This window comes from Excalfactoria chinensis, chromosome 4 (assembly GCF_039878825.1).
Source record: "Excalfactoria chinensis isolate bCotChi1 chromosome 4, bCotChi1.hap2, whole genome shotgun sequence".
NCBI classification, from domain to species: Eukaryota; Metazoa; Chordata; class Aves; order Galliformes; family Phasianidae; genus Excalfactoria; species Excalfactoria chinensis.
The window spans coordinates 78,132,556-78,204,644 of record NC_092828.1 but is presented as its reverse complement, the minus strand read 5'-3'; the positions used below and the strand labels follow the sequence as shown (position 1 = coordinate 78,204,644).

Here is a 72,089-nt window from a genome sequence, read left to right as displayed (position 1 = left end):
TGGTGCAATGAGGCTGCTTCAGCTTTTCAGCTGCATTGCTATTTTTCGCTACTGGAGGATAACATGAGGAGAGAGAGTGGAGTGTAGATGGTCCATACATTTTTTGTTGCTTAGAGATCTGTTTTTTGCTATGTTTGGCTTTTAACAGCATAGAGCTTCCTGTCAATCAGCTCTATTGTTAGTTGCATTGATTACTACTAAAATGTGGATCTGTACTCTGCCTGTTGTCTGACACTTCAGAAATTAGATGTTTACTTCAGTGCATTCTTACATGTAATTACAGCGTTGCTATTCGCGACGATATAGTTAAAAATGTGTCACACCATTAGAAGAGCTATTTTCAGCAGTGAATAACTGAATAATAATTTATCTGAGGCCAAAACTGAGTAAAAGTGTCATGTCAGCAGGTGCCCCTCACTGTCACAGCTACAAGAGGACAACCACCCCTTCTCCTCTCTGAAAATCAGAGCACATGGTGACTGTTTGCCTGACCCTGAGAAAAAAGCAGTTCCACAATCTGTACACTAAAGGAAAAATAAACCATAGTTTTCTGTTTCAGCCCTGAGTGGACGTGCTTCTTTGTAAGGACATTTCAACTCTCATTTCACTCACACAGTGGCCTAGCAGAATGCTGTTCCATGAGGCAGGAATGAAGGACTAAGTGGTCCTTGCACACTTTTTAGCCCTGAATATCCACTGTAAACACAGCTTTTCTAATTTTAGAGGAAAATTGTTTTAAGATGTTTTAATTAAACCAGTGTAAAGTAAATGTTTTTTATGCTTTTAGCTTCAGGTTGGATATCTCCAGCTACAAACCAGCCTGAGCAGAGCTGGCATGGGGGGAGGGGCTGTTTCTTTGTTTTTAGCTCAGCCAAGAGTGAGCTGTTCTGTATTACATAACACTGAGTAAATATGCCCAAAATATGTGATTTGTTCCCTGCTTTGTGAATCTTGAGATTTCAGCAGCTTCTATTTTTAGAGAAGCAAGTTCTTCTTTCAGGCTACCTTGTCATATGGCTTTTGAAATCAATATGGACTGAATTCAGAGCTTCAGTTCACTTTAGCAAGGCAGTATGTAGAAATTGATAGAAATAAGAGATTCTCTTTAGACTTTTATTATAACATATGATGGGAGAATTGTTGTTATTCATGATTCTGAAATAGAAGCAAGCGAATGATAATGTGTTTGTAACAGTAATTGAGAAACTGTTTGTCTTTGTTACCTTAAATCTATACACTACATTTGGTCCAGAAGAAAGGGATTACATTCTACATCTGGGGGGAAATAAGTGCAAGTTTTTGTTATGTGCACTTAAATAAACTAATTCATTTGTGGCATGTTTAAATTTTAAAATGTACAAAGGGAACAGAACTGTGCAGAAATTTTATTAGAGTTCCATAATGAGTACATCTCTGTGAGAACATATCCTGCAGTAAATTCTGTGGCCAAACATTAGCTATGTCTCTTGAAACATAGTCTTTTCTCTGTTCTGAGGCTACTCAATTGAGTCTGTCTACCAATTAAAATAATCTTACTGTGCTTTTGATCATGCCTTATCTCGTTGTCACTTGATTGTATTATGAAACCAAAATGAATGACACTGTTAGTTAATATCACAGCAAAAGATTAGAAGTCCTTTTGCAGTTTAGTGAAAACTTTGTAAATGAGGTTGTTTGATCCCTGTATGGGTTCAAAAATGACCAGGGGAACTGCCTATAGCCACACTTTTCATGTAGCTGTCAAGCAACCTCACTTGAAGTTCATAAACATCAGTTGTTTGGCACAAGATAAAATTCTTTTGCTATATTGTTTACATTCCATTGTAACTAGTACTGTGTCATTCATAAAGGGAAATGAGGCATCTGAGCAGGTTACAGGAATCCCCATCATCGAAGGCATGGTAGAATTTGCATTACTGGAAATGCTCAAAGCTAAGCTGACATGACCCTGAAAAACATGGTCTGACTTTGGATCTAACTGAAATTGTTTGTGCTTTGAGTGGATAGGTGGACTGGAGAACCCTTTCCAACCTGAAATGTTCTGACATTTAGAGTAAAGACAAATGAATTCTGCCCATAACTCAGCAGATGAGTGTTAATATCCACCATGTTTACTTTGATGCAAAGTTACTTGTAACTGCTGTCTTCCACACTGCCCAGCCACTGGAGATCAGTAATGACATAGATTAATCCTGGAGTTAATTGAAAGGTCTGTTAGATCTCCAGATTTTAAAAACAATTGAGACACTGTTGCCTTTAGGAGTGTATTTTCTGGAGGTAGGTTGATGGTTGGATTGGATGATCTTGGAGGTCTTTTCCAACCTTAATGATTCTGGGATTCTGTGACTCTATGGCCAATTACTTTCACAGCTTGTTGTGTTTCCATTCATTCATATATGTTAGAGTATTTGTAAGATATGATGCATAAGTATATTCCAACAAAGTCATTGAGTCAAAAGCCAGGATTTTGTTTGCCTTTATTTTTAATGGCATGATTATGAAGGCCTCAGTGAAAGCCAGCATAGGCTACTACATTCTTATCAGGGTGATTTCTGCTGCAAATTGCAGTTTGAGGATTAATCCCTTCACCTTTTGTAATTCAGAAGTAATTTCAAAACCCTGAGAGAAAAACTATAAAAAGTATTTTATATTCCTGGTGGGAAGAAGCCTTAAATGATGATCAACTCATAAAAGTCAAGATAGGGAGAGGATCTGCATCTGACTACACGGTGCCCCTGAGAGCTACAGGCTGGTTTTATGTTTTATTGGTCATTTTAGCTAAAAAAAAAAAAAAAAAAAAAAAAAAAAAAAAAAAAAAAAAAAAAAAAAAAAAAAAAAAAAAAAAAAAGCTGCCTTTAGTCATACTGCAGTCAGGCAAAAAAAATAAAAATAAAAAATGAAATTGTAAGGAGGCCTTGATATCCTGCTTTAATTTATAGCTTCCAAGTTTAATGCTTGTGTGAATGTATATTTAGCTTCTCACTACAATATTCCCTTATCTTTCCTTGCATATTTGACCTTTGTGCTAACAATGAAGAGCTGCTGAATCATGACTTTATCTGACAAATCTGTCTTATTTTCTCCTTCAGTATTCTTTTCTGCTAGTTGTTACAAATTGTTGCCTGTCCTGGGAATGTCTGGGTTCCTCCCTTCTCCTTTTTTTCTGACAGCAGCATTAAGGGGATGCACTCTTTCGTCTTCCTGTTAATGCTGCCCTTTAAAGGTGTTCCATGTTTACTGAATGGAAAAAAATATCTGTATTTCTGCCTGATCTGATACTTTTCTGTGTGTTACTGCTTATACACATACAGTTAGATTTGCATTGGTTGTGTTGTGCTCTTTGGCATGAAGTTGAATTTGTAAATTGGTGCATCTGGGGCTTACAATTTCTTCTTTTTTTAGTGTAAGATTGTTGAAATTTAGTTACATTTTTATGATTTATCGCAGATTTGTTTGTGCCTAATTTCTTAAAGCATTTCAACAAACTGTGCTCATAAAAGTCAATTTTATTCTTCATTACATCCATGGAACACAGTCTTCCTTTAAACACCGAGCAGTTAGATATCCCCTTGCTATAAAGTATGTGATGCAAATCATAGAGAATTTCTTACTGAGTATATCAGCTCATTTATTTTATTTTAAAATTTAAGAAATCTTCAGTTTATAGAAATCTAAATTTGTATGAAAAAATTAAAATCGTCTGATTCACCCACATTTTCAAAAATTCTGCTTCAGTTCAGCCTTTGCATGCTAGTGGTAATAGTGATAATATGTGATGAAACAGGTATTATGCAAGTATATTTCCTCCTAATGTTTTCTGTTTCTAGAATGATTAAGACAATTGAGTAAGGAGGAGGAAATGGATTTCATCACAGCAGCTTTTCTTCGCATAACATTCTTTGTAGAGAATGTTTTAATGTGCTGAGGGATATGCAATTGTAACAACCACTATTATTTGAGTTGCTTTTATACATGCATAATGTATTTATGCTTTATTTTATGTAATATAAAACTCAAATGTTAACTGGGGACTGTGGAGTGTGGGCAAGGCTCATGTCAATTATACCATAATCAGCAGGCATTGTAGTATGCTCCAGCACACAGAGCACAGCATAATGTGTTCTGCTGCCTGAATCAACTCCAAGTAGCTGTGTGGTTATTTGCAGAGTACTATAGCTGCATCAACTTTCACTCCACAATAAGGGTTTAGTTTTCTAATTCCATCACATAATTGATAGTAAAAATACTAGGAATTGGTAATACAAGAAATGAATAGAAAGAAGTGCACATCAGTATTTCAACAGTACTTTAAAAGGTCAGAAAAACCTTTAACACAGTGGATTCTACTCATTGGCAAAAGACCTGTGCATATCACTGCAAATGTTTAAAAAAAAAAAAAAAAAAAAAAAAAAAAAAAAAAAAAAAAAAAACGTGGAGGAAGAGCATGTTTGTTTTAGTCAGGAAGTAGTAGACTGCTTGATAATTGGAAGAATGACTGGCTAAACATCAGGAAAATACAATTTCAGGGAAAAAATCGTGCCTATTTATAGTAATTTGTTAAAGACATCATATGGAGCATACAAGAAGCTTTCTTATCCAGCAGAAATGGATATTAGTACTTCAAGAAAAATAGTGGCTCACAACAGGCTTTTATTTCTACTTTGGAGTGTATTTTCCAAGCTTATATGTAGATCACTCCAAAAGTAATGCCTCCTATTTATTTGCAGGGTAATTACAACAGGCACAAAGAGCACAATAACATTATGTGATAGAGCAAATTCTCAGCTACAAGAGACTCTTATTCAATGTAGTCACCACCATTAGTCAGTTTGCACAGATAGCTGATCAAGTTGCTCTTTTTTTGGTGTTGTGGCAGCTGTGCATGGCAGTGCAAAACGTGGCTTGTCTTTTATGTCATTGCTGCTACTGCTGAAACACATCCCATCATCTCATTGCACTCACATCTACTCTTTCATCTTCATAAATGTCCAGCAAGTGTCAACGTTCCATGTCAGATGCTGTTCTGTCAGACTGCCCCACTGCAGCCGTCTGTCATGCAGCAATAAAATAGAGTGGAATATTGATGAGAAGGTTCAACCTTTGCTGCCATCCCACCAACATCCGCCTCTGATTGCATGGGCCAACATTATAAAATAGGAGGCATTACTTTTGGAGCAGCCCTTGTTCCCAAGGGGTGATGAAACTGCATAATAACACTGATGATCTTGCAAACATGGTAAGAAAATAATCTGCAATACGGCACTTTCCTGCCTGAGCTTCCTGACTTGCTGCATTCACCTCATTCAGGGTTTCCACAACCCTGGACTTCAGCATAAAGTTAGAGCAGTAGATTTTTATTGTGTCCTCCAGCCTCTGGAAGCAATCTGCATTTACCTTCTGTTGCTAAATCTCACAGGAGGGGTTGTTAAAAGGATTACAGTGCCCTGTGCTGTGCTCAGGGGCTTTATTACTGTTCTCAGTAGAGGAAAAGACACAAGGGAACCACCTGAAAAGAGATACTGATGTTCATTTTAGTGCTAGAAGAGTAGAGGAAAAGGTAGTGTGAGAGCTGAACAAGTATGTTGTCTGGAATTACCAGGGAATATTTGCTGCATTTTGATTTTTTATTACTTTTTTTATTATTACTTTGTAGTGATGCGATCAATGGAGGCACTTCAAAGTTCAGCAATTTTAAATTGTCTGTAGTTTTCATGGGCTGTGTAAAGAATGAGTGTGTGTTCAGGGAGAAACCACAATAGCTCTGAAAGAAGTATAATGACTTCTTCATAGTACTTCCTAAAGAGAACTGGTTTCAGACTTAAGGAAATTAGAAATTACCTTCTAGGCTGTGAACTGAATGTAAAATAGGCAGATCTGAACTACACCTGTGTGAAAGTTCCACAGAGAAAATATAAGGTTTGATCCACCTGTGACAGCAGCTTCATCCATTTGTAATCACTGTGGAGCTTGTCTGTATTTCTTTGCTATAAATGTGGGTGACCAGAATAGGTGACCATTTCAGTTCACTGATCTCTCTGTCATGGGTTAACTTAAAATCTACCTGCACCCATGACAGGGAAAATAGACAGCCTGCAGGGCCACTATCCCAAAAGGAAAAGGGAAAAAGGGAAAAGGAAAATAAATACAGCGGCAACGATCTAAGGAGGCACACTTATTTACTAAATACTATATCGGAATACAGAATAACACAATATAATGCAATATAATTGGAATTAAGGCTAATGAATCAAGTAAAATAGGAGAGAGTGAGTCCTGAAACCGAGAGGCCTACTGTAACTCTAGGCAAAACAGCTGGAATGCTTCCACACACTCCCCCATGGCTGGCAGGGTTCAAGAGAGCGAGTCCAGCACTGAAGTGAGATTATATAGAGTACGTGTCATATGACTGACCGTGATGTTCTCTGGGACATTCAGTCTTCTTTTGGGAGCAGCACATTCGTCAAAATTATCCATGCTTTATCATGATGTTATGATGTGGAATACTGATAGCAAAATTACAAAATTGCAAAACCATGGCACTCTCATACTCAGTGGCCCTACAGGCACATTCCAAATGGTTTCGAATGCATGTTGCGATACCAACAGCACTGTTGCTATACCAGTTGTTAAACAACTGTGTAAAATGGGCCCTAGTGTACTGAAAGGCATTTTTACTTGGATTTTTTTTTTTTTTACCTCTAATAAGTACAAGAGAAAGGAGGGCATTTCTATCCTCTACAATATTGAAACATAAATAGATATGTTAAAGGAAAGTAAGTAAACACATACAAGAGAAAGCAACTGTTCAGGTGCAGAATCAACAAGGAAAGGAGCAGGAGCGTAGGTAAGCATTTGAAGTTGTGATAATTCAAGGTTACTGAAAATGGTTATATACTTTGCCAGTGTATTAAAGGTAGCTGGGCCTGCTGCCACACATTTTAGAAGAAATTGTCTGGAATGAGCTGTTTTCTGTTTATTAGTAATAAAATGCATACTTGTATGGGAGATTGGTAATCACAGCCTGAACCTCTGATTAATCAGCTGAGGCAAGTATGGGGTCAGCTGTGGGAGCACAGGTGAGAGTGATGTAGCTGTGCTCCCGGGAGGGGTGGAGCTTGACTCCATCCCCTCTGAGACCTCATTTAAGGGCTGACTCCCACTGGAGCAGTATCTCTTGGAGATTGCTCACCAGGGAGGACTGCCTCAGCTGCTTCAGTCAAGGCACCACCATTGGTGAGTTTTCCCTTTACTTATTCACTTATATACCTTCTGTACATTTTGTTTCCATCTGTACATTTAAAACCAATACAATACTTAAATAATTGGAGAGTGCTATCTTGAGGAAAATAGTAAATGGGCATCAGGTAACAGTTAAATTTGTTGTGGGAAGGCAAAAGACTGAGTCTATAGTAAATATTTCATTTTGTAGCTATGCCTATTGCTACAATTTCAGAAAACAGAGCTTTATTATGAGGAGAAGATGCAAAGCACTGTGTTTGTGGTCTATGTAGAGATCAGAGAAGTTACTGCACTGAAGTAAAGCTCAGTTACAGAGCTAATCCTTTGAAACTATGTGTAAATCTCCACATGGGAGCATGATGTATACTGACTAGGAAATAAAAGGTATGCTCTTTTAAATATGCTTATTATCTCCAAGTGAGAGCAAGTTTTGACATAACCATGGGATTTCAACTGAAGGCATGAGGTCACTGTATAAGCCAAAGTACATTAAGGTTCTTCACAGAGTAAGGGCAAGCAGTAATCCCCAAAAGGGCACTTCTGAAGAGCTGAAACATCCCATTACTTTCCAGCAGTCTCACTTCCATAAAAACAGATTTGGAAAGTGAAATGTCATTTCCTTATGTAATTCTTTCTTAATGTATCTTAAAATAGTAATCTCCTGACAAGTCTTGCTTTCAGTGTAACTAACTAGTAACCTTTCTCATAGGTTGTATAGCTATAGGAGTGCAGGGCCGACAGGTATCTCAGCAATTATTTATGCCTGAACTTGTAGAGTACCATGCAGGCCCCAGTATTTGCCCAGCTTTCTATGCAAAAGCTCATGCAGGTTGTGCTGCATGTGGGCCTTTTAGGAAGGAGGGAGCTGCTTATGAAAAGCATCTTGGAGTGACTGGTTGAATACATTTCTGGAGGGGGTCTTTGTTATAATGTTTAAAAACAATTGCTCTTTTTCATCTGAGTCCTAGATTAACCAAAGCATGCTAAAACTATTAAGTCAGGCATTTACTAAAAAGCCCTAAGAATTAGTTTAAAAATTGAGTAATTAGAACCATGCTGCGATGACATTACTTTTCTGATATTACTTCTGACTGAAGCCTGGTCTAACTGCAATACTTTCATTAGTTGCCCTATGTAAATTATCCAGGAAAGAATGCCGTATGTTTTCAATTATATTTTAATGGAAAAGACCAAGTTATTTTCTTTTAGACTGTAAGAGTGGTAGATATGCATAAAATTGGCTTTGCAATCATTTTCATTTGCAGAAGATTGGTTTGCTATAATTTATCTTTGTGAAGGTCTTATAATCAGCTAGAACTTAGATTTACATAAGATTAAAGTTATTTTTAAAAATACCTGTGTTCCACAGTACAATATAGTACCTCTTGATGAGCACTAGTAGCTGCAGTCTGTGACTTGAATGGAAGTAGGAACACACTTCTTCGGAGGAAAGTCTTACAGAAACAAGTTAGTGGATACTGATGGCTGACAGCAGCTAAAAGAATTTCCATCTTAAATATGTCTGCTTTCAGAGCATGTGAAGGACTGAAAGCTGTAACAGCTAAATTGCATTAATGTTTAAATAAAAGACCTCCATTCCTAAAGTACACTAATAAAAAACAGCAACACACCAGAAAAACTTGCATCTGTTGAGCTACAGAAAGAAGATTAAATGAGAAAAGGAAATCACAATGCTGATCAGAAATAGCATCTAGTTCTGATTTTTTTATTTATTTTTTTTTAACTTTATTTATATGCATTACCCACCTGGATTTTCTTGATTTGATTGTGGAGCTTTCCATTTTTAATGTGATTTACGCTGTGTGAATATATAAAACAAAAGCACATCTTTTGCTCTGAAGCTTTCCATACAGTGTAGATCTTTTGTGAAAACTGCAACGCTATGGATGACTCATGCACACCTCTGTGATGCATACATACTGTTTGACTCAAAGGAAAGAAATAACTGCTAAAACATGATTTTAGGGGAAAAAAAAAAAAAAAAAAAAAAAAACACCTTTCATTTACTTGAGAATTAAAATGAAGAGAAAAATTAGAACCTTGCATGGCATTCTGATAACTGGTTTGATTAAGGACAGTTCTATGTAGATTAATTGGTTCTCCTAGTATTTATTTGTCTTGTTTGTAGTTTTTCTATTGCTCTATCAATTCTAATTTATATGTTCCTTTCACTTTCTGTGTAACTTGGTCCAAAATTCAGTTGTGTAATTTAAAGGTTCACTGAATGCCTGAGTGGCAATAGCTTCATGCTACCTTAGTCCAACAGACATCCTCTTCTTTCTCTACTTCTCTACAGTAGTAACTTTTATAATCCTTTCCACTAGGTAGCCTCAAAAGATGTGTTTTCTCACTCTGAAACAGTCAAATGGAAATGTTACCATTTAAAATGAATTGTATATTCTCTATCCAGAAACAGTGTCATACCACTTGAATTAATGGTGAAAAGTGCTTCCCGTGATTATCCTGTGACTAACAGAAGGTAAAAATGAGAAAGAAAATTGCAGCAGTTATTCACATAGGAGGAGAGGCTCATTGAAACATACAGGGGGATCTAGCCGCTTCTTAATTGGGTGTAGCTCTGGTATCAAAACATTAAGGGTTAATAAACCATCCATGTTTGAGTAAAGTTGACAGTTTATACACCTTTGTTGACACTCATACCGATGCTGCAGAGTATGCAGATAGACCTAAGAGCTTCAGACATTGTGTTGGAGACAGAGCATCCCCTGCAAAATTAAATGGAGTTGCCAAAGTTTAGTGGCTACAGCCTAGGAGAAGACAAAGAGGCTATTTTTTTCAACATGGTGAAATATTAGATGTCAAGATTGGTCATTTACTGGAGACAGCAATCTAGTTCTTTTAAGAGTAAAATAGCAAGGCTTCCAATATCAGAACAATAAGAAATAAATTCAAGCGCTACAGTGCTTTAAAACTGAAGAGACTGACAAATAGCATTTCATTTTTGAAATCTTTTTGATAACTTCAGTGTTTTGGGACTTACCTGGGAAGCTAACGAATATTCACACCATTTCATGCTGGGAGTTGTGTTTCCATAAGGCAGAGAGTTACCATAGGTAAAGAAAAAAGCTCAGTTTCTTTTTCCAGTGGCAAAGAAACAGAATCAAATCTAAACATTTGTGTTTGTGTGCATGCAAATTGCACACACACAACATATCCCAATTGAAAATAATTGTTCAGTATTTGATATGCAGCGTATGTTGTTATCAGATGAATTACCATGTTATTCTGTTTGTTACAAGAACTTGACTCTTGAAAAAGTACACATGGTTAGTAGCACAGCGCTATTTGTAAATTGGCCTCTCTAGCATAGCTTTTATCAGAGAAACAAAGGCAGATCTGGGCTTTTTTTTCGCTACCCTACTGTCCTCCTCTCCTGTGTATCTGGACTTCCATGAATACTGTGTCCATCAGCATGCAGTGCTCTGAGGCTCGTGCAGCTCAGTCTTGTGTGCTTTGGGGACTTTTGTTATGTTGTGGGTTTTTTTGAGGAAGCCCCATTACCTAAGTTATAGAGTAAAAATCTTCTGTTATTATGAGATTCAAGGAAGTATGTGGTCAAATTTTAGGAATGGAAAAAGATGATTGCTGATAATAACACTGTCTAGTTCTCTGTTGATACTCAAACATTTCATTAGAAACCTGCTAAGCTCTCTTCAGTCTAACTTTAACTAACTCATGGTATGATTTCCCATAATGGACTTCTGAGAAAGAACGTGTAGAAAGCATATTCCTTTTCATCCAGTGTCATAGAATACGCGAAAATATGACCTACAAATATTTCCCTGCTTGGAAATATGTTAGAATACTTCGGGTGTTGTTATTCCACTCTTTATTCATCGTTAACTAAACATTTTAAATGAGTACAGTATTTACTTTCGTGATGATCATTCCTCCTTCCTCATAACATATTTTGCAATTTTTCCCAGGGCATGCTTTTATCTGTGAATGATATTTAGCTGCTTAAACGTATCATCCAAATTTCCCTTAATTTTCACTGGCATCTTTCACTGTCACACTTGCATTCATTTGCATATATATACTGGTAAATGAAGGAATACTTATTGTGTCATGAAATTTCACTTAATTTTTTTAATAGATTATGAATTATTAATTTCATTCTAATTCTGTTTTCTACATCAAAATATTGTGAATAAATTTTACTCAGTGTCTATTTTTTGCTTTTTACATTTCTTCATTTCCATATTAGGAATGCTAAGAGCTGAAAATAGAGACTCTCTACAGAAAGTGTTTCCGTTGTAATTTGTCCAAGTAAAAATTATTACTCAGTCTCCCATTGCATTTTCAGTTGTCTGTTAGATTACTTCAGAGTTATCTGTGGTTGGAGTGGTGGCACTGTCTCAAAAGTTCATGATTTCATTTCACTGGATTTTGAATCTTCACCTCACCTTGTTTCTTGTTGATTTGCCTCTGTTCTTTACCTGTTTTAGTCCTGAGAGAAGAAGAGGTTCTTTTTAAATATTTTTGTTTAGGTGAATTGTTGCTTATATGAGTTCTTAGTTCCCTCGTTTCCCATAAGCTTTCTCCGTGAGTTAAGCACACTGTAGATGTTTGCTGCTTATTGGATACAGATGACAGAGAGTGTGCAATTTAATTTCTTACCTAAGGCCACAACATTCAAAGTCACATTCTCTAATTGTGCAGATATCTGCTTAGAGACAATGCAAATGGGGTTGTACCACAAGGGCAAACTTGAAACGTGTGTGTGCATCAAATTGATAACATGAAACATATGAGAACAATCTCAACAGTTTGTATTCAGTTTTTACATTCTGGAAATCATTATGAGAAATGTTCCTGTGAGGTTATTCTGTGGAACTGTAAAGCTGCCTTGCCTTTAGGAATACTTCTTTATGTTTGCGTGGGAGTGTGTCTTACTTCTTTATTTGTGTACACAGACATAACTAGCAGAGACTTTTGAAACAGACTTTGTCTAATTCTACAGTCTTTGCTTTTCTTGTGGAAGTGAATTCTGTAGGAAAAATCTTATTCTGCAAATGCACTGTTTCTTTCATGGCTGTAACTAATTTTTACAAGCAATTCCAGGGGAAGGGGATTTGCTTGAAAATGTTGGGTATTAAGAAGTCTTGAACCAAATACCGCCTGCATAGGCACTTTCTGTGTAGTTGCACAGCAGCTTGCCTCTCTGAAAGAACCTTGATCAAGGTTTTTTAATGCTTTTTCACACTATTTTTTTGGTGCAATGCTCTGTATACTTAAACTATAATATTCTATTCTGAGAGGAAGCAAATGACTGCCCCTTATTACCATTCCTGTTTGGCCAACAAGAAATAGCAAGGAGGACAGAGAGCCCTTAAGTTGTTACATCTTTCTGTTGCCTTTTGATAGAAACTCTGTGCGATGGTGGTATGTTCTGAATTCTCATTTTATCTCTACTTCCATCTTGCATTGATTCACCTAGCCAGCAGTAATTTAATTCAGAGGCCAATTTTGGCTTTATACAGAGAAAAAAATAAAAAAAAAATATACGTGTTCCTTCCATAACAGAGCTGCTGGACTGGAAGCTGACTGTGCATTGCTGTTGCTTCTGTCTCACCAAGTCTATTGGTTGCTTTCTGACTACTAATACTCTGAAATGAAGAACACTAAATTGCTTTTGTTTCCTATACCATTTCTTGGTGTTGGAGCAGGAATGATTTATGAACCTCAGTCCCTAACGCTCTAGAGGAAGTACGTGCAGAATAGTCTTTGTGTAGTTCTTTCTTTGGCCTCTACTAAGGCAATGGCAATGTTGATGTAGTGGGTAAGTCTGTCAAGCCTCATCCTATATGCATGGTTTTTTTTTTTTTGTTTTTTTTTTTTTTTCTTTCTTGATTAAATACTTTATATAAATAACAAGAAAAATGATTACAGGTAATAAAAATGAAGGTCTTTTGACTTGTAATGTACTCAACTATGTAATTCATATCAAAAGATATGAAAATTAAGTTTGGAATGCAAACAATGCAATGCACCTTTTCTTCCAAACTTTAATAAGTTAAATAAACAGAGCAATTAGAATGAGAAGAACAAAGTAGAAAATCTCAGTATCAGATAAAAAATCTGAAGTCTTAGTAAAAACAAAAGCTGTCATTTTATAATTCACGCTCTTTTCAATAAGTAATTTAATGCTTTAGCTTATGCCACCATCTAGTGGACACTTGTCGAAAGGATCCAGCTCACTCTTCCAGACATTCACTACGAAAACTTAAAAATCTTGTGAGAAATGCCTTAACGTCTACATGGTTTTGACATAATGACTGTTTTAGACCTATGCTTTGAAAACAGATATTTAGAGAGTCAATTTGCATTAACATAAAAGTGAAAAGAGGATATAATGTCACTACATCACACAGGTGCTTTTGAAAAACTAAGCCAGAAGGATGTCAGCTTGCCCTTTGGAAGCTAACAATCAACACCTGTTATTAGAAACCTTGATGGGAGTGTTAAAAGTTTTAACTACCACACTGAGCGCATATTGCATGTTCACAGTGACACTCTGTAGGTTTGTAATTCTTAGAATTATGCCATTCTTTGTTACGGATTCAAGTACTATACACACTGCATCTGAAGAATGCCATTCTTCTGTTAACAATCTATTTTGCCCTTACTTTGTTTTTTAATAAGTTGAAAGAGATGAGTGACTAAATATATAAAATGTTTTAAAATGCCGAACATTTTAAATGTATTTCTGTGGAATATACAATCACTTACTTTGTACTTGTGTTTTTGGCAAGCATTTTTACTCACTGCTGATGGGAAACAATGATAGAATACTGAGTTCTGCATGACTTGGGAAGGAATTAGGGAATTCTGCTGATGTATGGATGTATTTTTTGTGAGCTTACACATGCACACTCCCCCATAACGCAAATATGAGTGGCTGTGATATGAAACCTCTTCACACTCTGGCTGGTTACCAAGAGAGGCCCCAGTTCTGGCTGCAGTTACTGCCTTTCCCTTTCCTCCTCCTTCCAGAGACAGACCTCTGTTTCCAAAATCAGAAGTGGAATGAAACCAATAATCAGTGCTCTGGAAAATCTCTGCCAGCAAAGCAGTTTGTCACTTTAGAATCTGGGCCAGGGTAGAGTAGTAACTGCCACATGAATTTCATAGCAAAAGTTTCCCCGTGGTACCTCTTCACTGAGTCAGCCTGCTCTGTGGGTGTCCTTTCCCTAGGCACCAGCCTTGGCTACTATTTCTCTCTATGTACAGCCCTTGCAGGACTGTTATTCCCACTGTCTCAAAGTATAAGCACTATGCTTGATTTTGAAACAAGCCATTCACATGGGAGGAGGCAAGCCACTTTATGGCACTCATTTGAGTTCAAGAGGGGATTAAATTGTCACCACAGTCAGAGCCACTTTGACTTCTGAAGACCCCCTTGAACTTAAGTCAGTAATTCATTAAAGGAAATGGAAGCCTTTATTAAATACTTCCATTTCCATTTTGCTAAACCCACAAAGGAGCGTGTGAGAGTTCATTCACAACTATGCGTGAGCAGCTCATTTGCCTCTTGGCTCCGTCCTTTGGCCTGTGCCCTGGCAATTTGTGCAGTGACGGTGGTGCACGAGCCTGTTATCGCTGTGGCAGGCTCCCCATAATAGTTTCTATAGTGATAACTTCAGGGCTCCATGGTAATGGACACAGGCAATTAATTTTCTGTTTATCCTTTTTCCTTGCGCAATTTTACTACAGACAAACTAAACGCTGAGTAGGAAAGTCTTCTGTTTTGTCCTCCTAGCCTAGAAACAGTAGATAAGCATAAAATCTAAGCCAAACATTACATCTCTGGAGATTTCACATATGACTAATTACAATTTGGAAGCCCGTATTCTTTTAATTAAGCACTATTTTTTTAACTGCAAATAGTAAGGACCATACTGGCTGAGTACCATTAGGATATCAGGCTGTGAATTTCTACCCTAGAAGTTGATCTGATAAGAGGGCTTTTTTTAATTTCCTCCATGCTGTCTTTTGCAGGCTTTACTAGGGAAGAAAGTAATCTGGTGTCAGGCATTTAAAAGGCTGGAGGATATTCCTGCAGTCACACACACCTCGCTAGTAATTTGCCCTATGGTGAGTCATGGAGATTTGGCATGATAATGTCCTATCCAGTAGCAATTTTTAGATTTTGCAGTGGGAAATCAAACCAGTCTGATGCTCAGCCAGATTTGTAGCTAAATTGTTATTCCTTGTGATAACTGCTATTGCTTCCTATTTGTCATTGCACCGGGTTTGCACATGCATCACTCTGACAGGTGCTCTTTACGGCAGTGTTTCTAGAACTAGGTCAAGGAGGTTGATGGGTAATTTGTGCCTGGAAGACCAGAAAGCATGATAATGGGAAGGGAGGTAATTTTGAGTGCTTCTGTCCAACAGTTCATTGATCTAGTGGTGTGGATTCTGATATGGTGTTTTCAGAGGCATGAGGCTGCCCGCTGCACATACAGTACTTTTTGGAGAAAATGGGAAAAAAAAAGTCAAACAACCTGATCTGTGACTTGAAAATAATGAAATAAATTTCTTTTTGCTATGAATTTAAGCATTCATTATGGCTTCAATAAAATAGAGTTATCACAGAGTTCTGTGTAATAGCACTAATGAGCCTTGACAAGAAAATACAATGTAAAGTTGGTCCGGTTGGGTGGCTGATTTGCATGTAAGTGACGGTTACATGCAATAATAAGATAATCTTTCACTAGTAATTTTCAGTTAAATTAGTAGCATTTATAAAATTAAAGTTTTAATTATGTAGTTGACTAAGTAGGGATCAGTCTGCAAAACCCTTCAGTTTAAAAGGATCAAATACAAAGAATGAAATTCTTTATCAGTGATTAGTCGGGTCATTTGGGATGGCAGCATATAGACTGACATTGCACTGTAAAAGCAGTAAGAACTATGGTAGCTTTAAAAGCTACTTTCCAAACATTGCCTTGCCTGTGGGCCTGCCCAGTGACCAGTTATGCTGGCTCTTTTTCCATAACACCTTTGTTTGCTGTCATCTTGGCCTTAATCTCACTGGCACTTCAGGTAAATATATTTGGCTTTCCTGAAGCATCAGTAGTTGATCCCAGGCCCTCAGAGAACATAGTCATGGCATCCTGCAGGAAAATAATATGGACCTAAAAGAAGCCTTTATTTACATGCTGTGCAGAAGCATTGCCTTATTGTGCTTAGCTGTGGGAAAGTAAAAGAAGCAGAAACCCACTAAGTGTGCACTTTTCACAGCCTGGCATCAGTTTAACCTCCTTTTCTGTTTTCCTTTGCCTCCTCAGAATATAGTATGGGCTGTTACAGGTCAGAAGACAGTCTCATATGTGGATCAATATCTGATGTTGTGTGATTTAAATACAGGATAATTCTTGGCATAGAATTCAAAGACTTGTATTTTGCTATCTGCAGCTGGCCTTTTGGTCTTGTTTTCTTTCATTGGCTATTACCAACATGAAGTGATTTATTTACCAAGCAAGTTGGGCAAACAACCATAAAATGCTACAGATGAATTTCTAAATACAGAAACAGTGTGATCAAAACTGTTCTATAAAGAAACATTTCTTTAAGATTTGTTTTGTCTTTCATACTGAATTTTTGCTCCTGGGGAAACTGTAGATAGAAGAAAAGCACAACATCCTCAGTCTCACAGCACATAGTAGCAGACTGCTTATTGGAGCAGAACTGTTATTTGTTCAGTTGTTGTCATGCATTGTCCCTCTGTTGGGATGCTCAGAGTAAAGGTGTGCTCCCCAGCTTCCTCACAACATGCCAAAAGGTGACAGGGTGTCTGCTGAAGATGCATAGTCCTCTTTGGATTCCCATGATATATGTTGCCCAAATGGCTTTTGCAAGTATGCAGGCATGCCTCATTCTACCCAGTACCTGTGTTTTAAAAACAGAAACCTGAAATCTGTTAGGAAGTCCTCTTGCAGGTGTTCAGGATGCCCCCAGTAACAATGGAGTGCTTTGTTGCCTGTTAGAATGATTATGCTCATTGTTGTCACCTGACAAGGTTTAAGACTGGAAGTGTAGATTTATTCAAAATAGGGACTTGCAATAATGCAACAATATTACAGAAGATAAAATGCATTAACAAGCTGGACTTAGACTCTCTCTGGCTTCTTTCACATCTCAGTGTATGTCACTCACCTTCCACTAGGTTAAGCTTAAATCTCCTCCCAGATTTCTGGTGTTCAAAGTAGATGTACTTCCTTCTTCGAGGGAAAAGCAAAGAGAGGTGTCTGAAGCAAAAGCTATGATCCTTCTTCTAAGCTGCACTGACCTGAAATGCTCCAGTCTCTTTTACTTCCCACCTACAAAAGCTACCTCCCTCTTTCCTCCCTGTCTTTTCAGGAAGGAGTCATGTCCTTGCCTTGTCTTTTAAGGTCTTTGATTACTGTGTCCAGTCCATAGCTGCTTAGCATATTCAGCTTTTATCAAAATAGCAGGTGATACAGAGTCTGTCTTGTTCCTGCTTCTGATTGTGATTTTTCATTAGTGATAAGCATGAGTGAAAGAAAACAATATGAAAGGCAATATCTTATACATATGTCCTGTTTTTCCCCAGAAATCTGTTTTGCCAACACTGGAGAGGAGGCAGTAGCCTAAGTAACCTGGCATGGGCTAAACTGGACCAGGTTCAGTTATTCCTGTATGCTAAATATGCAAAATTTGCAGCACTGCCCTTCAGCAGAAGCTGTACTCACTGAAAGAAAGACAGATAGAGAGCAATTGGCTAAATAATGATATTTTCACAGAAAATGATCTGAAAATTATTTTGTTCCACAGAGTAAGTCATAACTCCTTGTCTTTATAAGTCAGTACTTCCTGTGGGAGGGAAATTTGTATTTCGTAACTGGACTTACAGCAGAAAAGCAAGATTTAGCAAGCATATATGATATGACACATATGTCCTTACCTATCATCCATTTCCATGAAATACATCATAAATTTGGAGAGAATCCAAAGGAAATCAGGAATGAGTAAAAGCCTCAAGAATATGATCTACAGTATAAATTTGAAGTAATTTTGGTAATTAAAAGTAGGAAACTGGAAAGGGACTTCAGAAATCTGGGTAGCTGATTTTGCTTTGAACACTAGAACACTAAACACATGAACATTGCAGAGAACTTCCTCACTGTATAACTCTGGGAATAAGTTTTCCTGGGGAGACTGACTTCAATGTTGTAGACTTCTAAAAATATACTAATAGTGAGCCCAGGTAATATGCTTTAGGGAAATGAAGTAATTAGGTGACCTCTCTAGGTCATCAAATTTGATTATTTTTTTTCCCCCTTGATTTCATGTTTGGTGTGAGCTTTATTGTGTCACAGTTCATAATTTATCACTGCACTTTCACTAAAACTATTTAGCTAAACATTTGTTGTTTGTTTGGTTTTTTTAATTTCTCTTTCAAAAGTAATGATAACTATGCTGCTAAGATCTACCTCTTACAATTTCCTTTGACTCACTATTCTCATCTCTATGACAATTGTCTATCAGCTCTGTGATTTCTGAGACTAGTTTCTTGTTTTCTCCATACCGGATGTTTTTTCTCTGGAACAAACATATTTGTCTTTTCCAACTTTTGGAAATAAATACAGAAATGATATTCTGAATTACTACATCTTTAGGTCCATTTTTACTGGAATGCAAAATCATTCAAGTGTTTAAAGAGACTGTTTAAAAATTAAAAATTGTTATTCAATACTTTTTTCTTTTATTTGCGGCTATCATCTAGATATATACATATGCGTATATGTGTCAATGAAGTGTCAATACCATAAAGACATAATTTATTTGTATGCAGCTTCTCTTTAGACATTATAATCTAATGAAACATTCAGGACTGTTGTAATTAGAAGTAATGAAGTGTTTGATTTTCAATATTAATATAAACTTTTTTATTTAATCACCAGGAGCTCAAGATTTATGATCGCCTTACTAGCAGAACTTCCTCCCAAGTAAAGCTTCAAGAATGGAATGAAGGGCATACGGTGAATAAGGTAAGCAAAATGAATGAATCTCTCTCAAACTCCAGTGATCAGAAACCATTTTATTATATCAAAGACTTATAGTATAATGCATGTCAGAACAGAACATAAATTCACTTGACATAAAATTATACTTTTTAATGAAAACAAGCTACAGATGGATGGAAATTTCTACTGAATGCTCTGTCAATCCTTTGCCATTCTGAGAATAGTTGGCAACAATAAATATGGAGAAAAAGTGAAGATCTTTCTACTCAATTTTACACATCATTTACTCTACCTGTACTGATTTCTCCTTAAAATGGACATTCTCCAATGTCACATGCAGTACTGTAGAAGGAAAAGTTACTCTGAAAGTTGCTGGAGCTTTGTTTGTACTGGACCTGCTGGAATCACCATGATCTTTGTTCAAATATGTCAAGGACGTTTGGTTTGTTTTGTTACCGTGAAAAATGACATTATTTAGTTTGTCCTGTATTATTTATTGCAGGATTGTTGCCGTGTGTACTACCACCACCACATCCCGAAATCCTCGTTAATGCCTACAACACAGGATATGTGGAATTTTTGTTTGGTGAAGTAACTCAATAAACAGACATAATTTTATTTATGTTTATTAGAGAGAGATTTACCTCAGTAATGGAATACTCGTGACTAATATGGCTTACACTGTGCTGTGGAAGTTAAGTAGGAAGGCAAAATATGTGTGTTATACTGAAATGCCACATAGTTTTTGATGGTATCAGGTACATTTTGGGTGTCTGCTAAGTCTTGTTCTAGCTGGCGAAAAATCTTCAGACTCTCACTGGTGTAACTACTGGTATTATAGCTACTAATATTAGTTCTGAGAGTGTTTAAGGCCTATTCCTAAATTTAATTCTCTATTAACTTTATAGCTATTAATATTGTTCTGTAGGAAGGAAAGACAAAAGTCTGGTTTTCACATGTCAGCATTAATTTTACACCTGTAAGATTGTATATGAACCGAATACTTTCTATTTTTCTCACAGACAGGGTATATGCTTTCAAAAATTTTTAAAGCATCTAAATACACTTCAAAAGTTAAAAAAAAAATAGACATTTTTGCAGTTTTCTTACTAGAATTATCTCCATTTTTAACTGTTTTTGAGTGAGTAGTGTTATTTCTGAGGATCAATATATAAATATATATAGTATTTTTGTGGAGTCTATCTTTGGATGCGTACTGTCTGCATTAATGATGTGTTTGAGCATGTTAGTACTTACAGAACTACTTGAAGCTTATAAAATGTTGTTTGTACTTCAACTCACTTAATACAATCTTATCCCTTTAAAAGTGACAGCATTGCCAACTTCACATTTATGTCAGTGCATGCTTCACGAAATTGTTGAGTAGCCTTGTGACTCTGAACATGAGATTAATCCTCTGCCATGTTTGCCTTTGTGTAAAGACATGTGGGTCAATAATTAATGAAAACAAAATAAAACTGCTACTGACAGGTTGGCTTTGAAAAGTAATCTTTGAGATAAATATAAACTTCAGTATATATCTCACCATTGATTCACACAGTCTTTGTTAATGTCAGAAGATATTTGCTTAAAGCCCTAGAGAATTTCTCAGGCCTTGGGATTTGTCAGTTTGGAAAATAAATTTACATATAACATTTGTTTGAAGCTTTAGAAATCTGAGAAAGATAATACATTCTGTTGGATCTGGTCTATTTTCTATTTGTGATTAAATTTTCATTTCTGTAGCATATGCTTCAGGAGCAGGAGGTAGAAAGCAATATTTTTTGTGTGTGCCCCTTTGTAAAATGATAATGCAACTATAATTTAGAAGTATATTAGAAAAAATAATTGATTGCTTAATTACTTTACCATTTAATGACCAGTGTATGCTAATAAATCATGACTTAGAATTTAAATCACTTCAAAACACTTTGAACATTTTGGTACAGAACTGAGTTTAGATTTTTGACCTGATCAACCTAAAAAGTTGATCTCTGCCATCTTTTACCCATATGTTTTTGCAGGTGAATGTCTTTAAAAGCTGAAAATCTTACTCTTCTTCCTTTCCTAAGTTTAAGATTGTTGCTGTTGTGTTTTGGTTAGTTCTGTTTTTCCTTTAAAAAAAAAAAAAAAAAAAGACACAACAGGAGAAAATTATATGAAAATTTGAACATACAAATGTTTGACAACTACTGAATTAATATACTGTGTATAACCTTTAATTCATGGATTACATTTATGCATCATATTAACAGCATAGTGCTCTTAGGGAGAAAATTCTGCATGATGCCCATCAAATACTATACATCAATCTGTGTTTGTAATGTTTGTCAGCATCAAGAATTTCTGCTTGATTTATGTTCGTAAGAAAGGAAAAATATAACTGAATTACAGCTTTCCCTTTGATATCAACTTTTACATTGGAATTCAGTGCAGCTTATTCGGTTTTATTAGCGCAGAATTCTTGATGTGCAATTCAACTCATGGACTAAAACAGAAAATTCAAAGCATAGTCATTTCTGTGACTTTACGAAAATCTACCATGAACTAGGAATGCATTAACCAAGCACTCAAATTTTGACTGCATTGTAATTTATGCCAATAGAAGGTCTGCATTAGCATCAGTGAGCTACTGCTAAGTGCTAAGGTCAGTTGTGCATTTCATACTTCAGCTGCAAAGGAGGAATTTTATTGCTTTTCATAGTCATGGTACAGTGGAAAAGGTGCTTTATGATGCCACAGACAATTAATTGAGGTACATTACCTAGAAACCAAAAAGGTCACACATGGAACATAATTGACATCTCATAACCCCTATTAATGATTACAGAAATGCAAATTAGTACTTTTCATTTTCCACTCAGTAGCATAACTCTTCTCCAGCTCTGAATTATGTTTTTGCTTGCTTACAATCTTTACTCTATAAAATGTTTTTGTTACTTGTTTAGAAAATAACGTCAGTCTACATTAAAAATTATACATTGTACAAATTGTGCCATTCCTAAAAAGTCTATTAAGCCACAATTATATTTCTATGTAATAGGCACAGAGTAAGAACAAGAACTGATGCAAATATATGCATAACACATTTCTTGATGCCTCAGTAATCCCCATTCAGGCTATGTGTACTTTGTTTCGTGGGATTTCAGAGAAATGCCACTTGTGAAGAGAAATCTGAAAACCTACCAGAATTTCATACACTGATTAAAAAATTATAGGTTTATTTAATAGCTTTTGCGACTCTGTTGTGGTTATTCAGTACAAAAAGAAAAATCATAAAGCAGAAAAATGTGAAGGCATCCATTAAGCTTTCTGTCCAGTTTTGCACACGCACTCAGATCCTATTGATTTTACCATGATCTTACAGCTTACCTGTACTTTCTGGTGCTTGTATTCTAATCTGCGGCATCATAGCATTACATCACTGAACTGTGAGTTCTCCCTTCTCTGTAGTCTGTAAAGTGTTTAATAATGAATACGACCAAAGACATATTCAGTGGAGTGTGAAAATTCTTTAAAATAGAACTATTTATTTTATCTCTTGACATAGATTCATCTGAAACATAGATCCTCTGCAGGTCCTCTGCAGCTTCCTCTGTTTGCTCACTCAAAGACTGTGAAGGAGTGAGATAAGAGGCTCACCTTTGAGCCAGGAGCCATAGCTCCTCGCTACCCTGAAAAGCTTCCCTGTATGCTAGAATTTAGACACCAAAACTCAGAATCTTAATATCTGCTATGCTTTACAAATATGCACAGAAGACGGGCAGTGTTACACCAACATTAAAAACCAAAAAAGCAAACAACCCAACACTAAAGGAAACAAACAAAAAAAAAAAAAAACAACCTTCTAGACCAATTAATGGTCATAGGTTCTCAAGTATACCTAACTGTGAAATTAGTTCTGAACCTTTGGGAGCACAGACATAAAACATAGGGTTTTTGTTACATATTTTTATGTTCCTGGACATTCTGGGTAGGACACAAATGCCACCTTTGTTAGCATTTCTTTAATTGCTTACACAAACCTGTCCCTGCCTATAGATGAGTTAGCTAACAAGTTAAGGTTTTGGTATGCCTTGGGCCATCTTTGTCTGCCTCGTGTCCTTGTGTCTTTGTCTCTTGTTCTCAGACATCATCTCATTGATGTCATTAGGCTGCAGCAGATCTTAATGTAGTCCCCAAGCACCTTTGTTATGGGCCTTGTAGGCTCTGCAGGTGTAGTAAAACAAATGTGAAGACCAATGTGGCCTTTCTTGAACTTTCTCAATTTTTCCCAAGGGCATCTAAAGACTGATCATCCACATCCAGCTATCTCCACTGATCTGCACTATCAGTAATTAAAGGCTGTGCATTAGAGACCCCCACAATCACTCAAAGAATTCAAAAAGACAAGAAGTTTTTAAGTACTGCCTATGTCAGTATCCTGAAGCACAATTTAATCTTTCACAGCAGTGGTTTGCCGATCTCAAACATTGTAAGTACTCTATGGTCTACAGAGGCTTGTACCAAGTCTTCAGCTGATACAGATTGGGCCTGGGCCTGGGTGGTAGTGTTTTTCAGACAATTAGTTTGCTAATTTATGAAGTCATTTGACTGAAAATTTCTTTTACTAAGGATGTCTAGAATGCAGGGTTGTGCCAGAATCAAGTTATTGTTTGGAACTAAAAGTTGCATTTCTATTAAGCAGTTTAAAGCTGCTAGCCATCTTCTAACAAAGGTTTTAGCCTTCCTTAGTAGCTTTCTGTCGTTTTATAATGCAGTCTGAACACTGAAGATAAATGGTGAAGAGCCCTCACCTCAATTGTTAGTAAATAGCGCAGAACACCACCATGGTTCATTTCCTATTTGATTCATTCTGTTGATTTTCTCCTTATTTAGAAGTCATGAAAACATCTCCTTTTATCTCTTCCTTCTGTTTAAGACCATAAAGGCTGTACTGTTTCTATTGCACAATGTAATACTGTAGTAGCAATGAAGGCAATTAAAAAATTTCCTTAAAAGGATTAGTTGCAAAGTCCTCAAGTTCTGAATGTCTTCTGATACTCATCTTTATTTTATTTTTTTGTTGTTGTTGTTCTTTTCAAAATTAAAGTCTACTGAAGTGCAATGGATAATTCCTGCTCGTAATGAGTATAAAAAGAAAAAATAAATAAAATGCTGACATGCTTAAAATCACAGCTCAGTGTCATAGTAATGCATTTCCTATTAACAAATAAATGAAAAGTAATTTCATTACTAAATGTGCCAGAGATTTTGAGACGGGATAAATTTAGGCAGTTGATGTATTGGCATCTAGTTAGTGGAAAACAGTCCTGATTAATTCACTTACACTGAAAATCAAAAGTGTTAGGCATTTTAATAACCTGATTAATATATCAAGGCTTTAATATGCGTTATCTTTCCAACTAAATCTCTTTCTTAGCTTAGTGTTTTAAGTAAATGGTCACACTTTTCCTCCTTTTAAGAAATAGGAGTTCACTGCAAAATTACTGCACACAAAGTGTATTTCCCTTCTGTAAAAAGGGCCACATGCTTTTCTTTTTTTTTCAGTAATACAATTTCCTGCTGTTAAATCTGTTACTATTGAGACACATTACAAGCTTTAAACTTCTTAAAAACATGGAAGTAATAGATGTGCTGTCAGCAATATGCTGTACCTTTGTTTCCTTTGTTTGAAATTCTGTTTCAGATTTATTTTCAGGAAGTCAGTTTTCTAAATAATCCAAACCCATTTCTCTTTTGTCCAAACATAGTTTTTTTCTCCCTCTCCATTTATGCTATCAAACAGTCTGCTGTTTGTGATATTTTTTTCAAGTTGAAATGAAATTACCCATATTGTAATTCAATATACCGTATTTAAAAATTGATTTGCCTGGTAAAATTAGCTTAGAGTGCTTATATTGGCTAGACTGTGTGACTTTCTGAGATATAACCTGTGGGAGACTAAGAAACATTTGTCTGTACTCAATTACAAGAGTCCTGTACATACCACTAAGCAGAGATGGAATGCCAGGAGTTTGTTGGGAGTTTTAAAGATAGAATGTTCAGTACAATACAAAATTTTCCCAAGATAAAATGCGAATACATCCCAATGAGATCAATCATTCACAAGGTTTACAGCATATATTAGATGGGTTCTTGCTTTTATTGCATACTTTGATTCATTGAATTCATTGTCTCAGTTTGAATGATTGATGATTATTCTAGTATTGGTTTATTGAAGATTAGAAGGCAAAAGGCATGTCATGAATTTGCATTGGTTGGTTCTTCTCAAATAACTTGCTTCCTTGCTTCTTGTTGTTTGATTCCTGTTTGTTCTCCACAATGAGAAACTGCATTTTGCATTTCTGTTCTTTAGTCAGTCACAATTTGAGGTGCTTCTAATCTTAATTTAGGTGCTCTCTTTTAAATTAAGATTTGGAGATTCAACATGCTGGAAGATCAGATGTGAAACTCCATAAGGAGCATGTGCTATAGTGCTCAAATCCTTTCTTCCCCTACATGTATGTTGAAGTGTCATGATTGCTCAGTTGCTCTTCATTGTAAATATAAATTACATTACAATGAACTGAAAATCTGAAAGCCTTTTCTTATTTCAGTTTTTAATTGTAATATCCCCACTTGTTTGGTCATTGATACAGGTAAAAATGAGGGTAACTGGTGTTGTGAGAGGTGTACTTCTTTTAATTTCTTACATGGCTGGCTGGCTCCCTATGGAAAGTGCAGGAAAGAGCTTTCTGAAATCAAACAAAACATCAGATCAAAAAAATCTGAAAAATGAACTATGATATCTACAGTATCTTCAACATTTGAAAAGCAAGAAGTTACACACTCATGCCAACAGCTCAATTATAGTTAGAAAACAAAGTCCAAGTACATCTCTACAAAATTCTGTTTATACCCTTAGAACTGTCCTCCAAAGAGATTTACTGCTGGGTCTCCTCTAGCACATCTTGAGTCCAACTGAAACATGTGACTCGGATAGCACTTTGAGAAACAGAGACAATAATTTCATTCCAGATTAACTTTTTATCTTTAGAACATCTTCTATTGGTCAAAGTTGGGTATAAGATACTGTGGAGTTCATTATGAATTCCTTACTTGTCCATCTGTTTACCTTAATGCCATTTTGTCAAACACTTTGAGATTATATGAACGTGTACTAGGTGTGGAAAGAAAAAAGTGGGTTGCCGATGAGAAAAAGTAAGCAATCAAACTACATAAAGACATTTCAAGGTTGTTTCCTTGGGAAGATTAAAATATATATATAAATAAATTATGGGACTATAAACCTTTCAAGATGGTGGCAATTATTCAATCAGTTTCCAAACAGTATCACTGAAATAACTGCAGCAAAAGTTTACTTTCATCTCTAGCTACAGTGCATTTATGACAAGAAGCAAACATGTGTAGTGAAACTCACATTATATCTGCTGCTTGAGGGCTGAACAAACTTGACAGTCCTAAGAGAATTATAAGTACTTTATGATGACAACCTAGTGAAGAAAAAAAATGGCTTGACTGTGAACAAAAGACAACAAATACAAGGCAGCTAGCAGACAAAGTGTATGTAAAGTGAGATTCACAGAGGATGAGCCTGGTGCTTAAAAGTAAAGAGAATCTATCAGTTCAGGAGTTTTGTTGAGGTTTGTTAGCTGAGTATCAGTTAAGGCCATTAAATCTTTTGTTGTTTTGTATTTAATAACCATGGATTTTAACTTTTCTTATTTCTGCATGACAAATAATTGAAATATGAATCTATAGAAGTGTGCAAGCAATTTTTATACTTAAGATGCCAAATATAGAGGGAAACAAATTCCAAATGCCACATAGCTTTCAGTTCTCACTCGGTTGGTAGAAAGTAAGCAGGAAAAGCGTCTATAATGAATATTGTTGAATATTTTTCAGCTCCTTCTTCTCTGCTTCATGGTCCTTTACTTCAGAGTAGTAAATCGTCAAATTAGATTTCATATTGTATTTTAAAGACGAAATGGATTTTGAGAGGTTCCTCAGCTTTTCTAATTTATTCCTTTGAGTTTCCTTTTTGCTTTTTTTCTCTACTCTTCACTGTCTGTTTTGGCGCCTGACCTATTCTTTCCAATCTTTCTCATTTTTGTAGAATATTGTTAGTGAAGTGTGTACAATGTTTCTTGGGAAAAAAATCATGCCACAGTGATTTCTCTTTCTTTTTAAAGTGTGTTTGATTCCATCTACCAGCTGCAGGCCACTTTTTCACAAAAGAATCTGATTACTGAGTGTGATTAAAATGATTTTTCCTTTAAATGGGGAACTGTTTCTCCCAACCGTGAATCTGACAAGCATGTTTTTTCCAAGTATCAGTGCAATACTTGAAGTTGTAAAGACACAATCATCACAAGACTTTTTGTTTACTATTGTTGAATACAAACTGTGTAGAGTGAAAGAAACTAATGAGGTCTTTGATAATCAATTCTTATCAGAAATGTCTTGGCCAGAATATAGTTTTTCAATTATCATCAGTTGTTTGGTAACTGTACAAACTCAGTGTTTTGGGGTTTTGTTTTTGTGTTTGGTTTTTTTTTTTTTTAATCTAAAAATGCTGATTTTATTTTAAGAAAGATGAAGATACATTTGAATATTTGAAATGTAAACTATTCCCCCTTGGACTTTATTGACAACTGGCATTTTATCTTGCATATTGCTATGCAAAAGTCCCATCACATAACTATTGAGCTAAATCTTTGACGGGAAGCTCAAAGGTAGGAAAACCAGGCAGTCTGCATGTAGGGGCTGGGGGAATTTAAAGGTAGCATATTTGTTTTTAAGGAGTTGGTGAGAATAGAAGAGCAGATAATGGGTAAAATAGCCTAGCCATTCTCTAGAGGAATGATGCTTCCAAATTTTGGAAGAAGTTGCAAGGCTTTTGGCTGGTATGTGATGGAAGGAGGGAAAGACAGTTTGTTGTTGTAGCTGCTTGTGTATATTGGCTCTGCCTTCTATAACGGCCGAGCTGGAGGATGCACAGCTTGGGAAGCTGAGGCACCAAATCCTCCTGGACTTGTGTCTCCTTTCAACTCTACTGCTTGAACCTCTGAAATCAAGCCTCCAAAATCAAGACATTCTGTGTGTGGAGGGGGAGGGGGAAGTTTCCTAAAAATGGAGAAGCATACTAGGAAAATTTTGCCATATAATACTGGTATTTATTATAATATTATTATATTTATGCTGTTTTTACTTGTCTAGATAGAGCAGAGTCAGGAATCCCTGAGCTCAGAATAGTTCTGAGCTAAGAGGACTGGTCAGTAATGAATATTTATCCTTTTAAAGATGGCACGGTAAAGGGAAGTTTTTGAAAGCTGGTATACTTAGCGTTCACAGCCACAAGCAGTTGTATTTTCCTCATTAGAATTTTCTGTTGTATTTGGAGCTGTCTTGGGAAAGCCATATGAAGCTGACTGTAAACTGAAAAACCATTCGTGAGCTGTATTTTTTTAAGGCTGTACGTTCAGAACCTTTCTGAACTCCCGTGAGCTTTTGCAACTGAAGAAGCGGTTTGCATGATTTGTGCTCAGCAAGCCAAACAAATGCAAAGCGAACAGAACTACAGGCACTGTCTGAATGTGCAACGCCGCAGGATAGGCACAAGACAGCGGCTGCGGAGGGGATCCTTCGGGAAGCTGCTTCGCTGTAACTTTGGTTTCAGAATCGCGAGGTCAGCAGTGAGTGTGCATGTGGTGGAAGTGCGGGGATGGGGAGCAGCCTTTCCAAAAGCTGCAGTGGGCCCTCGGGAGTGTGATATAGGGAAGAGTTTATTTAGATGCAGTGGATAACGCGCCACCACGAGGGAGCTTCAGTATCTCGGTATGGGGCAGGCTCTGCTAAAAATTATCACATCGCGCCATCTCCTGCGCAAGCCCCGCACTGCAGGCCGGTAAGCCTAACCGGGATTCACGCGGTGCAGCTCAGCGCTCCCTCTGCGCGCACTGATCCTTCTCGTACCCGACCTGCTGGCACGGAAGGCTCGGGTTATTAGAGGGGCTCTGTGCTGTAACTGCTCGTGTCTTCCTCGACTGTAAAATTCACTGACAAGCAAACAGGGTCAGGAACATGTAAGGAAATTTGCGAGAAGAAAACCCTATGTAGAGAATGAAGTGGGTGTCACCTTGTTGGGAAATCCCACCTTACTGCACAGACTGCACGAATGCTGGCATAGCTCAGTTGCATTTTTGGATGTGGGCTCTTTGATCTGTTTTCTGTAGTTCTATCAGCAATCAGCTCAGAATGTGGTTTAGAGATACTGTTTTATGCAGAAATGAAAAACTGTGGAGTTGGTTTGTGTTGTTTTTGTTCTGTTTCTTGTTGTTGTTGTTGTTTTTTGACTGTGATATTTTTCTTCACATTTTCTGCATTGCAGAATGCTTTCCTGGCTGCATATTTGCCAGTACATCACTGGGGTATTGCAATGCTTTTGTAATAATCTGTTTTGTGATTGAATAGAGAGATAGGCTTACGATGCTTTAAAGGTTAAAAATGATGTGGCCAAAGGGGAGCACTTTTACAAGTGCACATGAAGGGACCAAAACAAGAAAATGTAAAAGGAAATTACCTTACACAGTTTCAAGTACATCATAACTGCAAACAATGCAGATAGGGAATTGTAAAGTTCAGAAAAAAGGTAAATTTTCAGAATAGAAGAGAAAACTTGGTTAGAGACCAAAACCTTCAGTGTGTTGTTTTGATAATATTTGTATATATCACTCATGCAGTTGTTCGGATGGGTGCTTTGTTCTTAAAGGGAGGATAAGAGTTTTCAATCCAAGATGACTGCAGTTAAAGTTAGATGGAATTGTGTCTTTTACTACTTTTTGTAATTTACTGGAAATCATTCAATTTCTGTTGTGAGGTTTATTGAGGGAAAGGGACAGTCTCCAGAAAATTGCTAGATTTATATGTGGAAGAGAAGATAAAATAATAGGTAACAGAAAATCACTGGCAATTCAAAGGCACTTTGATATTCCATCCAGCTACTGAGCTGGTTGGTTTGTTTGCTTGTTTAATTTCCTATGTGTTTTTTATTACCTACATCTAACAAAGAAGAAAATATTTACACTGAGACACAGGCTTGAGGACATGTTCTTCAGTGGGTACAGCTGTGCTATTTGAAAAAGCTGCAAGCAGCCCCCTGCCCACCAGCGTTGCCGGACCCTTTTACAGCCTGTCCCCCTCCTCTGGCCTCCCTCAGCAAAGGCGTTTCAGTCAGTCTAAGCACCAGAAATTTCCTAACCTGTACCATTTTTATGGTTTTGAGAGACTGCCTCTCCAATAGATCAGGGAATGCTGCCTAATTTCAGCCAGAAGAAGGGCTGAACAAGAGTAAATGTAAGATGAAGAAATCTTCCTTGAAAGCCAAAATCCCTATGCAGTTGATAACTTGATTTTCTATTCAGTCTCACACAGTCTTGTCAGAAATCATCCTAGTCTCCATATCCCATCCTGCAACTTTTTGTGATTTTCAGGATGAAGAAAAATTTGGGGCTAAACTTCATTTTCCTAACACTTCCTTTAAGCGGATACATTTTTAGACAGTGAGTTTGACCACAACAGATTCATTTCCTTGCTGGAATGGAAGGGAAGTGGAAGGTACATTCTGTTTAGACTTTGTGCAGAAATAAATGCAGGCATATTTTCATGTGTGGCTTTTCTATTATTAAATAAATAAATAAATAAATCTGTGCTTAAAATGTTGCACTCAATAGATCATTTCTGGACAGTTATCTGAGTTATCCTCCAGTTATTGCTTACATATTTTTCCTTCTTAGTTTTACACAGCTGGCTCATGCAAATGTTGCTGTTGTAAACTTAATGCAGTCCTCCTCTGTACACTCCATAAACATGACTGTTAATGTACAGGAGGATTAAATTTTTCATTCCTTTCTCTCATGTAGAACTGTGATGGAGAAAAAGAGGGCCTTGAGGGATATGGCTATGAGGAAGGTGAATAATGCTTGATGACTGTGTGTGAACAACGCTGTGGAGTTGTGCTGGAAAGAGGGAAATGTTCAATATAGCATTCTGTTGTTAGCTTCCTTTGGCTATGAAGTCTCCAGAGATTTTAAAGATAAAAAAAATATGGCTTTACTGTGAAAAAAGCAGTACTTCATCTTTTTAAGGGGAAGGGACAGTGAAAGGTTCTCTGTTCCAATAAAATTCTTCTCTTTTCCTCTCTCCTGTAAGATGAGATAGGGAAGTAAGAGGTGGGGCTCAAATATTGCCTGCATAGGCATACAATACATTAGCATACAACCAATTAGAAATACCAAGTCCACAGTAGCTATTACAAAAGTTAAGTTTAATCCCTCCAGAAATTAATTCTAATCAATGAAATGAAATCTCCCTATGGGAAGCTGTGCCTGTAGCTGTCAGGGTAACTCTATGCAAAGATGCTAACAAAACTGTCAGAGATCCTCATGTTTGGAGAAGCAGAGGAAACATGCAGGGATGACACCTCATTTCTTATGTTCTTTCTCATCTAATAATGTCTAGATGTCTCCAAATTCATTTGTTTTTCTTTGTCTTCCTGTTAGGTTTCCAATTTCCTTTTGCTAGCTGCTAGCTTCCTTTCTCATGACTTTCCACTGCTGTACAAATAACAGTGGAACAAAACAAACTTTAGTATCAAAAGTGCTGGTGAACTGTTTTCTCTGGAAAATTCAGTGTTCCCATTTTATTGCCTTAATTCAAATATGTCTTCAAAGTTTATTTTTGTTTTCTACCACTTGCAATTTTAAGTTCATGATAATCCTCATCATCATTTCTCATAAAATTGGCTATTCTACAAATAATTCAAGATTCAAGTGTGTTGTGTTTTTATATTTTCTTAGAAAGTTTAACTGAATTTTCACATCAGCAGCTCCAAGCATTGACTCAAGCCTGTGTACAACATGATGAACAGTTGCCCAAGTGCACATAGAAGTACATTATTTTAATAAAAATCCTGGCTGGACTAGGCTCAGAGCAACATGACTGAGCTGTGAGTGTCCCTGTTTATAGCACGGCAGTTGGACTAGATGGCCTTTGAAAGTCTCATCCAGCTCAAACAACTCTGTGATTCTATGGAATTTATATTGTAGAATTTTAAGAATGAGCAGAGAGTGTCAGTGCTTTCCAAACAAGGAAAAATAAATGATGTTGTAGTGGTTACTTGAAGCAGTGATGCGTTCTAGGAGAACATGAGGAAAGCACAACTTGGAGCCTGAATGGTAAGCAGCAGGGCGCCTCTCCCTCTGGTGCCCAAGTATTTCTTCATGTAGGAGTATAAATGGCTGTGGCATGACTAGAGCAGGGATGACAGTGGCTAGGGCACAGATGAATTTATTACTTGTTAATTTTTTGAAGTTAATATCTTCAATGAAAAGATACTCCAGGTAACTGGTTAGCCAGGTTCCCTGTGTGGGAAGAGAGAAAGACTAATGACACATGCAACTGTTGTGCACAAGTCTGTGTGGAATCAATAGTTATGAAATCCAAGCAGTCAAACAACTTCACAAGCTGCCTGTGGTAGAGGTGACTGGTTTTGACTTGGAAAAAGAAAGGAGAAAAATAACCAAAACAACAGCAACAAACAACAAAAGCCCCCAGACTTATAGCAATTAAATCTTGTGAAACTGAAGGTAAACTGTAATTTCTGTGGAGCAGATGCAGTGACGAGAATTAAGCAGAATCATGTTCTTTTAGACCATAAGAAATGATACTTCCGTTTTCTATTCTTGAGACATAAGATAAAAAGGCAAAGTTGTCAAAACATCATTAAATTTTCTTAGCAGAGAAAGATAAGTTTATTTAGATGTAGCATGCTTCATATAAACATAATTTTAATTAATATTTAAAGTTAAAAATGTTTTTGTCTTTCTATAAATATGCTTATGATATTTCCTTTTTAGAAGGGTTTGATATGATAAATACCATATATTTGTTAAAATACCATATTGCTGAATTCTGAAAAAACATTCCATCAGGAAAGTTGGTCACGTAGTTATGTCTTCAGGGAGATTTCATCTCTGTTCTGAATTTTCTAATACTGACAAAACAATATAGCAAACACTAAAACAGATACTGCCCAAATAGTGTGCTTTACAACAGAGAATATTTTACATACATTCTTCTTCTAAAATACAGCATTTGAACTGATCAAAAATGAAATTACAGGAAAAAAATCAAAACATTTAAAATTGGCACACAAAAAGAAAACCTCATGCATGTAGAATATTCATTTATCATCTCAAAACATGAACATGCTTATATTAGAGGTGTAGACTGTTACACAGTGCATGTGAGTGCATGTGGTTTTCTACTGTACATGGCAAAGCTGGTAGTCTTCAGCTGAGATCAAAGATCATCATATCAATATGATATAAAAATTTCATTGTGTAACTTATATTCAATTAATGCAATTATGTGATATATATATATATATATATATATTTAGTTTAGTGCATGGTGTTTATACCAAGAATAGCCAAGTAAGTTTAACATAATAAATAAAGTTGGTGGGCAAGGACAAATCCGCTGATAACCCAACACACTGATAAGAATTAAAATACCACATACAGATGCACTGTGAAAATTATTGGAAATTATATTAGTGTTGTTTTGGCAAATGAGATTTTTCTTTTGGCACGTACTTAAGAAAACAAAGATATTTTAGTCCTGCTAGTTCTTGTACAATTCAGTTGAATATACTGCTAAAAATGGGTATTTTTTCTCTTTACTATTGAATAGCAAAGACATTCTGTGATTCTCTTTGATTTAGTACATCTTTATTTTAAAATTAATTTAGTAATCTAACTTCTGAATCAAGAAATGAAGTTTTTTTCCACAGAGAATATTCTGTTGCCAAACACATTTGAGGTCCACTATTTCCTTCTGTACAGTTTTCCTTTGGAGGTATTTCTCTTTTATTCATTTTCATTTACTTAAAATACAAAATCTCTTTTTATAAACATGAGCATTACTGCTAACATTAAAAATGAAAAGGTTTATGAAATCTTATACATCCTTTTATCACCTTACTACTGCAGTTTATAAATAAGAGATAAATTTCTGTAACAAACCTGAACCATTTAAACGTATCATCTAATTTTTACAAATTAGGCATTTAAAAATAATTCACTTTTTCAAAATCATCTGGTTTTTGCACTGCAGGAAGATTCTGGTCTTGTGCTCTTATATCATAATGGCCCCAAGATAATTATTCTCTATGATGAACGGCTGTTGTGATGTTTATAGGCTGTACTGCCTTCTAGAAACATTTTTTTTTTTTTTCTCTTCCTGACTCAGTTTTCAGGAAACCCCGCTCACAGATTGGTCTTGCAGTAGGTATAGACATCATGGCAACTTCACAACAACAACGCATGCTCCAGCCCTTCCAATATTGACAGGAACTTCCTTAAAAACAAAAGAAGAGTGAAAAAGGACAGAACACTTTTAGTAGACTTTTATGGGCAGGACTAGATAAGTTATTTGTTAGTATAAAGGAAAGCAGTTTGTTTATTCACACTAATGTACCACTCAAAAAACGGATTTAACGAGAACTGTGAAAACAGTCTGAGGTTTTTGAATACAAGTGTTTTGCAGCTGCTGAGGATTGTTGGGGTGTAGGTTAACGGTGTTGCTTTTTAGTTATTGTAAAAAACTTGCATATCCTTTTATCCAAAACCATGGACTGTGTAGCTACAAAATAATCTTGACAATTTTAGTGCTTTCTTATGGTCTCAGTGTTGATGATGTTAAATGTGAAAAGTTGAAAGTGCCTCTACTGGAGGGCAATACTGAAGAAGGCATTGCAGCTCTAATAATGCTTGTTAAAGAAACATCTTAGTTAAATAAATGCTTCTTAATTAGCATTATTTCACCTTAACACAGATCATTTTTCACAAAACCATTTTGCAGTGTAGTCATTTTCACTTTTCCTGTTCAGGTAGGTCTTGCTATTTTTAGTTACCTCTGTCCACTCGTTATTTTGAGCATCATAGGACTCCACAGTATCCAGATATGTGTGGCCATCATAGCCACCAACAGCGTATAGTCTGTCCCCCAGAGGACAAATTCCAACTGCATCCCGAGGTACACTCAACGGAGCCACTGTTGTCCAAGTATCTGTTTTAGGGTCATACCTGAAATGTTTTATGATCAAAATTAGAAAAATACATTGCAGAAATACATTGATAGTTCAGATTTTAAAAGCTGGCACTTACTTCTTTCCCCCTGTATTGGAGATTAGCTTACGTTATGAACTAGGATAGGGAATCACAAGGAATAGGATTAAATTCTTTATTTAGCCACTAGAGGGATCTTCAAACCCTTATTTTCACTTAAATGTAAAGTATACATTTCTATCCAATTAACAATCACTGTGTTTTGAACATAGATGAAACCTGAGGGAATGATTCCAAGGCAGCAATTGAATCAGAAAAGTTAATTTCAGTGCATTTTTTTTTCTTTCCCAGTAATGATTTTAGTTTTCCTGTTTCTTATCATAATTGATGTTTCCAGAAGACCTCACCACAAAATAGATTAACCGCACAAACTAAATTAATCTTATAACTCATAATCTTAAGCAAAGTTTGTGCCTCATATAGTTTTTATCATGTTGGTCAACACCAGCGAAACGTGGAGGAAGAGACCCTAAATATTTTGTTCCTATGGCATATGAGAGATGCAGTCCGAAGCTGGATTTTGGCACCTGAGAAATACAAATTCCCATGTTGAACTCATCTTACTGTTTGAGTTGTCTTAACTCACCCTCAGTCAGTTCCAACAGATGTGAGAACAGGGAGAAATTTTCATGTGGCAGTTGTTTCGTTAGCACAAAATCATTGCAAATCGGTTCTTATGTTCAAAAATATCATTCTGAAAAGCATAACATGCTATACAAAGGTAACGTTCCAATTCTGAAGAGATTTCCCTTGCTGAGTTTATGTATTACCTGAAATTTTTAAAAAAGAAAAATGTCCTTACCTTTCCACACAGTCGGAAAGTCGAGAACAGTGGTTGGAAGCAGGTGCATCGTGACCTCCCACAGCATATAAAAATCCATTGTATGTTGCAACACCAACACCACCTCTTCTTTTTGACATTGAAGCACACAGGCTCCACTTGTTCGTATGTGGATCAAAACATTCCATTGATTTTAAGCAGGAGCTCCCATCTCGTCCACCAACTGCATATAGTCTGGGATAATTACCCACAGGAAGACAAACAGTTTCAGTCCTTCTAATATGAATTTTTTATTAACTTTATTTAGACCACTTTAAAATTCCCAGTATACCTAATAGTTACTCTCTGACCACTTTGCTCTGGAACTTTCTCTGCACAACAGTTTTTCATGCTGTATTTTCTACACTTTATAATGTAGCTCCAAGCAGTCACATAAGAAAAATAAGATTTAAAGTCAACAACAGTTTCTCTAAATGTTAAGCCATAGTTAAAATTTATGAGAAGCACTACATATGTTTGTAACACAGTTGGAGTATTTTCTGTGTCAGTCTTAGGAGATATTTAAGTAATTTTCTATCCCATTAGTATGTAATGAAAAATTAAATGCTATCATTATGTTTCAAAAACTTATGACAAAAGTATATTAAGTATATTTTCCTAAGTGTTTGCATTTAAGAAAATGTTTAGGACAGAATTTACCTTACAGATATGTCTCCTTGTCTCTTCTGCATTAAAGGCACTTAGCGAGCTACTGGTCATTCAAACCAGATGATGTTGAAACAATATATCACAACATATAGAGGGGAATAGTGGAAATCCTCATTAAGAAGAACTTTGCGTCTCTTTGTCAATCAATTTTACAAAGTCTGAATTTCTTTTGTATTTCAAACTAGCTTTGGTGCTGCTAGACTGTGATAGTTTACACAGTAGGTGTAATAGGTGTGTCTGGATACCGACTGTACCAGCTGTTCAGGTCCTTTTCCCACTCTGGCCATTGCTTACTGCTATGGAATAGAGGGTATTTTAGTGCAACTACTTAGAGACCTAGGGAGCACCTCAGCTTGTCCAGAATGAGTCACCCAAATCTAGTTAGTTGATTTTTGCTTAAGATGTACTTGTCTTTCTCCAGAGACTGGGATAAGTTTTAGACTGCTCTGGTGTATGATTCCAAAATGAACAATCTTGACATCTAGAGCAATACAATAATTGTAGCTCTATCTTCTGATGTTTGTGAGATGAACCACAGGCTTGAATCCTGTTGTGCAGTTTGTTGCTTGGCCCATAAAAAGCCTGAGAATGGGATTCATTATCTTTTCCTACTTTACCCTTAGATACAGTCTACTTGTTTACACAGCTTTCACAGAGAGAGGAAATCACTGACTTTGCAAACAGATTTTCTTTTTCCCTAGAGTACCAGGGATCATCTAAAGATCTTTAAAAAATCTTGTCTTGTTCCCTGAGGAGAAATCACATATATTTATTGACTGATGTTTTCAGTAGACATTTATTGGTTGGAAATGTTGTCCCACTGAAACTATGTGTTTTCTGGTGGGATCAATTAGAAAAAACAAAAAAACAGCATGTCTTAGGGAAACAGAAAGAGGAGAAGCATTTTGCTCAGCTAGACTGCAGCAGTAGCACTGAATGAAGGACCTTTGAGTTTGGCTTCCTCTGGTATGCCAGTGATTACATCACTGAGCTAAAAGACATGATTTAAGCCAAGCAGGAGACAGGCTGCATTGGGAGTAATTGAGAACAGTCAGATCGGGCTGGATTTCCTCTCTGACAAAGTAGTTTCCTGCACATCCCTGTGAAAGGCACCCACAGGAATTTCTAGTGAAACTTATGTTTAGAGTATTTCCTCTGGGATTCAGCAGGCACTTGGTCAGACTGTTCTACTCCTCTCAGATTTTTGTGCAAATGCTTTAAATCATGTCATGTTCTACTGCAAAACCTTAGTTTTTGTATATGAAGATTTATGTATGCAAATATCTGACATCTTTATTTTTACTCTATATCCTTCTCTTTCATAAATCACTGAAATTTCAGAAGTGAACAGGAAAGCCAATGATAAGGTTTCAGGATAAACACAGATTTCTGCATACAACTATTCTGAGCCCCTCCAAACTGTGTGCTAAGAGGCTTTCTATCTCAGATTGCAGTAAGAGGGAGTATCAGCTCAAGCTACGCTTTCCAGTGTAACCTGAGGTTTTCTACCAGGCTTTCCTTTATCTAGCACCAGATGACTTTGCTGAAGAGGGGAAAATTATTTCAAATGGTGCTTCCTTAGATATACTGATATCAAAAAGCAAACATATATTTGGATGTTTTTTAAGGTATTTGATCAATACCTTCCATAAATTATAGATCAGGTAAAATTCTGATTTTCAAATTGCCTTAAGTTTAAAAAAAGTTTAAAACATGTCTGCAAGTTAAAAAACAATTTCATACATATTAGAGGAAAAGCTTTTCTTTCTTATTTTTGTGCATTATATTCTCTCTTTGTTTTCTTGTGGTGATTAATTACTATAAGATTGAAAAGAAAATATAAGAAACTGCATTTCCAAAGAAGGAAGTAAATGAAAAAGCAAAGAGAGTTTTTCCTGTTGACATACTTGCTATTTAATGCTGCAACGCCTACAGTGCTTCGGGGGGTAGACATGCTAGCAATGTAATTCCATTGCCGGGCTTGAGGGTCCCATCTTTCTACGGTGTTCAGGTAACTCCACCCATCATGGCCACCAACAGCATACATTGGTCCTTCCAGCATTGCTACTCCTTAAAGAATAGAATTAGGGACAGATTACTGTATCTAATAATTTCAGTGAGTAATAAAGTATTAACTTCTCACTTTAATTGCCTGTATACAGATAAGCAATTTCAGCTGGTATTAAGCTATCTAAAAGCTTACTTGCCATTAAGAAGAATAAACAAAGATAAACAAAATATATTGTACACAGTGTCTTTCAGAATAAGCATTATCTTTGGCCTAAAGATCAGAAGAAAGTTTTGATGTTTTCTTGGAATTTTTCTCCCAGTTCTGCTGACCTTGTTCTAAATCAAATCTGCACCCCTACCTAAGAAACAATGCTATTCTTAAAAAATAAAATAAAATAAAATAAAGTAAAAAATAAAGATTGGGCCAGATAATGAAAAAAATGTCCAGAGCAGCCAACTACCTGTCCCTTCTTCTGAGCCAGCTGAAGCTCTGTAGTCCCACCAGCACAAAGCCAAAGTGGATGGCAGCTGGCTGGCTTCATTGCCATTACTGTACTGTAATGTTCTGGTGCCTGGTGAATGGAAATAAGGCTGGCTTGTCTGTGGTGCCCTTGAGGCACAGGAGAGTGAACTTGGCTGTCTATGCAAAGCTCTCTGTGCACACATCCTGTGTTATTTACCATCCTCAGCAAGAGATGTCCCTCCCTTTGTGGAGCTGCTCATGTCACTGATCTTTGCTCCCTGTTAGGTAAGGCAACATGTTGGAATTTGGCTGCTTAAAAGTTTTCTAAATCCATCTTTTCAGGTCTAAATATTTATGGCCTAATTTTTATTTTTATTTTTTCAAATGTGGTTAACTCTCCACAAAATCAAACTAAAACTAATGGGACCAGCTTTGCAAACTGGGCTGGTACACAGTCAGAAGCCAAACTGGGCATTCAAGACTTAACTACTGCAACCTATTTGTTGGCTAGGATCACACCCCTACATAGAGACTCCATTCTGTTTTGCCTTCTTGTCCTTCTTACTATTACTTGTTTTTCAGGAGCCATATTCCCTCCCATAGTCTCCTCAACACTGAACTTATCTGTTATTGTTCCAGAAGTATACTCCGGATTTCACATTTGTTTTGTTAATTCACCGTGAATATTAGGATTACTGGGCATTAAAGGCCATAGATGTCAGACTATGGTTGTGCACTCTAAAACTTGTAAGTTCAACATTAATAGCAGTGAAGTTGTACTAATTTTGTAACAGCAGTGTTTTCTTCAACATGAATAACTCTCTGATCTGAATTTTAGAGCTGTACCCATGAGCTTAAGTCATTATTTTCAGAATCTGAAACTCGGGTTGTTTCTATATTGGAAAAGTACACCTTGATGGCTAAATTGGATGAAGAGTTGATAATTCTCCCTATTGCTTATATTCTGGAATTTTATAAATGCAAAATTAACCTTGGAAGGCCACTATGATTTAGGCGAATACTAATAGATATCACTTTCATAAAATTATGTCGACAGGAAAATTTGTCTTTGAAAAATATCTTCTGCAAATATTGCTGCATTTTAATAAAAGCTTAAAAAAGCTGTCAGTCAGAATGAATGTTTGTGATTCCAATTATTTGTAAAGAAGCAGCACCTCTTACCTAGGCCATGTCTGTGTGTTGACATAGGAGGCATTATAGTCCAGACTTTGGTGATAGGGTTGAAACATTCAACAATATTGGAGGTTTTCAGACCATCTCTTCCTCCCACAATGTAGAGCTTGTTGTCAATTACTGCAACTCCAAACTGTAATCGTCTGCCATTCATGGTACCAATTTGTATCCAGCTATTAGTCCTAAGGTCATACTTTTCAATTGTAGTGGTGCCTATAAAAGATAGTAGTATGATAAAATGTGAGAGAGCCTTGGTCTGATCGCTATCCAGCAGTCAGTAGTTGATCCATTTTGATCCATTATTAAATTGTTAAAGACTGAAATTCTGTATTTTGGCCTTTCCTACATCTTCCTGAGAGCTTCAGTTGCAAGAGTGAACGCAGTGCAACCGCTGTATTAATTGATTATCAAACAGATGGGAATAAGCTACTGATAGGAAGGTGTGGAATTACAGCTGATTTTTTAGCATAGAGCACTTGTAGATAAGTTAGACCTTTCACCCAGTTAAGTAGTATGAGGGTAGCTGGTTTATTTGTTCTTAGTTCTTTCTGAGGATGGTATCTCACAGCTATATACTTGTTAACCACTTTTTTTGCCTAACTTAGTAGTGCTTCCTAAAACTGAAAGTATATCCATGAATCTGCCTGCCTCAGTTTCCTTTGTGCAGGCAGAAGGCTGAAGTGTGAGTGCCTGTTTGCCTTCCACAGGCAGCTTCTCTGAGGTTCACCTAAGCAGCCTTGCAATAACTACTCATCTGCCATAACATGTAAGCTGCATTTTCAGTTTTTTCAGGTCACTGAACTTCTGGTCATGGTTTTGCTGAAACTATTCATAAGGCCCCAACTCCCCACCATTCAAAACTGACACTTTTCCGTCTGCTGGCTCTGTCAGTCACACTCAGCTGCTGTAATTGCCCCCATGAGAGCTGATTTAGCACTGGGGGAAACGGCTGAGCTGTTGCTGAGGCAGGAAGAGGCAATTGCCAGTTGCACATGCAGCACGCTGTGGAACTCAACTTCAGCTCAACTGAAAGCAACCAGATGAGAAAAACAGAGTTGATTTCCTGTCTGCTCCTTGACTGAGATTTGTAACAAGAGAACTCATATTTTGAGGATTACAATAGGCAATTTGTGGAGGAATGGTTTGTGACTGAAAAACAAGCATGCAATAATGCAGAAAAGGAAGTTTCCTCTAGAGATGTTTTCCTTAGTAAAATCTGCTGTAATTCAGCAGATATATTCAACAAATATAGTGAAAAAAGTGTTTATGTATGTGATATTTTTGCTTGTTTCCCTCTACGTGCCTTTCCAGATACATAGACCGGGGAAGAAGCTGCCTGATCCATCTGCTGTAAAAGAAATGTAATTCTGAGCAACTCACAGAGCAAACTCTCTGTTTGCTCTTCTTTGCTTTGATTCTGTCTCATTTATTTTATGCTAATATGTGAGTGCCCCAAAGTTCTTAGCTTCAAAAGAAGTATCTCGCATACTGAGAAAAAAAAAGAAAAAAAAGGGGGGGGAAATATATTAAGGTGTACAGTGTGTTCGTACCCTGTAGGCTGTAATTTTTACAGAGGCCTGAAAGTAGGTTTCAAAAGTTAATGTAGTTTAGGCACATTCGCATTTTTTTAAATACCCATCCAAAAGTGGCTCTTTGATCTTCTCTTGATCATTTGAAGTTGAGATTTGTCTTCATATACCACCTGAGATAAGCACAAAGCCAAACCTGGCACTCCCTGAGAGTTCTTGTTTTCTTTATCACAGAAAGCACATTTTAGCCAGAGGTTCAGTTCTTCCCTTCTCAGAGATGTTCTTCCAGTGCCTCTTATTCTCTTAGGTTCTGTTTCCTTTATCTTAGAGTCCAGCTCAGGCTGAAGGTATGAGTCAGAGTTATAGAGGATAGCAGGGAGGAGAGGAAGTGCTGTTATTCCAACCATCAAAAGGCAAGAGTTCAAACAGCTGGCTCTACTCCAAGGTAGTAAGTAGAAGAGGCACCAACAGGAAATGAAGATGTTGACTGAAATAGCCTATTCTCTGTATAACCTTTACTGAAAAAAAAAACCCTATGATAATATTTTGTTCCCATTTTTAATAGTTTAAAGGTAATTTTGAGTTCTTGCTTATTTTATGTCATTCATAAATAACAAGTATTGCTAATTAAACTTCACTAGTTTCTATGGCTTAACTTCATTTTTCTAAATTGTCCCGAGAATGAATGCTTTCTTTTCATGTTATGATCACCGTGAATGCACAGTTTGCATTTAAATTGATTGCAGAGGGTAGTAAGGTAGCACTGCATGGGAAACTTTAGTCATCAGCAACTTTTTTCAAACCATGAAATGGATTAACTTCTCTGTGATTCTATTAATAGTGAATCCGCACAGCTAAAAGTAGTGCTGTTCAGCAAGTCGCTAGACTTTAAACTAATTACAGTTCTTTCGCACCGAGCAGTGGAGTCCTGTAGAAAGTAATTTAATATACTTCCTACTAAATGGAATAGTGTAATTTGTAAAGCTGTAAAAGGGTTGCTGTTGTGAAAATCAAACCATAAAAACTGGAATATATCTGTAACATTTAGCTTTCACCTACAAACCTGAAGAAAATTCTGTATGTGATCCTGAAAAAAAACAGCAGGATTCTAAAATATCATTAAATATTTCTTGAAATATTTTGAATGTTAGTTTTTTTCTGGTTTTCAAAGTCAAACTTTACAAAATTCTTATAAAATTTTGGATGTTAAGATCACTATTTGAATCTTGTCTGAACTTACAGCTGTATGTATGTTATTTAGAAACAGGATTCTTGCAAGAAGGAAGAGTATTTGACATACGGGATTGATTTCTACATATTTTCCCTCCTTTTCCATCCTTAAATTGCTGTTTTTCTAACCGAAACTTTTCAATAACTGTCATATATTTTCTGGTGTCTGTAATACAATTAATCAGTACAATTAAAAAAATTCAGCTTACCTTTTGTGGCATCCATACCTCCTACAGCATAAAGAGCGCCCACTGTAGACTTCCTAGGCTTTGTTCTTGGGCTCTGCATCATGGACCGTCTTTCTGGTAGGAGATGATACTTCATAGCCTCCATGAGAAGTTTCTGGCATTCTAGGTCGTCTGCAAACATTGGACTATTTTCTAGATCGGCTAGTAACTAAGAAATGAAAAGTGATGATCATATGTGTATCTAAATCATTAGAAATTGGATGTACTTCAGTACGTAAAGTCTATGAATATACAAAGATAGGAGAAAGTGCTATCCGGGAAAGAAATGTACTTTTGAGATACCGTGAGACTGATATGTTTATAAAGATAATTGTGAGCACAGTAATTACGTTTACTTTTCTCTTCTGTCTTTACAAATAATCATATTTATTATGGAGTTAACAAAAACAAACAAACAAACAAACAAAACAAAACAAAAAAAAAGGAAAAAAAAAAAAACTTCCATATCAGGAAACAACAAATCAGAAGCAAAAAACAGCACTTCTCTACAGGTGTTGTTTTGTTTTCTTTCTGTCTAAATGTTGCTTGAGGCAAATATTTCAGTTTATGGTTAAGGCCCTGTTAGCCCTTCACTTCCATACCTGAGGGGGAAGTAGAGGCAGCCTGATATAAGACAGAAGCATCCCCAGGTCTTGTTGCCGGTTTTGCAAATCATGTCTCACCCACATCATTAGTGCCTGGAATATAACTTCCTCATCTGGAACATTGATGTCATCGCTAGACAGGAGTTTTGCAATCTCATTAGCAGGGAGTAAAAGAAATTCCTGGTTTTTAATAACTTCTGTGAAATGTTCCTAAAAGAAAAAATAGATTTCAATGCACTCATGGTTTTCACACCTTGAATTAACCATTTCTTAGGTAATATAATTCTTTGCATATACTGTAGTTCTGTTTTGTTCTACAGTGTAGGGAAATATAATATGTATTCTATAAGTCACAGAGCCCCCTTCTACTGTTTCCAGGAGACTGGTTTCTCTTTGAAGCCTTGCTCTTGTAGGGCTGAGGAACAGTAATCAACTTCACCGCTACCATGCTTACAGCTGCAGTTGGCAGGCTTCCTGTTGGTATGTCCTGGCAGGATTTGCTACTGGCAGTTTTCACCATCAGTGTGATCTTGACGCTGCAGCTTAATAGAAATGCAATGTGAAGATACGTGATGTATCTTATTAATGACTAGTGGGTATTCAGATTAATTAACTGTATAGCTTGCGTTACGAATGGATTTCCAAGCTTTAAACTCTATTCAAATTTGCAGTTCTTTACTGTATCTGGTGCTGACTGTCTCTACTCTGCAGTAGAAAATGGAGGGAAATTATACTTACTTTCCTGATAGTACTTTTGGGGCAATTGAAAACTGGGCAAATCTTAGGAAAATGGTCTAAGACCATAATATACTGCTATAATAAAACAACCAACTCCAGACATGACCTCAAATATGAAATCGTTTGAACCTTTCAAAGAATTATTTTCCATAAAAGTATTACATTGTATAGGCCAGTAAAACAATGCTAGAATTGATACTGAAATATTTTATGTTTCCTTGTGCTAATTCCAGATAAATGTTTTGTTAGCTGTTCTTTGGAGTTACATGCAGAGAAATGCATATTGGATTTTTTCTGTATTTGAAATACTAGCTTCCATTTATGTACCTGGAAGAAATGTGTCTTATGTAGAATCCAGAAATGGGACAAATGAAGAAATTTTAGTAAGTGATGTCCTTATTATTTATTTTCAGTAGTCTCTTAGCTTTCTGCAACTCTTTACAAGAGTATGTAAATATGGAAGCATTTAGTGATTAAAGGATATGTTAACTTTTATGTGCTCTGCATATCCTGCTTTAATATTTTGTGACATTCAGAGAATAGGAACAGGAAGGCTAGTCCACATTTAGTTACAAATACAGTACAAGATGTTTATCAGAACAAGGTCTATCTGCATGTAAAGATACTAGACAGGAAACTGTTAATACTTTGCATCAATGGCTGAAACAGATGAAGAAAAAAGCTTCCTTTGTGTCTGTTTTTGTTGAATGGATGTGGTGTTTATAGCTTATCTTCTGTAAGTGTTTAAATGTTTCTGGTTCATTAGGATGATCTCTGTATTTACAGTATATCTTTATAGTCTTTTCCCTAAGGTACACATTTTCAAGTGGTTGAGGCTGGCCTGACACAAAACAGAATGTTTTATTTATCCTCTTCCACAACAGTTTGTGTGCATGCGTTGTTACAATCTCTGTTCTCCAACGTCTTTTGAAAATCAGCTCAGAAATCTGGCCTGTGAATTTAAAGCGGTTAAAGTTGAGGCCCATGTGGCTGGGACTCGTGGGACATAAGAAGTAGCAGAGGGGGGAATTTCCTGTTTTTATCTGAGGATATAATAGTATGGAACAGCAAGGACAATGCTGTTATGTAGGGCTTGAGTGATCCTTCTAGCTTCAGTGCCCTTTTTCAAACCTTAAAATATAAAAAAAGTCTAGATTGCTGCTGAAGGAACCATTCATTAGTATGACAGGAGGGAGCACAACCAGTGCCCTCAATCTGCACATGCCACTCTCATTTACTTCATCATGTGGACGTATGCGGTCTCTTCCTGGAATGCTCTCAGCATTATGAAGCTTCTAAACTGGTTTTGACATACTCTGCTAATATTTCAAGCATAAAGCTGCCATGTGTCTCCTAACAAGGAGTTCTTTTTATATCCATTTAGCTGTAGCAGTTGCTATTCTTTTTGTGTTTAAAGATGCTGTAGCACATCTTGATGCCCTGAATATTTATCCCTTGATTTGGTTTCACAGCCAGCTATCTTGCTTCTCTGCTTCCACGCTGAATATTCATTTCTCACTTTCAGCCGGAGGAGGATTATGCTTCAGTCAAAGATGTGCTTCGTTTTAGCATTCCAAATCCTTCTCATACATTCTTTATTCTGGATATTGTTGTGTATGTGCCTCACCTTAAAATCAGCTTTGGAATTTTCTTGGTGTTGAATCAAGAACGTGTGAATGGGCCATTACTGTTTTCCTCTTGAGGCTGTCCATTGTAAGTCCCTGTGTTTTTCTTGTTTTGTTTTTTTTTTTGTTTGTTTGTTTGGTTGGTTGGTTGGTTTTGTTTTGTTTTGTTTTGTTTTTGGGGTTTTTTTTTGGAAGAAATGCATGCCTATCATACAAATTTAAGTTCAGTAAGTATATCCTTCTCCAAGGCAATATTCTGAAATAGGAAACATAACTGAATATTTGGTTTTCTGTGCACACTCTTCTCTCCTTCCCATGTTTCTGTAATAGTCACAGATCTGAAATTTTCCTTTGGAGTCCGAGCTGGGCAGAGATGTCCCCAGGTCAGGGACCGTGCCAATGCAGGAAAAGCACAGCCACTGTATCAGGCCCAGAAAGCTTGCTCTGCTTCACCAAAGCCCATATATTTTCTGGGAGAGTGTTCACACTTGATGTCAATATTCTAATTGTAAAACAGGTAGATTCTTTAACTTACCATAGTGTATGTGTGTGCCACCTTCAGGAGCTCTGTGCAGCCCTGAGCATCTCCAAAGGAGCGGATCCCCAGGCAGTTGGAAGGGTGGAGCTGCTTCATGAGGAAGTTGCAGCATACCTCAATGACCTGGGATAGTTGGAGAAGACATGCTGCAGCTAGCAAACTTTCTATAGTGTCTTCCTTTAACTCTAGAATACCTGTGCAGTTTGCAGGTAGGGAAAAAATACAAGTTTTCAGTCATTTTCTTTGTAACTTTATTTACTTGAAATCTTCCCACTCCCTACTTTTTCTGTTCCTGCAAAAGAAAATATTGAAAAGTGGCCTGTAATTCACAGGTTTGTTTTCCTTTTATGCTAAAGGAGTCTTTAAACACATCTTAAGAGATTTAAAGGATTTGGTGGATTTTGAATAAAACTACTGGAACAATTTTACTGGAACTTTAACACCATCAGGTCTGATTTTACTTGAAAAAAGAAAATGAAATAAAGACAAAGAGGGGATTAGACAAAAACCTTTCCCAAAATTCGCAAGTGGATTTCTGAAAAATGTATCATAAATTTTTATTACACGAGAACTTCAGTATCAATAGCTAGGAAATGCTAACAGTAATGCTTGAAGGAAACCTGATTTCCTCATTTATCTATGAAATGATTGTATGATGTGAGATTTTTTATGTTCATAAACAGGCTGGAAGGTGTTTATTTAATTAGATTTTCCATTCTTATGCTCAGTAGATACTTCAATTCCCTAGCTGATACCCAGCATTAAACTGCTGTTCTGAAAAAAAGGAATTGAGTCAGGTAAACTGAAAGAGATGAAATTTAATTAGATGGGATGACTTTTAGGTGCATGCGGATAATAAGCAGCCCACACCCTCACTTCTTTGCATTCATTCTAATCCATTTCCTTGGGTAATTTCTGTTTATTCAGTGCCTTATGCATGTTATGCAGGATTCCCTCCTACCCATATTTATCCTCATTTGTACCCAAAAGCACATATAGGGTCTATTTTGTGTATAGAAACTTTCTGTTTCTCTTCACACAACAGTCAAGATTTATGAAGTAACTGATGTAGCAAGCGAAGAAGTCTTCTGTTTTTGACATTTATGATAATATGATTCTATTAATTACATTGGAGTCCTTGTTTTAATTTAATCTTTTATTATTATAATCCCTTTTTAAATTATGAGAGCTTGGAAGAGGAGGGGGCTTTGACTTTCTGGCTGGGGTGGCTGCCAACTTCCTGAGTATTTTGCTGAATACCAGAACATACAAACATCAAGAATCATCTGCACAGGTTTGAATGATCTGGATGCTTCTGCTGTGATATATATAGTACACAGCAGTTATGTTCTGCATCCCTTTACCTTGCTTGGTATAAAGCTCATAAAAGGGATTTTGAAGTTCTCTGAGTTATTCTTGTCTATTTGGTTCAGCCCTTTGGGGTACAACAGGAAAATGTTAAATTCTGAACACTGAGGGAAAGAAAGCAAGAGATTTATATCTACATAGTAGATGTGGGTGATGGAGGACTTACCTGTGTAGGCGTAATGCACAAGAGCCTTCAGTGCGTCCGGGTCTACTCCCTCCATCTTGATCTCCTCTTGTTTTGCTTCACGTACATCATTAGTGAACATTGCAGCGAAATAATCAGACACTGCACTGAGAACCAACCTTGAAATAGAAGCATTTTAGGAGGACTGCAAATTATTTCATAATATTCATGGCAAGCAAGAAATTCAATAATACCATGTAGTAAATGGTGCGTGTGTTAGAAGCATTCTCTTTACCATAGGACTTGAGTCGTACAGTAGTGAGTAGTAAAGTTAAAGGGTAATTAGTAATCTACTTCTGTAATGACTGATCATTTATAACCAGGCAGGGTAGGCATACATTTCCCTAGCATTTTAAAATGTCAGGCTTTGAAGCCATGTAAACCCAAGTGGGGCAGGTACCTGTGAGCTGGAATCTTCTGGTCTCCAGCTATGAGAAGAACATCACACAGCTGTTTCTGCTGAAGATAATTTTCCATTTTGCGGAAAGTTTGCTCTGCGTGGTTCGTAGAGTGGAAGTACTCCTCGGAGCCATTGGTGTTCATGCCAAGCAGTGAGCTGCTGGTCGTGGACAGCCTGCTGTGAAAGAGCTCATTCAGGAACTGAAACCTTTTACAAACTCTGATTATGCTCTTTACATACGTTTTGTTCAAAAGGTATTGCAGAAGCATTTGCAATTATAAAAGCTCTTACGATTCTGGTCTTGCTGTGCCTTCTTACATTTATTTTGGTTTGGAACCTGCAAGTTTTTATTTGTAAGACTGTCTATAAATTTTAAGGTCAAGGAAGGAAAAATTATTGTGGTGAGGTGGCGCTACTGAGTTTTCTGCTTCCTACCCATTCTGTGTCCAGAATGCACCATGATAAATGCAGCTTGCTGACCACTCAGACCCTCAGATATACACATATGCATGAATATTTCAGTCTGGGTGAACTCAGATTACATTACCATTTACAAACATATTAAGACATACCAATCAATGCAATAAACTCATCATTTTTTGAAGCTCCTTCCTACAATGTCAAGTGCATTTTCTTTTTTTTTTTTTTCTTTTAAGAAAAAGGGGCAAATCAGTTTCACCTATAACATGTAACCTTTGTAGTTTACAGCTTACCAAAATTAATTTGTCTCAGCTTAATGACTATACTTTTTGTTTCTTTTTCTTCAGTGCTTCATTGAAAATGAAAAAGCTGAAAAATTAGATTTTATGCTCATTAGTTTTCATTAACTACTTGATGCCAACTTCATACTCTGTAACATTCTTGTTTTGCTATTTGTCTCCTAAGCTTTCTTTCACACTTCAAACGTTTTTTTCCCAAGCATATTTTGTTTCAGACTCATTATATCCATTTTAAATACTGTATTTTAGTGTGTATTATATTGCCCTTATCCTTAATGCGTCAGAATTCAGACAGAGTAATACTTGTTCATCCCTACTGAAAATGCATGGTACCAGTTTCTTGAACTTAGTAATTTCCAATAGAGTGCATGCATTTGTGGGTAGAGCAGTCATTTTCAAGCAGTAAAGATTTAAAAAGAGACTTGGAGTCCAATCATTTTGTTCAGCTCTGGGTACTTTTTTTCCCTTATATCTCCTAGAGTGACCTTTAATTGCAGCAGAAATAACACCAACCATATCACTGTTTTAAAAAACTAAGGTCTTCAGGGATTGAAGAGTACTAGAAGGAAAAAAAAACGAAAAGCTCTGGCTAACTTTGGCTAACTTTGTAAATAAAATTCTACAGTTTCTAGTTCATTTTCAGCAGCTGATTCAAAATGGTAAGTATATGTTATGGTTTTATAATTTGGTTGGTGTTGGTATTCCACATCAAAACATCATGTAGGATAATGGGAGTTTAGGGGACAAGTTTTTTTTTCTGCGGGCTGCCTTAAATGGGCATGTGGGGAGCGGCACCGGAGGGGAGGTCGGGAAGGGGACGGGGTTTTTTCTCCCCGGCGCCAGGCGAGGAGACAGCGTGGTCGGAGTTTCCCGCCTCCCGCAGCCCGTCGGTGAGATTAGGATTTGGTTTTCTCATTGTTGAAACTCTCTCGTTGTTGTTTAGTGTTACTGGGTTTATTAAACTCCCGTTCGTTCTCAGATCATCCTTTCTTCATTTTTTATTTATTTATTTTTTTTCCTCCTAGACCCATTCGCGGTCTCCCTTCCCGTCCCCTCTCCCGGAGCGCACGTGGCCGGGCCGCGCCGCGCCGCGCCGCACCGCGCTGTTAGGAAAGAGAGGTACTTTTGTTCCTGCTCCCCTGGGTTTGTTCCCTTGTCACGAGGGAGCTCTAGAGAGAACCCCGTGACAGTATAGGATAATATGGAGGAGAGAAATTAAATTCTGAGATATTTCTGTATTTCCTTCTGTGTATTACTATTACTGATATGCAGACAACTCAAATATAGAGCTTCAAAATTTAATACTAGGGAGGAAAAATGCAGTGAACTTTAGGAAGACAGAGGTTAAAGTATCTTGAAGAAGGAAATCAGGAAAAATATCACTAAATCTGATGCTTCCATGTTGAAATAAAATCAGGGATGCTGCAGACTGCAGTACAAATCATAGAATCATAGAATTACCCAGGTTGGAAAAGACCTTGAAGATCATCAAGTCCAACCACAGCCTAACCAGTACCCTATCTCTAAAAAAAAACAAAAAAAAACTGCTAAATCATATCCCTAAGTACCACATCCAAACGGCTCTTAAACACATCCAGGGATGGCGATTCAACCACCTCCCTGGGGAGCCTATTCCAGTACCTAATCATCCTTTCTGTAAAGAAGTTCTTCCTAATATCCAACCTGAACTTGCCCTGGCGCAACTTGAGGCCATTTCCCCTCGTCCTGTCACTTGTCACTAGTGAGAAGAGACCTGCCCCACTCTCGCTGTAAGAACCTTTCAGGTACTGGAAGATGGCAATTAGGTCTCCCCTCAGCCTCCTCTTCCTCAGGCTAAACAGCCCCAGCTTCCTTAGCCTCTCCTCATAGGGCTGATTCTCCAAGCCCTTCACGAGCCTCGTTGCCCTTCTCTGGACCTGCTCCAGTACTTCCATATCTTTCTTGTGCTGAGGTGCCCAAAACTGGACACAGTACTCGCGGTGAGGCCTCACCAAAGCTGAGTACAGGGGCAGGATGACTTCCTTAGTCCTGCTCACCACACCATTCTTGATACAAGCCAGGATGCCGTTGGCCTTCTTGGCCACTCGGGCACACTGTCGGCTCATGTTCAGCCGTGCATCAATCAGTACCCCCAGGTCCATTTCCTCCACACAGTCTTCCAGCTACTCTGCCCCAAGCCTATAGCGCTGCCTGGGATTGTTGTGGCCGAAGTGCAGGACTCGGCATTTGGTCTTGTTGAACCTCATCCCATTGGCTTCAGCCCAGCTCTCCAGCCTGTCTAGATCCCTCTGTAGGGCCTCGCTACCCCCAGGCAGATCCACACTCCCAGCCAATTTAGTGTCATCTGCGATCTTACTGAGGGTGCACTCAATGCCCTCATCGAGGTCATCAATAAAGATATTGAAGAGGACAGGCCCCATCACCGACCCCTGGGGAACACCACTCGTGACCCGTCGCCAGCTGGATTTGACTCCATTTACCACCACTCTCTGAGCCTGGCCCTCCAGCCAGCTCCTTACCCAGCCGAGAGTGTACCCATCCAAGCCACGGGCTGCCAGCTTCTGCAGGAGAATACCATGGGAGACAGTGTCAAAGGCTTTGCTGAAGTCTAGGTAGACCACATCAACAGCCTTTCCCTCATCCAGCAGATGGGTCACTAGATCATAGAAGGAGATCAGGTTGGTCAAACAGGACCTGCCTTTCATGAACCCATGCTGGCTAGGCCTGATCCCCCGGCCATCCTGCACATGCCGCGTGATCTCTCTCAAGACAATCTGTTCCATAACCTTCCCTGGAACTGAGGTCAGGCTAACAGGCCTGTAGTTCCCCGGATCCTCCTTACAACCCTTCTTGTAAATGGGAGTCACGTCGGCAAGCCTCCAGTCTTCTGGGACATCACCAGTCAACAAGGAGAGCTGGTAGATGATGGAAAGCGGCTCGGCTACCACCTCTGCCAGTTCCCTCAGCACTCTCGGGTGGATCTCATCCAGCCCCATGGACTTGTGGCAGTCCAGCTGGAGTAGTAAGTCTCTGACCATTTCTTCCAGAATCACAGGGGGGCTAGTGTGCTCCCCAGCCAAGACTACCAGTTCAGAGAGAGGAGTACCCTGAGGATAACTGGTCTGACCTTTAAAGACAGACGTAAAGAAGGCATTCAGAACCTCCGCCTTATCCTCAGTGGTCACATTCCCAGCCTCATCCAGTAAAGAGTGGATATTCTCCTTTGTCCTCCTCTTACTGTTAATGTACTTATAAAAGAGTTTGTTATTCCTTTTCACCCCAGCGGCCAGGTTAAATTCGAGCTGGGCTTTTGCCTTTCTGATTTCACCTCTACACATCCTAACGACTTCCTTGAATTCCTTCCTTCCAAAGATAGGCAAGCTAGCTGCAGATGTGTTAACTTGAATATATCTATCTGTCATGTCTCGATCCATGAGAACACAACACATAAAGAGATCTCACAGTTCATTTAAACCTACTCAGAAGCACATAGTAGATGGAAAATGGCTAGCTTTCTATAGAATGTTTATGAGTTTGGACAAAAAAATCTGAAGTATATTGAGTAATAACATTTTCAGAATTATCCTTGTGATGGCCAAGTAATTAATTTTCAATTAGTCAGCAGGGAAAAATACTAAAAAACTGTTCTGAAGCATCAGAAACCTGAGTGACTTAATGCCACCTCTGTGATACTGTAGAATAGGATGCTGAGATCTGCTAACACCAGTAGTCGTAGTATTAAGATCTTAAGATCTGAGATTAGCCTGGAGAGAGCATGGGTAAATCTATACTTAAATGATTTCAGAGTTGCTGAGCTGCACAAATTTCATCTTAGGTAAAGAGCCAAGTGAAAAAGGACTTGTGAAGGATAGTGAAAACGTGGTACTCATGGTACTTTTGTTAAAAATAAATAAATAAATACATAAATAAATAAATCGAGCAGACCTCATACATTGAAGACCTGAAAATGTAATAAAAAATGAGAAGTATCTAGATGACAACAAGGAGATAAATTCCAGCCAGCGTGGCTGTTCAGAGCAAATCATGTCACTGCAATTTTTTTTTTATTATTATTTTTTTTTTTATGACAAGACAACAAAGCTTACTGGGAGAAAAGAATTAGATGTCAGAAGTCATCTTGACTTTTGGGTGACTTCTGACAGTATTTCACATGACGTTTTCAAAATCAAGCTAGGATGGCATGCCTTGAGTGTAATAAATTTATAGCAACAACTTGTATAGGTACTTAAAATTTTTTCTAATGCAGAAGATGTTCTCTACGTGCTGTAGTTCAGTTCTGCATCTGATGTTGCTTCATATTTTCATTACAGAATGGTATACAATAGAAATAGGGTAGAATCTTTGCATCATTAAATGATAGCAAATGAACAAATTTTGGGGAATGGAATTTAAAGAGATATCTTTGCAAGGGCAAACTTTTTCACCTTCAGGTGAATTTGTACTTTTCAAAGACCTGCTCATACTTGCATGTGAGTAATTACCTGAATGAATGGCTTGAATGATAAGAAGACAGTTAAGGTAACAGGTAGATTGTAATGAATCCCAAACAAGCTCTAACTTGGAGGTGGTGATGTGGAGGGAAAAATTAATCTTACCTTTGGTCAGGGGAATGGATGTGTCAAGTTTTGTGGTTCATTCCAGGTCTGTTCTCTACAATTCTTTAAATTGTTGAATTATATTAAAATCCTTTTCTGTCTTTGTAAAGTACTCTTCATTAATCAATACAGCACTCTTCATTAATCAGTTTATACATGATAAATTCACTTTTCATCTTTATTTAATTATAGCATGGTAAAACATAATGCCATTTAATTGCCATGCCCTTTTTAAACTCAGTGTGATCTTAAAGTGTCTCATGAGTTGTGCCTGTGGCCAAAAAAAAAACCAGAAAAAAAAAAAAAAAAAAAAAAAAAAAACCTTAATGATTAGGAAGCTTAAAAGTATAATATTGCATGAAAACCAGATAATGAAATGCATATTTTGATTTGTTGTTCTTGCTGATGCTATTATTTAGGTTTTTATAGTGTACGCTCTTGTGTTGGATATTTGTTGAATGCACCTAATTATTTTTCTTCTAATATTTGTGAAGTCCAGTTCAAGCAATAGCTCAGCCATTGCTGTTACTTACAGGTTGTTGTTTTGGACCTCTGGGCTGTAGGCCACTCCATCCATAATAGCAAACTAGATAGCAGTTAGAGACATTGCTAGGCATCCTAAGCATTTATCACAGCTGAGAACATCAGTGTGACTTCGACTCTGAGGTTTATTGTATGTGCTTTAGCAGTGACGAGGTGTCAGACAAACTGCAACTTCATCAGTTCAGTTTGTTTGTGCAGCATTATTTACAATGCAACTCATCTTTTTTTTTTTTCTTCTGATTTGTTTGTGCTTATCCAAGAAAACTACAGTCAGCCCCCACATAGGCAGTCTCTCCCCTCTGCAGCTGCTTAAGCTCTGATCCTCTGTTGGGAGGTGTCATGCAGCTGGAGGTTGAGAGAAGCTACTTCCTTATGCCAAACCATAGGGCCCCTACATCAGTTGGCTGAGATATGAGTTAAAATATTTCTATTAGAAAGCCATTTCTGAACACAGAACAAAATAATGATAAAGTTGTTGCACTTGTACTAATTGCTTGCTGACAATGTGCAATCAGTAGCTGTCCTAGCCTCTGCTTTAATATTTTCTAATAGTTCTACTGCAGTTGTCTCCTTTCTTACATCTCGTTGGTAAATAGAACATCTAAATATTGTGCAAAAAGTTGTAGATCAAAAACCATGATCTGATGTAATGTACAGAACATCAACATGCAATGGAATAACAAAGTAACTGTAGCAAATGAAAAAGTAAACAACCGAAATGTACTATTACTGAGGTGAATAGAGACTGGTAACTTCTACTGAAAGTTCATACTGACAATCCCTCTAGAACTTGGAGATCTGAAAAACAGCCTATCATTAATTACTTCTTTTTGCAATTTTTAACAGAAACTTAGCACTTTTTTCAGTTGGCACCAGTTAAAATAACTTTATGATTCATAACAAAATGAACTGAGGCTAGGTTATTATTTAAATTACTCTGTGAATGAGAAGCATGCTTTTGGTGGGGTAATTCCACTGGAAAACAGACTCCAGCTAAACTGGAGCACTTTGCAGGCTTTTATGATGGTGTCAGCTGTGACCCCAGCATTATTTCATGTTACAAGGAGGGCTCAATCCAAACAGTCTCCACACTTTAGAATTTATTTTTTTAATGGTGGATGTTAGTTGTAAAACAATTTTCCTGTCTTATTGGTGTTCTGATTGCTCTTATTGGCATGTGTACTCCCTCAGACAATCTTATGCTTCTGGGAAGACAATTTGTTGAAAGCTTCATGCATTCCTTTATTGGAATTTTGTGTCTTCAGTGGAGATTTATGTTTGCAATTCGCTCTATGCAGATAAGTAAGAAATGGGGTATTTGTGTGCACACAGTAACTAGTCTTCAGAATTTTGTACTGTGTAAAAGCACAGTAAGACCTGATTCGTATCTTCTTTGGTTGGACAGCAACATCCTGTGTACTATTTTTAACTGCTCAAGGCAAACATTTAAAAGTTCCACTAATAAATGCTTGTTTGAGAGTCACCGTGTATAAGGGCTTGTTCTTGACTTTTGGGGCTCAGTTTAGAAAATTGTTCAGTAACTTTTTTGCCGAACTGTTAAGAGACACTAAAATGAGGCACCAACTGGCCTCCCATTCTGTTATGTCAGCAGGACAGGTTGGGAAGGCTGTGGATGGGGCTGTTGCCTTCTGTGGATTTGCATTTCATGCCCCAGGCTGCATTCTGCACGGGTCTCTGTGGGTGTGCAGCCCCCTAGGAGAGCCACAGCCCTGAGTGCAATACTTACAGGCTGAACGTAGTAGTTTCTAGTGAGCCAGTGCATGTTGTTTGAATCACTGAAAGGACTGTAGGAGCAAAATTCAGCAGCTATTTCTTCAAATTCTTGGTGGCCATACAGTGTAACTAGAGACTTTTATCATGGTGATGTGTTAGTGTTAATATTTGCAATGTAGTAAGGATTTTCAAATTAAATAATGGCTTTCTTCCTGATTCAGAATAATCTGAATATGAAATTTTACTATGAATTTTATAACGGCATGAGATGTATTCATAAAAATTGGGACTCCACTAATATCTAATCAGTCTGGAGAGTGCACTGGCTGTACATCCCTGAGTGTTTTATTCTAATAGATATCTATCTGTCTGTATTTAGTGATGAAGTGAGTGTCTCAGACAAATCATTTAAATGAATGCTATCTCAAATCGTCATTCAGAATGATCCTTCAAAAGAATTAATGCTATTCATTTCCATTGTGTAATGGAGAATAATAACTAAGTGAAATGTTTCAGTAAAAAATATAGGAGTATATAAATTACAACATAAAACTTACCTTTATCCTGATTTTAAACAAAATATTTTAGATAATTTGTTTTTTCTAAGACAGATAAGAAAGTTACTGTTTGTAAAAATTTAGCGTGTAAGAAAAAAACCAAATCATGTGGAATGTTTTTGTTGCATTGATTAATGCAAACTTGAAGACTACAAAAAGAACTCTGAAATCATCATTGCGATAACATGATTTCTAACTCAACATTTGTGTGGTAAGATTGTGTTGGTGAAAATTAAAACTCTTTCAAAGAGAAATTCAGTGAGGTAGCTTAGTCCTTGATCAGCTTTCACGTAGCTAGTGCTAATATGTTTAGGTAATTTAATAGCATCTCTCTACAGAACAAAAATGCTGCAACTAAAAGACATTTTCTCAAGCTGTCAGAATGTGCAAAATGAAAAGTAATGACTGACTACTGAATGTGGCACTTTTATTTAAAGGACAAAAAACAAAAACAAGCTAAGGTCAACAAATTTTGCTTAAACCCAACCATGATTATTACCAGATGAAACTAATTAGTTCCATGATTCTTACTTCATTAAGCATGTTTCAGAGAGACTTCTGATGAGAGACCATGTGGAGGAGAAGGTAGGCTTGTGTGCTCAATTCAGTTTTTAGTTCACTGTGAATCTTAGTGAACAGCATAAGGAAGCATTAATTTAAACAGCTAACCAGTAATTGAGATACATATTGAATTCCTCTGAAGAGGAATTCAGAGGCACATCTAGCACATCTATGGCATCTCATGAGAGCTTCATACTGAGCAACTTTATTGGCACAGTGTAGCACCGAGCCAAACTGAATTTCTTTCATAGATGAGTCTGACATCCTTAAGTGAATGAAAAAACAAATGAGGACAAAAAATTAGTGCTGGCTTGCAGCCTTGTTTCTTTCTGTGTTTTTCTCACTGCTTCATTGTGTTCTGATTGAACAATCTGGCTCCTTCATGATCTCAAGGCTGTAACTTCACAGGAACCTGTCTTAACATTGTCTATAAATCCACTATGACAAGATTTATCAAGAGACTGTGTTGGCTGTACTGCTAGATGATTTTACTAGGTCAAGTGTCTCAGAGAGAGAGATCAAAAGTCTATGCTAAGCCGTGGTACTGGGATGTAGAATAGTGGGGTTTCTTTGTAAGTAATCACACAGAAGGGAACTTATGTTCTTGCATGTAGTTTTTGGTAAACTGGGTGACTAGCTAGATAGGCTGGAAGTTATCTTCAGTAATGTCCTCTATGAGAGTTAAAACTGTAACTCAGAACAAGCATTTCAATCTTTAAATGCTTATAACAAGTGTTATGCTAAATGATATGTAGGTATAGTTGATTTGAAGGTCTTCATGCAGTCTTAGTTCAGTGGTTACATATGTTTTGAATTACAGTTTATGACTCAGAAAAGCAGCACAGAATTTTTAGTGTTCTGGACAAATTAGAAGATTTGCTTTAGAAAGCTCTAGTGTGATGTCCAAAATAACTGGTGATTTTATTGCATCAATTAAATTACTTTGTAACAAGAATCAATTTCTACCTCTTTCCTAACCAGTCCCACATTTGGCAGTATTAAGATTATACAAATGACTGACCTGTATTAAGGCCACTTAGAGCCCAGAACTTTAGTCACACACAAGCACTAGAGACATTTGTCTGGATCTTGGACATTTGTCCAGGTGCTTTGCCTTAGTTTGGGGCTGTGTTTGTGTAGTTAATGCACACCCTGGAACAAGTGCTAGAGGAGGTCATCTGAGCTCTCCTGCCTGCTCAACAGAGAGGCAGGTGAGACCCTGGTCATGGCAGACCACATCTGCTTTCTAGGCTGTCACCTAGCTGAGGACTAAAGAGGCAAGGGGAGCATGCCTAATGCTGTTGCAGTAAAGCCTGCTCAGCTGCAGCAATAAAGCAGATTCTATGATGTGTTTCGGCAAGACAAGTCTGCCCAGGGGTCAAAAGGGTGGGTCAGAAATGGCATCCCAAGACTTCCTCCTTGTGTTTTCTCTATGTATGTGGTGCAGGCAAATCCTTTGCCTGCATAGCGTGCTATCTGTATGTGAACTTAAACAGATCACAGCTAAAAGTTATATTTCAACAAATATCCTTAGTTTGGAAACAGCAGTTTCTAATTACAAAGCTTTTTCTTTAACACAGTGGTCATGGAAGAACTGGGGGAAAAAAACTAACTCCCACTAAAAACACAGAACATGACTAAGATTAAATTACTGAGATATTTTTGTCTGCATGTGTGTATGTGTGCTTCTCTATTCCTTCGTGTTCTGAAATGGTGTGACAAGGAGACACATAGCTTTCCTGGGCATCTGTGCTAAATGAACACTGTAGAAGAGGTTTCCCTGGCAACGCAAACCATATGTAATAGCTCAAAATAGCTTTTCTCCAGCTCCTAGGATTTCTTAGTGGTTTGCTTATGATTTCCATTTAAATCAAGGTATGTTTTCACTGCTCAAAAAGGTTCATTTTCTCAACTTCTATTAAAATGAACAGGCTTTGAAAATGCTTGTCTTGCAAGAGTGCCTCCCTTGCTCTTGACTTCTAATTAATGAGGTAAACTCAAGCATAGCAAATGGTGACAGCAGCTCTCCACTTTGTCAAATGTATTCCTTTTGTGTTTGCTGTTCAAAACATTTTATTTTAACTGTGCTGGTGGTCACTATTGCTGTTGCAACATAAAACTCCTAGTTAAAGAAGTAGTCTGACTTTTGTGCTATAATCCTGGGAGTTATATTTGTTATGTGGTATTATCACGAGAATTACGTAGTATAATGCATCAGTTGTAATGTACACATTTAATGTTTGCAGGTTACTAGCGGGTTTCAGGCAAATTATGGTGCTTGAAAACACTGATCAGTTATTACTATGTTGATAAGAAAACAGGTATCCCAGGTTATCTTCAATATGAACATGCAGTGGTACCAAGAGGCTACACTGTTTCCCTGTGTTATTGTAAGAAGCAAATCTGAAGTAGAATCAGTGGAAAGTAGAATCAGTCCTACATTTTACAAGTTAGAAGCAGACTTGGAGAGATTGCCTTTGATTAAATCCATTGTTAGTACTTGGGAAAGATTCTTGTCCAACAGTTCTCAAAATATGCAGAGCAGAACCAAAGAAAGATTGAGGAATCATTCTTTTCCAGTGGAAGTTTATTTAGCCTAAGTATGCTTTTGTTGATAAAATAATAAAGAAAACAGCTGACAGTGTTGTGTTTTGTGCTGTTTCATTTCTAAGTAAGGTATCCATCTGTATCTGTGTCCTATGTCTTGACAAAATGTTTTTAAAGCAAAGTCATTTAAATACCATATTGTATATTCTAACTTCACATGAATATGATATCTACAAGGTCCATTACATGCTTTTAGTAATCTTTCTGCCCTTGAGCAGAAGACAAAATTTTAGCGAATTATCCTGATTCATCATATAAAATGAAAACAGTTACTAGAATGAAGCGTAAGATGATTTATGCTAGTAATTAGTGGACAGGCAGAATTGTTGGAATGATCCAGGCCACAGGTTCTTATTCTGTCTATTTTAATTAGCTTTGAATTGAATTTTGTCTATTAAGCATTTCCAAGGAAAGGGGGGAGGAGGAGCACTGGGAGATTTGTCAGCGCTGAGTGGTGGAGTCTGGGGGAAGAGTCACTGATGTGGGGCTTGATTACACACAGGAAGAAACTTCCATGGTTTTGTTTGAGAGATTGTTGAGATTACTTCCTATACTCCCTTTAAGCTCATTCAGTAAATTTCTACTTCAGCACTTCTGTATTTATTTATCTTGCATACCTACAGATATTATACACAAGGCATATTCTTTATTATATCACCCGATAGAGTTATTCTTAATATATAGTATCATTATTTTCTTTTAGCTGAATGAATTGGTATGTATTGGGCTAACTCTAGCTGATTTACTGCAGCAAACAAATCTCTTTATTTCTTTAACTGTGAAAGATTTAGTAATGTTCCTTATGACAGTATTGCAAATATCTTTTTGTGTGTGTGTGTCTGAGTTGTTTACTTTGAACTATGAGAGTAAATTGTTCATTTATTTTACATTTATGTCTATAATATTCCAATCATGCAAACTGCTCTTTTCCAAGAACGCTTCAATAATCATACAATTTCCTGTTGATTTCACAGTTGCACATGTTCAGTACGTCTGTAGAACATGCTCTGCATTGGTCACATGTGTTTAATCATCTCCTTAACTTTTTCTGGAGACATTAGGAAGAGACTTTAAGAGCAGTAATAAGTCTAGAAGAAGTAATTTAGCAGCTGTCTTTGCTGAAAGCAGGCTGCATGGAGAAGAAATGAGAAGATAATTGAATCATAAAGAAATTGGCTTGAAATTGATAGAATTGTCATTGTTTCTTAAATTACTATTAAATGGTATTTTTTCCCTTGTGTGTAATAATTCATCTTTGAAAGCTATGCATGTTAAGTGTAAGCCTGTGTTTCAACCTCCTCCAAAGATGTTGCAGTTGAAGGAGAAAATAGGCATAAAATGTGCTGAGGAAGCTTTTGAGACATTGATTCTCATTTCTGTACCAGGGGATCCTATACGAAGCAATAGCATTTGTTTAGTCCAAATGACTTCAGAAGTCACTGTTCATTACATTCTCACGTTGCCTGAAAAGTCCTGTCCTTCCTTGCAGTTTAAGAACTTCAAGGTGAAAGGTAAATCTGCTTTTTGATTTCAGTCTTGCGTGAGATGTTAGTAGAACTAGTTACTAGAACTTCACAAATTTTCTACTTCAGCAAACAGTAGATGTCACAAGAAAATTTTCTCAGTAGTCTCATCTATTTAAAAAAAAAACAACTGTGAGAGAGTACGGTAAAATACTATCAAAACTCAGCTTCACTAATTGCCTGTGCTGTATGTGCCTTTTCTCAGTTCATAAGTAAAACTGAAGTAACATTTGGCCCCAGCAGATGCAGCATCTCATTGTTGCCAATGGGCTGTTCTTCCAAGATTATTGCCAAGAGTGCCATCCTCTTTCCCCAGCTGCAAACCTTTCTTCCACTGCACTAAAATATTGAAATGTCACATAAGGTGTACATCTATCACTTGTGAGAGGATATTGGTTACAATATCTTAAATAATCCATATCCAATGTTCCAAGCTGCAGATTTGTATTTTGACCTTTCATTAATGCGTATCTTTAGTAGACAATTAGTTTCTGCTTTTCCCTGAGGATATAATGAAGCATTTTGGCTATCCATAGCACACTGACATAAAATCATCTTTTTAACATATACTGCACATAAGCTAACATACAAAGTAATAAAGAAACTGCAAAATTCTCCATTAAAAAACAAAATAATAAAACAAAACAAAATAAGCCAAAGAAGTTTTTTCTTAGCTTCTATTTAGGATCATAATTAAGTATTAGAACACTGGAGACATTATCTGATAAAAATAAGATGATTTGTTGGAAGTGCTATATCTAGGGACAAAGAACTGCAAAAACATACAGATGGTTGGGGAACATGACTTGGTGCAGAGCTCACATGAGTCACAAGCTCAGCAGCTGCTCAGCCTGGAGAAGAGGAGGCTGACGGGAGGCCTTGTGGCAGCCTACAGATCCTCACAGGGCAGTGCTGAGCTCTGCTTGCTGGTGACAGTGATGAGGCTAAGGGAACAGCATGGAGCTGCATCAGGGGAGGTTTGGGCTGGGGGTCAGGAAAAGGTTCTGCACCAGAGGGCAGCAGGCATGGCCCCAAGCTGCCAGAGCTCAAGGAGCTCTCAGACATTGGTTTTTAGATTCTGGGTAGTCCTGCGTTGGGGCCAGGTGCTTAACTCAGTGGCCCTTGTGGGTCTCTTCCCACTTGGGATATTCTGTGATTCTGTGTCCTGTTAGATGTTTTCTGAGGTACTGCAACAAATAAAAAGATATTTTTTATTTTATGTACCTTTTATTGCACTATAATGTGAGCCAGGGCTATTATCTGCTAATGGAAATAAGAATTGTAGGGAAGTCTCTGACATAGGGGATAATATGTGAAATAGTTTTGTGTATATGTGTATGTATTTATATATACGTCAGTGATAGTAAAGCAAATTGTTAGTTATTTCCATATTGTTGGCAAAGAAAAATATGACAGATGAATTTTCACATCTTACACAAAAGGAACTGTCAAAATAATTGATCATAAATAGTAACTACAGAAAATGCATTGCCTCTGTTAAGAAGGTACTCCTCCTAAATATCTGTTTCTGTGTACACCCATCGGCACCAGCTGCTTGGATTATGACATCAAAAGAGTGTAGTAAAATTAATTTGAAGTATATATTTTGTCTCATATGGAAAATTAGAAAGCATATATCTTTACCAAAACTGGAGCTGGTCAATCAAGTGGATTTGTAAGCAGTTTATCAGCCATAGAATTACAAGAATTGCATAAAAGAATGGAAGTTACATTCATTATTGATATTCCACTGCCTTGGGCAACTAGGAATAGAGGTACCCACACACTTTGCCAGCTTACATGGTCTTCAGTAGTGTACTTACAGAATCATAACATACCTTTCAGCAAGTGTGCATAAATAGATGTGGCAACATAGCATAATGTAAATAAATAATAAGCATACTTCTTGCACTGTCAGATCAATACGGTCGTGTCTGTTAGTCTAGAACTAATCAAGCAAAGTAATCAAGGTAATTCAATATCATGGATTCTTCCTATTAGGAGGTATGAATGCCTTTTTAGTTTCTTTGCACAAGTGCTTTTCCATATATTGCACACGAGACAAAGTTTTTCTTGATCAAAGTGTGAAATCCCTGGGATTTTCTCTGATATATCTGGGCTGCTTCCAGACCATTTTCTCTGAAAGAAATAGGAGTTCTTGAAGGAATTTTGATATCCCCAATGAAAAAACTCAAACTTTATCAAATTCCAGATAGTTAAAAGAGATCTAAAATGGTGAAGACTAGGTTAAGTAAGCAGTAGGCCCATGCCTTTTGAACCAGAGGCAATTCACAGTCTATTTACCATGTATTGTTTCAGAGCTCACTTAAGCTCCTGTTTCCTTTCAGCCAAACCCGAAACATTCTATGTTTTTTACTCTCCATTTGCTTGCTCATTTTCTGCAGGTCTAGTCTTATGACCATCTTACTAGCCCCATATTTTTTTATAGTGAAAAATACATTGTACAAATAAACAAAATAACTTGGCATCTGTTCAGGTTTTAACTGGTTTCTCTGTTTTTCACTTTTGTAAAGGTCCTCATTCAAGAAGTTGGTTGGTGAGAATCAGTCTAGGCCAATAAAATCTGTATCTCTCCAAAACTACAGATGCAACCTTCCTAAGGATCTTTTAGCAGGACAAGGGCCATCATTTAAAATGCTTCCAGAATATGTCCGATACCTTTTAAGTGTGTTATCCTAGCAGCAAGACAGACCCCAGGCACACTGGGAAGTTTATCCTAACCTTGTGTCAATAAGCAGTTTATTTTATCTGTTCTGCATGTAGCATTTATTGGTTGGTCACATCTTAATCGGGTATCATTACTGAAAAAATAATGTGTTCTCATCCCTTAAATTCTCATTTTCTTCGTCAGTCATTTGTCAGGGGCTAGTATTCAGGAAGAAACCTGTAGATCAGAAAGGATTCTTTAGATATTGGGCTATTTATTTTGGGTACAGGAGCACCAAGGAAGCTGAAGAAAACAGGATTAATTGTATTCAGGGTAGAATATTCAAAATGGAACAGTTCTTTGGAACTTTACTTACCTTTTCTCCTCAATAAACAACCCATATTTCATCAGACTCACATATCTTGTCTATATCAGTGAAGTCAGTAAGTTCTGAGGTTTCTGGAGAGAGATATCTCAGTTTATTTTGAAGAAATAATTAATATTCTTCTAATGTTTCCTCAGATTTGCTTTGGTAGAATGAATTGTGTTGCTAGAAAAAATTGTGCACATATCCTGTTTAAGACTGAAGTGTTGGCCTGAATACCTAACCTTTCCTGCTATTTTGAATGTCCAAGTGACAGGTAGGAGTGTGTTCAGCTTGTCATGCTTTAGAGTCCAGCTAAAAATGGAACTTCTGCAGGCAGAGGTAAAATGATTGGATTACGGTCAGTGCTCAGAAGAAAAGATTCCTTTCACAGAATAAAAGGAAAATTTGTTTGAAGTCATTTCTGGTATCCTCAGGTACGAATGCAAAAGAGGATATGGATTCAATAATTACATGGTTCATTATTCATTGACTTTCATAGTGTAAGAAGATGCAGTTAAGGGAACTTCCAAATGCCTGATTTTCTACCCAAATGGTTAGCATATTAATTCTTGTATGTCTTGTGTAGGGTTCTACAGAAGAAGTGAAAGACAGATAATTTGCTTAGCAATTTCTTCTGATACATACGTGAAATTGGAGCTAGGTTATAGCATCTTTAAGAATATATTTTAATTCCTTGAAATAAAATTTTGATTGGAGTGAAACACATGGTGGCAATTGACTATTTAAACCATGTATTATGAAGTCAGCATTTTAAAATGTTTGTTAAGAATTCCTTTATCCTACAACATGCATAACATGTTTTTACCGATAACTTTACAGAAAACACACATGACCATAGCAATAGTTTATGATACGCAGTCCCAAAACTCTTCTAAAATCTGAAAATGTAAACTCAACAGAAGAACTTAAATTAATTGGAAGGAATATGAAGGAACAGCATTTCATGAGGTCTCAGCAGAAAGTTTTTATATAGCTAGAGAAAATGTCACATCTCATTTTAGGAGACAGTGCCTCAGTACCTTCCAAACTGAATTAATTATGTGTTGGTTTTTTTTAACTTTCTTCATCAGATAATGGTCTTATCTTCATTATGTACTGTTCTTTATTTTTTTTCAAACCAAAATTACTTTCTTTCTAAGATGTGCCTATGTTTGCTTTTTTTTTTTTTTTTTTTTTTCCCTAGGAAATATGTAATGTTATTTGAAGTTATGCCAGCAGTATGTTTTTTTACCCATTACAAACTAGTACATGAGTGAGCATACAAATTATCACATTCCTACCTCATGGATTCTATTTTGTAATGATTTTACATAGCATCCATTAAGACTGTTTTCAAAATGACATTTTGGAAGGCATTATTTCTGTTCATTCTGCAAATGTTCCCCATACCAGATGTACAACTTGAAAAACAACAACTGCCAAAAATACACAAACTGTCAGCTCTGCTTTACTGAGAGAAACTATAACTTCAGTTAAGATGGATTTCTATTTAAGTACAGTATAAATATCTGAAATTGTTCCCAAAGACTTGATGGAAATCTTGTCTAATGGTACAAATAATTGCATTGTAAATGCATAATTTGAGTCCAAGTAGGAATAAAGGAGAGGTAAATTTGTTGTTGTAGGAGCTATTACTGCTGACATCAGTTCTAAAAACATCATCAATCTAAACAGCGTGTTTAACCAAACAACTTGTGCTCATGTTTTCTTCTCTCTACTAACCTCATAAAAATAGCTCTTCCTTTGTTCTTAGACCTCTAAGGTGGCATAGCTGCAATATCTTTTAACCTAACCTTACAGAAAATATTTGTCCCTTGGTGTGCTAAACAATCTGTGAAAGTAATATTATTTCAAGGAAACTTTCAAAAAAGCAAGTAATGATGCTTTCTTTCCACTTAGTTCAAGGTTAATTATTCTTGTCATGAAGGCACTAATAAAAGGCAGTGAAGGATTTGACAAACCAATGGCAACCACGCAGACTGTGCATCTCCAGCAGTTCTCATTTGTCAAAGTTGTACCCATTGACAAAGTCAGAATGAGGACAGAGTGTTTCAGAAGGCTCATTTCTTCATTGTCTTTACACATAGTAAGTCAAGACAAAGAATTAGCATGTCATAAACAGCAATAGGAAAAAATTGACAAGCTGGTGGATTTTATTTTTCTGGAAGTTGTGAAATGACAAATCAAACCTTTACATTTCACAATCATTCGCTTTTTAATGTGAATGCATTTCTATTCGTATGAGTGTGGGTGTGCACATACATAAAGTGAGATTAATGCAGCAAAGAATTCTGCTTAAGAACAAAGACAGTTTTAGGGAATAACTTGGATAAAAGTATTGCTTTTGAAGTGCAGACTTTAAGACTCCTACCTCTCTGCAGGTTCATCTGAATTTTCCTCTGTGATCATCTGCAGCTCCTGTGGGGTTTTACTTGAATCTTCTTTGACACAGTTTTCCTCTGTGTTTGCTTTGGGAATATCTTCATTTGATCGAAGCTGTTCTATGAGGTTTTGTTGATGCCAGGTTTGAATCGATCGGTGGTGTGCTGGATTTGGACCGGGCACAGGCGCCAGTATATTGTGGTGGACAGGACTGCTGTTTTTCTTCAGCCCATTTCTGTCCCGAGAGTGGTTCTTCAACCTGTTCTGCACCGGTGTCCCTCTGTGCTCATATCCTTCCTGCTGATGGCAACCCCCTGTGCCTGCGGAGCTCTGTGAAGGGTGGCTGAACCACCTCCAGCGGAGCCTCAGGATCTGCTTCACATCAAATTCTTTCTTTCCAGATACTGACATTATTTCAGGAAGAAAAAAAAAAAAAAAAAAAAAAAGAGGAAAAAAAAAGGGAAAAAAAAAAAAAAAAGAACACGACAAAAGCCTATTCTTCTAGAAAGGAAATGGATTCTTTGTTATCTCTTGTGTTTCAACTCCTCTCCTTAAGAAAAGACAACAAAAGAACAAATACCGGTAGCCCGCTCTCTCTCCTGATTAATATACTGCAAGCTCTTAGAGCCGATGCTAAGCTGCTGCTAACTGTATAGGTGGGAATCCATACTGACAGGATGATGAGGTCAGACCTTAAACAAGTAAATCAGCTTAGCACAGGAAAGCAGCAACCATAACAGTACCCAGCTGCTAGGCTTACACACAGCACTATAGCACAGCTCCCTAATATATAACCTAGCCTCACATGATCCTGAGGGATCCTAAGCTGCAACTTAAGATGTTGAAGAGCACATACAAATAAAGTGACAAGACTTTCTATCTCACAGCATTTTCCATTGCTAATCAGCAATGCTGCATTTCACAGAAGATTTATGGAGAATTCTTTTATAGTCTCCTTGCACAGATTTTTGGTAAGGACTCACTGTGAAACTATCCTGCAGTTCATGTGTTTCCTTAAGAGGTTTGCTTTTGTTTCTCTTGCTGTGTAAAATTCCTACAAATGGCCTCAGTGTGGTAGCACTTACCTAAAGGAAAGAGGCAGCGTTTCAATATGCTGTGCAGGACTACGTATTTTCTCACCTATAGATAGATTTCTTGTCATGATTACAGGGGTATGAGAGCAGAGGGAGGGAGCTCATAAAATCAGAGATGTGCTCCCTGAATGACTGTATCTGTGAAAAATACAGCTTCCTGGCTAAGTGCCTGTGTAAACACCCCTTGTTGTCCTCTTCTTAATTTCTCACGGACAATGAAAAGAGTGTGATTTTTTTATTTTTACTTTTTTTTTAAAGCATCTTTATTTTTCTAATGCACAGCACAGCATGTTTTCAGCAGATTTATTAGATGACATATTCATTCTCATCCTTTCATCAACAGACAGTGCTGTGAGAACTATTCTCTGTGTGTTCTGAAATAACATACACATGCTGCAAGCAAATTCAAAATAAATAAATAAGTGGGATTTTTATTTCTTTTGTTACATTCCTCACAGTGTGCTGTTGATGATGTATATATCTGTAAGCAGCATGCAGAAACAAAAAACTGTAAAGCAGTTGGTAAGACAGGATTCAGAATTAAAGGAGGGTGCCACTCTCCATTACATCTTACATCTCTTTTTCAGACCTTCTTTTTGACTTGTGTTGTGATTGTTTTTCTCTTCCCTAAACTCCACTGATGGGGTTTTGAACCTGCAAACACTGAAATTCTCCTCTTTTCTGGCTGCGTGTAATGCAAACAGTGAAATGTGAAGTAGAGTTTTGTAAAGAAACAGAAAATTGAGATAATAGAACTAAGAAACCACCAGCTCTTATTCTGGGCTGCCAAGTTCCTACCCTATTCATGAGATTCAAGCAAATGGTATCAAATGATATGCAGTCTCATAAAAAAGATGGGTGTAATATAGATAAATTCCAGGACAAAAGTAGAACTGTAAAATAGTTGGAGAAAATTATACTATTTAGATGTATAGAGGGATAGAAGTGACTTTTTACAAAAGAAATTATGAGAAAGGGTTTGCCATAAAAGGCAAGATGGGAAAATCTGAGAAAGGAGGACATTTGAGAAACCTACCTGATACATATTTATTACTGTACAGAATCAGAATCGTTTGTGTTGAAAAGGACCCGTAAAGGTCACCTATTCCAACTTCCTTGCAGTGAACAGGGACATCTACAGCTCTATCAGGATTTTCAGAGCCCAGTCCAGGGTGACCTTGCATGTCTCCAAGGGAAGGGTTTCCACCATCTCTCTGGAAAATCTGTTCCAGAGCTTCACCACCCTTCTTGTAACAAGCTTTTTTTCCATATGTCCAGTCTAAACATTGAGGCTAAACTATTATATCAGAATGTACTTTTAATTCTGGCAATAGGGCAGGTGTTACTGGTGGAAAGAAAAGGCAAATTTGGTTTCAGATAAGAGTCCTTTCTCATATGAAAAAATAACATACTCCTACTTGTGCAAGTTAAAATAGAGGCCCTTGCTAACCTCGGCATAAATGCTCCCAGTGCTGACCCCACTTCTGTGCTATGGGTTACTGCTCTCACAGTAGCTGCCAGAACTCACTTGTGTGCCTGAGCTGCATGAACATTCAGTGAAGGAGGGCCAGTTTATGCTCTGACATGAGCCTCTGGAGCTCAGCAGGTCTGGTGCCACTGTTGTTTCTGGCACTGTGATTTGCACATGTGCAGACTGCCACTTCAATATATGTGGACATTCCAAACTGTGCCATCCACTATTGAAGTAATACTCTACCACTAATATGGACTGTATTCTTGAGTAATATTTATTTAAGAATAATATGAAAGAAGGATGTCTATGTTAGAATATTGGACTGCAAGTGTTATTAATGGAACACAAATTTAAAAAGCTTCATTTTCAGTTTTTCTGGAAAGGATAGAAATAAGAAAACTTGTTCAACTTCTTAATAATGATATTAAGAAGAAAGTATATAAAGACCTGATTGTTCATTTAATAAGCTGTTTCAATTTAAGCTTGCTGAGAACGAAGACAAATAAAGAAGCAGCTCCCTAATCTTGTGGATTTTAAAGAATTTGTAGGGAATGAATGGAAAAACAAAACTGACAACTTTTATAACAGCCTGAATTTTTCCTGGAGACATACAAGTTATGTTTAAAATTGTAGGTTTCGTGGGGTTTATTTTTGTTGTTGTTGATTTTGGTGTTGCTTTTTGTCATTACAACTATATATTATTGAATTTAATATTACTTAAGCATGTAGGCTAAAATTGAAAGGTTATGAATGTTCTGCTGCTCGCTTTTATAAAAGTAATAATATGTCATGGTATTTGTATATATTCCTTAGGACTGCACCTACATTGCACTTTGCATTGCCTGGCAATCCAAGATCTATTTTAAGGAGAGTCTCTCTATAACACATTAATAAAATAATTTATGATAAAATCTTGTAATGTTGAACAGAAAACACAGTTCCTTGCTGTATGGGAAATTAGTAATCACAGCCTGAACCTCTGATTAATCATCTGAGGCAAGTGTCAAGTCAGCTGTGGGAGCACAGGTGAGAGTAATTTAGCTGTGCTCCCGGAAGAGGTGGAGCTTGACTTCACCTCCTCTAGACCTCATTAGACCCCCATTAAGGCAGCATCTCTTGGAGATTGCTCCCTGGTGGAGATTGCCTCAGCATTTTCCAGTGAAGGCATCTATAGTGGTTAGTTTTTCCTTATAAATAAACTTTTGAATATCTGTTACCATCTTTGTACCATTCCACCTTACACTTGCTAACTAAATCAGGCCATTGAGACAACCCAAGCAGTTCTGATGTTTCCACTTAGCAACAACTCTGATACACTGAATATATCATTTCTCATCATCTCACAAAGCTTCTGTTGGTTTCTTTTCCTTAAATCCTTTTGCTGATATCATCATAAGCCTATTACTTGGATTTGACTTGAGAATGGGGAAACAGAACTTTTGTTTGTAAATAACTCTGTTTCCTCCTAACTCAGCATGTGTTTTGGCAGATGTAAAGTGTATCTAGCTAAAACTGACTGCAGATTTCCTGAAGAGACTGTTTTGCTCAAAAAGTCAGCCTGAGTCAGCATGGAATATGTTTCAGGTAGGGTATAAGCAGATTATTCTTCATACAGCTTGTTACCATACTGGCTGAAACTTCAACATGCTGTAATAGAACAGTGTAAGTGATTTAATAATCTAAAATTTCAGGCCTGAAATGATTAGATATAGGTTTGCTGTTTTCTGGGAACAGCACAAGTACTAGGAAAAATGTGCTGTATTTTAGAAATATAGGAAACATCCCTTTTCCCCTGTGTTAACTCTGAGCAGCATGCAAATGTCACAGCCCCTCAAAATACAGAGTTGGATGCTGATGTATTTACAAGTTGAGAAGTGATCTGTTTGTATTATTTTTTAACTTGTATGATTTTTTGCTTATTCTCTAAGTATTCAACTAGTTTATTCTTCTCTCTCTTCCCTTTTCTTTTGCAAGAGTATTTTCTGTAGAGTCTGATGAAAGGAAAGCCTTTCTGTTGTAAGAAAACAGATCTGGATGGGTTATTAGCAAGATGTATGCATGAATTAATTTCATTGTCCTATTGCTGTAACCTTGATCTAGAAATAGGCAGCTGTGATGTAAATAGTTTGTCTTCATTACTACTCATGTAAAAA

At 37.0% G+C, this 72,089-nt stretch overlaps 1 protein-coding gene across 3 annotated transcripts; it reads right to left on the bottom strand.

Annotated features, from left to right (window-relative positions):
* Nucleotides 1-33,064: 33,064 nt before the first annotated feature.
* KLHL4 (kelch like family member 4) lies at nt 33,065-68,592 on the bottom strand. 3 transcript variants are annotated; one of them, XM_072335745.1, is made up of 12 exons: nt 68,454-68,592; nt 67,358-67,772; nt 49,071-49,244; nt 48,653-48,789; nt 47,116-47,312; nt 44,215-44,427; nt 43,595-43,781; nt 40,615-40,839; nt 38,867-39,029; nt 36,273-36,485; nt 35,257-35,428; nt 33,065-34,700 (listed from the first exon to the last, which is right to left on the bottom strand). In XM_072335745.1, exons 2-12 carry the CDS (start codon nt 67,393-67,395, stop codon nt 34,641-34,643), a joined length of 1,779 nt encoding a protein of 592 aa, XP_072191846.1. In that variant the 5' UTR covers nt 67,396-67,772; nt 68,454-68,592; the 3' UTR covers nt 33,065-34,640. The 3 variants fall into 3 exon arrangements, with proteins under 3 accessions (XP_072191846.1, XP_072191844.1, XP_072191845.1); XM_072335743.1 differs by lacking the exon at nt 68,454-68,592 and having other exon boundaries at nt 49,071-49,247; nt 67,358-68,130; XM_072335744.1 differs by lacking the exon at nt 68,454-68,592 and having other exon boundaries at nt 67,358-67,860.
* Nucleotides 68,593-72,089: the final 3,497 nt, after the last annotated feature.

Coding starts and splice junctions, on each gene's coding strand:
- KLHL4 (XM_072335743.1), bottom strand. CDS start 67,779: ATGTCAGTATCTGGAAAGAAAGAATTTGATGTGAAGCAGATCCTGAGG. Junction 48,790..49,070: donor CAGAAGATTCCAGCTCACAG/GTACCTGCCCCA, acceptor TTCTATTTCAAG/GTTGGTTCTCAGTGCAGTGT. Junction 40,840..43,594: donor AGGTATGGATGCCACAAAAG/GTAAGCTGAATT, acceptor TATCTTTTATAG/GCACCACTACAATTGAAAAG.